General features: G+C 40.8%; 1 long non-coding RNA gene across 1 annotated transcript; it reads right to left on the bottom strand.

Moving 5' to 3' along the window:
• Positions 1-28,875: 28,875 nt before the first annotated feature.
• LOC123461463 lies at positions 28,876-70,981 on the bottom strand. Its single transcript, XR_006637707.1, has 3 exons — positions 70,927-70,981; positions 29,352-29,434; positions 28,876-28,958 (listed from the first exon to the last, which is right to left on the bottom strand). It is a non-coding gene; the product is annotated as an uncharacterized LOC123461463 (long non-coding RNA).
• Between the last annotated feature and the right edge of the window lie 1,108 nt (positions 70,982-72,089).

The raw sequence follows: 72,089 nt of genomic DNA, 5'->3' as shown, positions 1-72,089 counted from the left end.
AAAAGAAAAAAAGATTGCTAATGTGTTGACAATAGCAGCTTCAGTAATCTAAAACCAGCCTCAATACCTGTAATTTTAACTTGCTTGAGGTTTCCAACTTGAAATTTTAAATCTTTCAGTCCAATATCTTTAGCCAAGCACATCAGTCCATTACAAATTTAGCCTTGATCAAACTCTCTGGACACACACACACACACACACACACACACACACAGCCCTATGCCAGTAGCCCAGTTCCAACAAAGTCATCTGCAGTCTTACCTTCTCCAAATTCATAAGCCGAGCCTCCAAATACAATTCTTGCTACACTTAGAATTCTCAAACTCTCATCAGAATAGTCCATAAAACTTGGCTTACCACTCCAGAAGGTGTCTTCAGTTGCAAGCGCAAAGTCCATGCCCATTTCTCCTAAACAAAAGTTCCAAAAGACTAAAATCCACATGGTCAGATTCATCTCATTCTACTCCTTAGTACCAATTTCTATAGCAGACAGCTTCAGATTTGCTGAGATGAACTTCCAGACCAGGCACAGTTATGGAGGAAGGGATTTATTGAAGATTACAGATCCAGGGAAGTTTCATAATGGCAGAAGAAGCTTGCCCTGCTTTCACAGGACCAAACACAGAGAGAGAAAACCACAAGCCAAAGCCACAGCACACTTCAGAAACTCTAGCTAGACATACTTTGCATATCTTTAAATTGAAATTTCAAAGCCACCACCACACCTTAAGGTCCACCCAGTGACACCTCCTTCCTGCCAGGTAGCTGCAGATCCAAACTAAAAATGAATAACACACTGAATATAGTATGGGCCATCTATTCAAACTGTCACAGGGTCTGTCTTGTTTCATTATCAGACTTGCTGGCCAGCAAGCTTTGGGATTCTCCTGACGACTTTTCATACCATATTGTGCTGGGGATTCCATACATGTTTTCCATCTGCATCCAGCTTGGCTTTACCTTGGTTCTGGGGATCTGAACTCCAGTTTCCAGGCTTTCTGAGCAAGTACTCTAAACCACTGAGCCATATCCCCAATGCTGGTTCTATTTTCTCAAGAAACCACCCCACTGATTTCCATAGTAGCTGTACCAGACTACATCCTCACCAAGTGAATGAATGAAAAAGGGTTTCTCTTTTCAGGGCTTGTTTTGTTGTGATTTTTAAATTTTTTGGCTTTTTTTTTAACTATTATGGTAAAGTGTGTTACCTCCAGAGTAAAGCTTTTAGTGCTGTCCATCTTGGAGTAAGGATGGTTTGTCTATTTCCCACCTCTGTTAAGCTAACAGTTTGTGAGGCCCCTCCAACTAAACACCAGCTGGTTATTCCATCATTTTTGATAATTCTCTGGGTGCTACTGCCTGCTTCAATTAAATTTGAGAAGAGAAAGTTTTTTAGTTCAATATTTGAGGTTTATTTGACTATAAGTCTTACAAGTGAGATGTGATAAAGGTAGTCCTGGCTATTCCATCAGTACAGAGTCTATATTAAAGTAAGGGCTCAATAGAGGAAAGAATTTCCCAACCTTTCAGTAACATCACCTGAAATTTAATCTCATCTACCTGGTGCTGGAAAGAATGAGAAATGTGGGTACTTTGTTCTTCTCAAAAAAGTAAGAGAGCTCTTATCAGGAGCTGAGAGATGAGGGAGCCTGTTTATTTTGGCTATATCCACTTATTCAAGACAATCTGTGGTTGAAAGTAGTGTAATGAGGAAAAAGGCCATGACTTTAATTTCACAGACTTTGGATATTCTTATCAAGCTTTAGTAAGCTTTCATTTGTGGAAGGGCAGGTATCCCAGGCTGGCCTTGGACTCACCATGTAGGCTAACATGATCTTGAATTTCTGATCCTTCTGCCTCTACATTCTGAATGCTGGAAGTACAGGGATGTGCAGTGCTGGGAATTGAACCCAATATCTCTTACATGCTACGCAAACACTTTGTTTTAGTTACTTTACTCAATATTGAGACCATATAGCCAACAAAACTTGGAGCTGACAAGTTATAGTTTACTATGGTGGGTAGACATGATGACAGGATTTTGAGGCAGTTTGGCACATTGCATCTACAATCAGGAAACAAAGAGCAATAAATGCTCATTCTCAGCTCTCTTTTTCTTTTTCATTCAACCCAGGACACCCAGCCTATGGAATGATGCCACCAATTAACCTCATTAATAAACTCCCTCACCCACTGACATCCCCTGAGATGTTCCCAATGTGATTCTAAATCCCATCAAGTTAACAAGATAAACCATCACAGTTCTGCCCCTTGTGAACTTGACACTCATACATTACTTTTAAGCTATAGTCTTCAACCCCTCACCCCAATCAATTCATGACCATCTTGCAATGCACAAAGCACTCAATCTAACTTTAAAAGTCACCATAGTCTTTAGCAGACCTAACACTGTTCAAAAATGTGAAACAAGGCAATTTATTTTATTTTATTGGTTTTTTAAGGTAGGATCTCACTCTAGCCCAAGCTGATCTGGAATTCACTCTGTAGTCTCAGGGTGGCCTTGAACTCACAGCAATATGCCTACCTCTGCTTCCCAAATGCTGGGATTAAAGGTGTGAACCACCACACCCAGCCAGCCAATTTCTTAACTGTAAGCCTCTATAACATCAAACAATAAGTTACATACTTCCAATATACTGTGGCACAAAGGAAACCTTACCATTCCCAAAGGAAGAAATATTGACATAGCAAGGAAAGGTCAGACCAAAGCAAGACCGAAACTCAGCAGGGCAAACAACAAATCCTGTAGCTCTGTGTCTTACAAGTGAAGTAAGTGGGGTGTGAGATGCATCACCCATGCTCCAAAGGGCTGAGGTAGCCCAGTCCTCTAGCTCTGCTGCCTGTAAAATTCATAGCTTCCCTGGGCAGCTCTACACCATGCCTTCACTTTCCTCAGCAGGGTCTCCTTGCAGGGACTCCAGCCCTGCTTCATTGTCAAACTTCAGTCTTTGTAGACCCATGGCCAAAGACTCCATAACCTCTCAATCTTCTATCTTTGAGGCTTCCAAAAGACTTCCATATGGACAAGGCTGCCAACTTCTAAGTATTTATATCCCAATTAAGCATTTTGGGGATTGTAAAATAACCATAGGATGAGGTTGGGTACCCACTAGACCCACCATAAGTTGGACTTTAACAGAAACTTCATTCATCACCAAAATCCATAAACCCCTACTTTAACTGGAGGGTCACAAAGCTGTTTGGGGTATCCAGAAATCAATGTCAATCTAGAACAAGTATCTAGTAAGCCCTGGAATGTCTGACTATTTCTTATTTTCTGATGTATAACTTACCCTACTCCTTCACATACATGCCCAGAAGGTTGTTTCTATTGTGATTCTAAATCCCTCAGGCTGAGAAGATTAACCATCACACTCTACTATTTGAGCTGCATTTCCAACACTTTAGTGTATTTTCTTAAATAAAATGTTTTTCATCTTCAGAGTGCCTATAGAATTATTTAGAGTCCTTAAGTGTTTTATATAGCTTTCACCAGTTTTGCTATTCACTGGGTAATGAGTCTGTGAGTACCTCATGTTAACAGATTAAAAGTAGAACATAAATATCATCCTTAATTTCTACTGAAATAATATGGTATTCAAAACATCTAAGGTTGTTTGTTTGCTTGTTTAAAGTTAATTGAAAGGATTAAGTTTTATTTTAAATGTCAATGCAATTCAAATGGTGATTGTACTTTATAATTTCTGTTTTTGCAAAATTCATTGTGATAGTATTTTTATGTTTACACAAGCTATGTGTATGGGTGAGTTAATTTCAGTAAAATTTGCTTTTCCTGGGAGAAGTTGCTTTGTGAAGGCAAAATGGATTGCCTTAAAACAACACTTACTTATTGTGTACTGGAGTAAAAAACATTTTAGTTCTCAGAGCCTTTGTCTTCCTTGAGAACATATCAAAACTGACTCTGTCCATATGTAATCTACATGTGTTTCTTCCTTTATTTCTTGTGCTTATTTTATACTGCATAAAATTAAGCCCTGCCCCCTCCAAAAATCTGTGTCCTGTTTTTCGTGCTGAAGTAAGTCTATTGCTTCTATGAAAAGTGAAGTTTGGGGGAAAAAATAGGTAAAATTTATAGCTGAGCTGAACAGATGACTTAGCAGTTAAGACACTTGCCTGGAGGCCAAAGAACACAAGTTCAATTCCCCAGGACCCATGTAAGCCAGATGCACAAGGTAGCACATGTGTCTGGAGCTCATTTGCAGTGACTAGAGGCCCTAGCACACTCATTCTCTCTTTCCTCTCACTCGCTCTCTCTCTCTCCCCTCTCTCAAATAAATAAATAAATAAATATTTTTTTTAATCATTGATTGCCTTTCATACAAATCCTAAAGATTAAATTATAAAACACTCAGCAAATGGATAAACATATACCAACCAAAAAGATGGAAGATCTTTGGATAGAAGATCTGGGTTTAAGAATAGATGAAGCCAGGCGTGGTGGTGCATGCCTTTAATCCCAGCACTCGGGAGGCAGAGGTAGGAGGATTGCCATGAGTTCAAGGCCACCCTGAGATGACAAAGTTAATTCCAGGTCAGCCTGGACCAGAGTGAGAGCCTACCTCAAAAAACCAAAAAAAAAAAAAAAAAGAATAGATGAAGACTCCAGCCTGGCATTAACTCACCTGTCAAATTGCAGAGTTCACTCCCCTTTCCACAGAAGAGAAAGGGAAGGTATATATGGCTTACTGAAATGATGCTTTGAGGTCATATATAGGTAGAGGAACAGTTTTCTTCAAAAAATTTCTACAGGTAAACCTCTTAAACTAAACTACTCCTGGACTTAAAAATGAGTATGATTTAAGAAGCAGTTCTAGAAACATTTGCACTCAATGTTTAAAAAAAAAAGAAGCATAAATAACGTTTTTAAATTTAAATCAAATTCAAAAGGGTTGTCAGATGGCAGTTTATTGTGACTTCCAAATCCTTATGAAAGAAAAATTCCCTAAGTAAAATTGCATAAGAGGAAACATGAATCTAAGCATCAAGAAATTCATTTTCCCATAAACTAAGAGAACTACTTACAAATGAGCATTGTCCAATTCAGATCCTGGATTTTTAGAGACCTCATTCTAAGTATTGGCTCTCTATGATAGACACACTCATACCGTCTACTGTAGCCTACTTCCAAATAGACCAAAGGACCCATAGAGGCTTCCTAGTGGGAACATTTACCATGCCACATTTAGCCTCAGGCTTACCAATACTTTGCTATGACCCTCATCATTGCTGTTAATATCTGATGCTTAACCATATTTCATTAATTTTAACAAATGAATACTGACATGTAAACTCTTTACTTGTGCAAATTCTTGGGGTGTGGGATTATGGAGATCAAACCCAGGGCCTTCAGCAGACTAGGCTAGTGCTCTATCACCGAGCTACACCCCCAGTTCAACTTCTCACATTTTAGCACAGGGTTCCTAAAGTATAGGATATTATCGCAAGAAAATGAATTTCTAAGTGTAGGATTTTAGGACACCAAAGCACTTTTCTCTTGATCCCAAGCAAGCTAGACATAATTTCTGCCTCCTGAAGCAGAATTCCTCACTCGCTGCCCCATAACAGCTACTGATGCCCTCAGCACATCTCTAGCAGATATGTCACTGGCAGAACATAGCATCACTAGTTCCCAAGCTGAGTGGCTCCATTTTCCAGGCATAGACCATCTCCCGGGTAAAGCACTGAGCTGCACTGATCAGCAACATGAACAGCAAGAGTCACTTAGCATGCAAACCAGGTCCATCTGCTTTCTCATCTGTAGCAAAGGAAACCATGCAGAACTCTTCCCCTCTTGCTCTCTCCAAATACCTAGAAGGCATTTATCAAACCATCAATCTATAAGCTAAATATTTACAAATTAATACACTGTAACTAGCATATTATTGTTAATTTTATCTTGCACTTGCCAGGGAAAAATAAACTATATGATGCCCTGAAAATCTGAGGTCAATATGAGGAAGTTTAATGACTAGTTTTCATGGCTGTTATCCCGTGGTATCACTACCAGTGCCATTTTTCTCTACTGGCAGAACCCTGTATAATCAGGAGATGATGCCCACTCTAGAGATTCTTCTAGTGAAAGGGAGTAGGTTTATTGGAAGCCATGGAGGCAGTGAAGAGCAGACTTCTCAGCAAAGCAGAAGGGAGCATGCAGGGCAGGTAAACTGGTGGGCTTGACTAAATAACACATACAGGTACCCTGTTTTTGAGCAGTCATATAACTAACAGTCCCCACAAAAGTAAATCCCTGATCAATTCCTAAATAACTACCTGGAAAAGGATAACAAGAAGAAGATGTTTCAATGGTAGAGGCAGATATTAGAAAAAGGTGCTTAAGCTTCAGTACATGGATTTCAAAAGTGAACAATAATTTGTTAGGCAACTGACAGACAAGTTATAGAAGGGCAAAGCTTCAAAAATTCAGAAGAATAAGTTCCAAGAGTTTGGGATAAATTCATATACCATAAGGCAGTATTGCATTTTTAGCACCTTTCTCAAGAGGAAAACGGAAAGTAACATTTTGTAGCTCTATATCAAGGGAGTTTACGAAGAATTGAATTACAATACATGAATTTACATGAGGAATCGTTTCTATCAAACATGAATGCTTAAGATGAAAGAATAAGACATTATGCACCCAAAGAGAGCTAAGACTTCTTTAAAATAATCCTGTTAGAATGGAATTTTAGGAACTGATAATTTATGAATGTCACCAGCCCCTGGCCTGTCACCTGTATCTTCTGCTCCATGCCAATCTCTCAAAAGCAGTAAGTACTGATTCTCAAGTGTGTCTGAATTTACATCTCATCTATTCTCTCATTCCAAGTCCAGAAACGTGGGCAGAAAATGCTGTCTCCCTGAAATACACTGCAGGGGCCTGTGTGAGTCCTATAGAAGGAATAATGCTTCAAAGGCTTCACTATTCACTTTCTGCGTCATAAGCTAGCCTATGGTGTGGAATAGCATTCTGTTTTCAATTCTAATGTGATGTCCACAAGATTCTAAATAACACATACAGGTACCCTGTTTTTGAGCAGTCATATAACTAACAGTCCCCACAAAAGTAAATCCCTGATCAATTCCTAAATAGCTACCTGGAAAAGGATAACAAGAAGAAGGTGTTTCAATGGTAGAGGCAGATATTAGGAAAAGGTGCTTAAGCTTAGTTTATCATCATAGTCACCTGAAAGACATTTTCAAACTACCAAGTCCTGTAACCCATTCCTATGCTTATTCACCAGCTCTGGAGCAAGTATAAATAATCTGGACTTTTATCTACTCACCCACATGATTTTGATGATTTCATGGTTCAGAAACAACTGCAGCTTAGTTTTGGAATAGTCCTATCAGGATTTCCTCCTTGAGCATCCCTTGGGCATCACCTGGGCAGTAGGCCCCCAGGAGTACTAATTCCTCCATTCTTCTTCCAGGGAGGGCTAAGGATGAGATTGGGAGCAAAGTGCAGGGTGAAGCCTGTTCTCAAGACCACTTGGCAAAGTGAAGACTCCAAGAGTACAAGACCCACTACCTTCATTGCCTTAGTAATGATGTCCAATGGAAGTTAGCTGTTCACCAGTTTCACTACTAAAATGAGTCATGCTTCTTCCTGATGAAAGGACTGAGTAAAGTGGTTACAGAAGAGGCAGAAACATCTCTCCATGCCACCTTCATTCCACAGGTAGGAAAGTAGAGGACTCCTTCTAGCAAGACATGAAAACAATGAAATGTGAGTTTCTCTCTAGTCAAAGACAATTAGAGTTTACATCCAGCCTAAGTCCCAAGGTTACATCCACCCAGCATGGAAATTCCCATAGCATAACCAGAGGAAAAAGGTTATGTGTAAACATCTTTGTAATTATGTCCACTGCGGGGTAGGAATTTATATGCTAAGTACATAACAAAAATAACAGAGGCTGAGGAGATAGCTCAACTAGTAAGATGCTTGGCTTGAAAGCATGAGGGCCTTAGTTTGATCCATAGAACCCACATTAAAAGGTTGGGCATGTTGGCATATGCTCGTAATCCCTGGGCTGGGGAGAAGGAATAGGAGGATCCTTGGGGCTTACTAGCCTATGTAACAAGGTTCAGGCTGGACAGAGACCCTTCCTCGTAAAAAGGTGGACAGCGCCTGAGAAATGATACTTGAGGTTGTCATCTGGCTTCCACATGTGTGTGCATACATGTGCACATACATACAAAGAGAGAATTTAAAAATGAGGAGAAAATTGGACAGAGTTCTCAAAGGAAGAAACTCAGAGGGCCAATAAACACATGAAAAGAGGTTCGACACCTTTAGCAGTCAGGGAAATGCAAATCAAAACGACATTGAGATTCTATTTCATTCCAGTTGGAATGGCAAGCATCAAAAAATCAAGTGAAAACAAATTATAGTAGGGATGTGGGGGAAAAGGAACCCTTTTCCACTGCTTATGGGAATACAAAATTGTACAACACCTATGGAAATCAATAGGGAGACTCCTAAAAAAGCTGAAAATAGACCTACCATTTGATCCAGCTATACCACTTCTGGGCATGTACCCCAAAGACGACTGTATACAATAGACACTTGCTTAGCCATTTTTGTCATTGCTATTTTCATAATAGCCAGGAACTAGAATCAGCCCAGATGCCCATCAACAAATGAATGAATAATGTAGATGTGATACACACACACAATGGAATTCTACTCAGCTGTAAGGAAAAATGAAACAAAGAAATTTGCAAGAAAAATGGATGAACTTTGAGAAAAACCATACTAAGCAAACTCATAGAAGCACAGGAGGACAAATGCCACATCTTCTTCCTCATACTCAGTGCCTAACCTGGAACAGCTTGGGTTGGATATAAGCAAAGCATTGAGAGTATTGACATGGAGCTAGGATGAAGCCAGGGGAAAACGGAAATGAGGAAGGAGGACAGGAGGGGTTAATTGACAGGCAATTTGAAGGACAGAATGCAGGGGCTAGAAGGGCTATGGGGAAAGTGAGGGTGGAGGAAAACTTACACAAAACTAATAAAACAATGATGAATACTATACTTTCCTCCTAGATATCAAACTAACAGATATACCCATAATAAGAGGGAGGTGGATGGCCCAGACAAAAGGACCCCAAAGAGGGCAGACAAAGCTAAATCTATGGACTCTGGCTTATAATTTCCAGTGCCAGAACTAGTTTATACCTCCACAGTGAGCTATTGGCCAGGGAGCTCCATGAGAACCCCAAGACAATGCAAGCTATTGCCAAAGCACTTGGTTACCCACCAGAGCTAATGGTAAGACCGTTTTGCTATGCTTTACAGATGGCAGTTCTAACTGGGGAGCGCCCAGATTCATCAATATGACAGGAAAAGATAACCAACTTCCTAGCATGAGAAAAGCCACCTCTAGCACATCTTTCAGGGCCCAGGATACACTACAGAGGAAGTGGTGATTTAAACATGAGTCATTCTCTCACTGCTACCCTGACAACCTGTTACCGGGAGAAGATGGTAGACACTAAGGACACTCATGACTCACTAAAGCAGAAATCCAGAGGTTGCAGTGAGCACAACACTAAAATAGACTTATGATACACTCACCAAGACTCAGGGAGCATTACAGAAGAGGAGGAAGAAAGATTGTAAGAGCCACAGGATGAGAAGGAGTATCCAGAGACATTGTGTCCACCCCCACACCCACAGAGACTGACCAACGCATTCATAACCAACAACCCCACTGAGAAAGGCCCTCAGTGGGATAGGGGTGGGTAGAGGAGGTATAAGAGGATAGCATGAGGGGAATGGGACGAACACATGATTTGTTCATACAATAAAGTTCATAATTAATAAAAAATAAATATAAATATAAACATAAACAATGGTTAAGCTATTTAACATTTGAATGACCTTTTTAAATGTATGAAGTATCAATAAAAGGTATGAAAAGACCTCTTTTAACAAAAGAGAGCATGAATTTGGAAAGCCTATCAGGCATGTTTCATCAAAAATTAAAGAAAATGCTGACTGCCTTTGCTCCAGGTGCATGTTAAGTTCTTTTCCCACCCCTCAGGTGAATGTCCAGCTGCAACTCCAAACAACTTCCAGCTCTGCTGCATATTGCGAGGCCTACTCCTTCCTTTCTTGTGCTTGCCTGCATTCTAGTGGCAGTGTTTTATGAACCAGTTCCATGCATTTGGGGTGAAGATAAAGCAAAAATAATGCAGCATTGAATACCCAGCCTGGAAGCACATCTCTGTAAGCCCCTCATAGCCTATAAATACATGTGGTAATGTGAGTCTGGGGAGAATGCAGACATTGAGAAATGTCACCCAGAGAAAAACTGAGTCTGGCCCTGATGAAATCTCTATGCTGGAAAGTTGTTTTGAAGTCACGCAAGCCTCTCTCATGCTTTTGTTCTCCCAGTCCTAATAATTTCTCAGAGACTGGTTTTCATTTTACTTTTATAAAGTAGGTGATAACCCTACTTGCTTAGGTGTTTGAAGAATTAGAGTACATGGCTCTACTGTCCAAACAAAATCAAGGACCAGTCATGTTTAAAAAAAAAAAATCTAAGCTTCCTGATTTCCGGATACATGCAAATATTTATAACAAGAGGCATGTCAACAACTCCAAGTTTCTCCCCCTTCCTCTCTAAGTATTTCCTCCATCCTCACTCTGGGACAGCACCTGTCTAAATCGCCTACCAAGCAATCAATAAACATGGCATCCCAGGGCACAAGAGAGCTGTGCCCTCCATGAATTGATGAATGCAGACTGGGGAGTCCAGCATATTTACTCCATGAAGCTTTCAATTAAAAACCAACAAGAAAACCCAAGATTAAATCAAATACTAGAAAGGAGTAAGAAGTCTTTGGGGAATTAAGTTAATATTTACCATGCAAAATGCACCATGTGATAATAAATGCAAATCTAAATGCTAGAAGGTGTTGCAGAGGCAGATGAATTGAAAAGAAAAGAACAGCACTTCTGGTTTAAAATAAGTTTCTAAAAGGTCAGATCTGGGAGTGAACAATTTGTTCCTGTTCTCTATCCAGTAATGAAATCTGTTCACAAGAATTATGTTGATTCTTTCGCTTTCTCAAGAGATGACTGCATGAAATTTTCAGTTGATTCAGGACATATTTTTGGTAATTTATGTCTTTGGATTTTTAGTTTACTTAAATTCAGGTTGAATTTGGTTTCCTACCTAATGCTTAAAATAAAGAAAAACATAGATTTTACTTCTGTGGCATCAGGAAATATAAGTACATTAATTTTATTTTTATATTCTACAAATTAATATAGTTTCATCTGGACTAAATCCATGTTTTCATTTAAAGTCAACCTCCATGAAAGATTTAAGCTTGGAAAATTGTGACCATATATTATGCATGTTTTATTTCTTGGTCTAACATTTGCTTCCCATGAGCACTGCATCCCAATTTATAGTACCCTATAGGTCATTTTTATTTCTGCACATAAAAGTCGCATGACTTTTGTTACCATAATGTTTTATTTACACACCACAATTATGATACACAACACTAGGATTGATATCTCTTATCCAAGAACTGTTTGTAACACATGTAGGTAGGAGCTGACAGTTTAACTTATTTATTTACAAAAACCCTCACTCTAGCACTTTCTCAGTTGTAGTCCCATAAGTCCAGTGTCAAGTATCAGTAATTTTAAGACAGTGCCATACTTTTTCTTGCAATGGCTATCTTACTCTAGTCCTTAAATCTTAAATCCCTATTTGGAGATAGCAACACTGCCACAAACAGCAGCCCCCTTACATGTTGGCAAAGATAAGGTATACAGTCATATCTCTCTCTCCCTCTCTCTCTCTCTCTCTCTCTCTCTCTCTCTCTCTCTCTCTCTCTCTCTCTCTTCCTTTCTTTGATTTGCTTTACACTTGATTTTTTTAGGCTTTTTCTGACAGAAGGATTTTAAACACCAAAACACAATGTGATTCAAAATTATAAGGTCTAGAAAATACTCTTCAAAGCAGAATTTCTTTGCATGCCAACAGTGATGTATGTCAGGGTGCTTTTCTTTCAGGATTTTGGATAGCTGCCTCCTTCCAGGGTGTCTATCTTGTCCACATGCTCCTAGTTTATCAAGCAAAGGATTTACACAGCTCTGAAAGGCATGGTTAGCAAATGCTTCTGTGCTTGGCTGCGTGCACACAGCAGTGAGATGGCTGCAGTAAAACAGGGAGAAGGGAGCAATCCTTCAGCAACAGCCCTTTATGGGGAAATAACTGCTCAAGGCCAGCTTCATGCTAAATCCCAGCTGCTGTGCAAGTTCAAAAGCACAGAACTATGCCAACACATGTGATATTAACATACACAACCAGGTACAACAGCATGCCATTCCAACAGTGCCACATTCCTGGGAAGGGAATCTTAGGTGCTATCTCCAGGAATGCTATTGATTTCCTGAGGGTCTAGAGACCACATCTTCCTGCATTGCTAAGTCCTTTGCCAAGGCAGGGCTGTGCAATGCCCATTCAGCAGAAAGTTGGACATTTTCACATGATGAGATTATATTGATGCTTAGAAATACTCAAAATACAGAAATTATGAAGCTAGAAAAATGTCTTCATTATAATGTGGTCACCATTATAAGTGTCATGTCCACTTATAATCCCAGTGTGAGGGGTACAGACAATAATCCCCAGGGAAAGATGGTGACCTGGACTAGCTGAATGAGGGAGTTCTGAGCACAGGTGAGAAACGCTGCCTCAGGAAAATAAAGAGAAAAAGTAAGGAAAACACTTGACATCAACTTCTGGCCTATACAAACACAGACACACACACACACAAGTTTGCATGCACGTGCAAAAAAATAATATGCAACTAGTATTCCATCATCAATTTGTACCCTCATTCTTCAATCCAAAGTTCTGTTGAAGTTTGCCCCAAAGAGATGCTGGTTTAAACCATTCATGGACATTTTTCACAAGGGGATTTTTTTCCCTCTTCTTAAATGTTGTTGTTACTATTATTAACAACATATTTCATATGATCGATCATGTGTTGGTACACTCTTTTCCCTTGTCCCTGCCCCCATTCCATTGTGGACACTTATCCATGGGATTTCAGATATTCCCTATGGAGTTGTGGTTTGTCCACTGTGGGAGCAGCAGTCAGTTATTTTTCTGGTGGAGTGAATGCCTCTCGGCATGATGTCCCAACCTGTGGCTCTTATAGTCTTCCTTCAAAAAGAACACCCAGGGATTATTTTGACCATCCTCTAAAATTTACCGATTATTAGTCACATCCACATGAGGCTCTAAGAGTCTGCTAATGAGAACCTAACTAGGGAGATTACAAGGGCAGCTCTGTCAGTATCAATAATGGGCTTGCCTGGTTTGAATGGATGGCCCCATAGACTCAGGTGTGTCTGATTAAGATTGAGCTTGCAACTTAAATTCCAGTGGGCAGATCCCTGCTGTGGAAGAGGTATGTTGCTGGGGTGGGTCTCATACTTCAGCCCTAAGGTGTGTTCACAGCAGTTTGAGCTCTGGCTCAAGCTGAGTGAATCAGATTCTTATGCCATTGATGGTGTTTCCCCTGGATTCTGGAAGCCTGAACACACTCACAAGTACAGAAGAGAAAGAATTTCATGAATTATTGTGTACATGGCTACTAGTGAAAACCAGAGGATTACTTTTAGTCATCAACTTGGTCCTTAGCAAATGTCAGACAATTTAATGCACATATAGAAAACACATAAGGTTTCATTGCAACTCCTGAAAACAGGATAAAACTGAGGCTGGAATAGACACCCAAGGTATTCATATTTGTTCCCATACTTGCTCATGTAGTAAGTGACAGAGCCAGAATTAAATGTGGCTCTTGTTCAACATGAGTTCAAACATGCATGTTCTTGTACTAGGTCATGCTACTTCATTCATTAATATTCCTAGAAAACTAAGATAAATACCCACCCCCAAGGCCAGCATTTGGGGAAAAATCTGAATAAACGTAGATTAACTCAGCTTGTCCCTCAAGGAAGTTCCAAGGTATGCAACTCTGGTTAACTCAAGTCTTTGAGGACAGATGGCTGAAACTGCTGGATGACTATCAATAGATGCTCTCCCCTGAAAGAACCCTTGGAACGCTTAGCTCAGTGCATGCCTGCTCCAGTGGAAGACTGAGTTTCTCAGCCTCCTTTGCAATGCACTGTCAGATGACCACTGATGAAAGTGGATAAGCCCTAAATATGCACTTTCAGGGACCATCATTTTTTAGTGGTTTTGTATGTGTATTATGTGAGGAGTGGTGTGTGTGTGTGTGTGTGTGTGTGTGTGTGTGTGTGTGTGTGTGCATGTTATATCATATGTACGTGCACTCATGGGTGTTCAGAGGCCAGGGGAGAACATTGATTTCCTTCCTCTATCACTCATCTACACATTTCCTTGAGGCATAGTCTCTCTGAATATAGAGCCCCACTAATTCTCTGGTCTCTGCTCCCTACAGGACTGGGGTTACAGGCATACATGGCCATGCCTAGCTTTTGCATGGGTCCTGAGGAATTGAACTCAGGCAATCTCAGGCCTTTCAGACCCTTATGCTTGTAGCAAGCACTCCATCTTGCTGAGTCATCTCCCCAGGCCATAGTTTTAACATATACACATTAATTGGGCACAGTTTTCTACCCTCCCTGCCCCTACATTTTCTATTTTAGTTTAGTTTAGTTTAGTTGCCTCAAAGACCATCTTTAAAAGCCAGTTGGAAACTGGGCATGGTAGCATAATCCTATAACTTTAAGAGTCTAAGAATCATAAGTTTAAGACCAGCCTGGACTACACAGCAAGATCCTATCTTAAAAAATTAAAATAAGGGCTGGAGAGATGGCTTAGCGGTTAAGCGCTTGCCTGTGAAGCCTAAGGACCCTGGTTCGAGGCTCGGTTCCCCAGGTCCCACATTAGCCAGATGCACAAGGGGGCGCACGCGTCTGGAGTTCGTTTGCAGTGGCTGGAGGCCCTGGCGCGCCCATTCTCTCTCTCTCCCTCCATCTGTCTTTCTCTCTATGTCTGTTGCTCTCAAATAAATAAATAATGAACAACAAAAAAAATTAAAATAAGAAGTCATAGGTGTGCACTTCTTACCGCAGTACCTCCTTTTGCAGACTGTAAATATAAACCTGATAGCTGGAGCTGGGGAGGCTATTGTGGGATATTGGTTAACATTAGGAATAGAAGCTGGTCCTCATAGGGCATGCTTATAATCTCAATACCTGTGAGATAGAGGAAGGAATATCAGAAGCACAAGTTGAACCTTGGCTACATTGTGACTTTGTGGCCGTGTTAGGGTACAGGAGACTCTGCATCACATAAAATTTAAGAATATACAAGCACAAAAACATATCAATAAACTAGAAGAAGCATAAATTTCTCATAATTTGTACAACATAGGCACCAACACCAGCCATGAACAGCCAGTCTGGCTCCACATTCAGAAGTCACAGAGAATTAAACTTCTAACTTTGTTTAAATTTCTTTTACCAAGAGATGAAACTTCCTAATATGGATATTGGGTGGTTGGTTCTAAATGTTTTCCAGCCTTGAGGGCTTTATGAATGATGATCTAGCCCAAGAAGAGCAATTTTGTTCAATAAACACCAGCTTTGAATATGACTATCTCAAGGAGCATTGACGAAGAGGAAATAATTACAAAATAATGAAATGAAATTACTTCAATATGGCCTCTTTTCTCCATTCTTAATGCAGCCAGCATAATCAAAACACTGTTGTGCCATTCTCTATAACCAATGCATTAGCATAAATAGAACATCCAAGTATATATGATAATTATTCAATTATAATGATCAAAGAGAAGAGGCTGCTGAAAGCCATTCCTGGTGCTGAATCCCTACATAAGAAATGATTATTGCAGTTTTAAAGAGAGACTAATCTTGATGCCAAAAATAGAAATGTACAAGTTTCAGAACTGTGCATCTACCTTCTTTAATAAGAGAGGACATAGCATCATTTTAATTGAACAGCCTATACTTCCTAAAAGTTTTGACACAGTTATTGCTAAGTTTGAGTGGTTCTAAGAACAGTTCTGGAGGTGGGGAGGACGCTGTCTCTCAAAGCAAAAGGTAGAGTACCTTCCTGGATTAGATGTCAAGTTTCCAAAGTAGTTATAGTGGCCACATCTCTCAACAGCAATAACTGAAACCAAACTATAGGCCTTGGTCCTCCACCCTATGGGGATATCCCTTACCTATGATTACAAGTAAGGAAGAACAACTTTGAAGCATCACAAAAGCCTATCACTCTCACATCATAGTCCAGACAGCACAAAATCACCTAAGCAGCAGCCCTTGATGGCTGATTTCACTCTCCTTCTTCTCAGACATGTGGGGAAGCAAAGTTGTGAGTGAGCTGCCCCAGGCCCAAAAGCCAAAAATCTGCCTACCTCTTGTCTGGGCAGATTTTCCACTGCTAAAGTCCAGTTTAGGGAAGGTAGCTGTTGGGTACATTTGGCCACAGATATAAATAGATGCCTATGGCATTATGAACTAAAACATAATATTGCTAAGCTAGTGGGAGAGACTCTGTACCAATAGGGGTTTGGTACAGTCCTGAGAAGTAAAATGGTTTTTCTAGATTTTTTTTCTCCTGAAAGTTGGATAAACCTAAAATCAGAGATGATCTTATGAATAGAAATTGTTTCAGTATTTTCATTTTGAAGAGCCATGTTTCAAAAGTATTTGAGGTAGAAATAAGAGATACTTTAGATTTTCTAGAAAACATGTAAAATCAAGACACCTGGAACACTTACCACCAATAAAGTGAAACCCCTGACTCACCAATGCTAATGGCTACATGTGCCATGAGCACTAAACACCCCTTCATTTACATTTCACAGTTGGAATTGTCAGTGTCATGGTGCCAAATGACTGCTGTTTAAGTCAGCCCAGGTCAGTCTAAACTGAGGTAACAAAGCCCTGTATTCAGCGTATTAACATAGCATAAATTCATTTCTTGGCACAGTCTGGTGTACACTGGATTGTTCTTCTGTCACTATAATTTAGAAATAATGCAGTGTCCATCTTGTGGCTCCACAGACTTTTGGCTTCTTGGTCATATAGATGATGGTTAAGAAAGGACAGGGAAAGCATAGGGAATCCTGTGTCACCTCAGTGGCCAGAGCTACTCACATGGCTATTCTAATCACAAGGACACTGGGGAAATATGAAGGATCACAATTATATCAGAAAGCAGTGACTGACAAGTGTAGCCAGCAAGGAACTAAATGTGCCATAAGCTACTCTGAAGAATAAAATTTTAAGGACCCTAAGAGAAAAAGAATATTAAGCATCAAAGCACTACAAGGAGAGACATACGGAGGAGATAAAGGGAAGGAGGAAGGATAGAAGAAGGGAGGTAAGGAGATATGAACACTTGTGCACATACACCCACACACATTTCCCCACACATACAAACACACATGTGCACATGTACACACACCACAGACATACACACCGAAAGTATTATTAGAAAATGTATGAAATGGGCAGGTTGAGTGCTTTATGTAATAATTAAGAAAATATTTATGAAAGAATCTAAAAATATGAAATTCAGAGTTTACAAATGCAAAATCCTGTCCCTGGATCCAAAATTTAACTGCACAGATACAAGAGAGATGTGGCTCAGTATCTGAAAAAAAGTAAAAGGTGAGAACAAAAGAAAACTTAAGAGTTCATTATGGACAAGAGGTATGATTCAGCTCTGTATTTGATCAGACCCCCATGAGTGTTCCCAGCCAGTTGGCTGGAGTCCTTTTGCTTCGCCCACACAGAATGTGTGGGTGATCAAGGAAAGCCCTTCAAGTGCTGGTCTTTGGCAGCTTTTGTATAGCGAGGTAATTGACAGCAATGATGTAGTGGCAGCAGCCAGGAGGGAACAACAGCAGGTGATGCCTCCAGTGTTAAAGCTCATGAAAGCCTTCAGTATCTACAGGTCTCACAGCTCTTATGCAGATCTAGAAAGTCAGGATTCCTTAGCTCTTGGCAGCAGCTGGCATTGCAACTTTCAGGCATGCCTAAGTGTTTGGAGTCCTCGGCCCCTGACAGTGACCAGTGTTACAGCTCCCAGGCTTGAGGAGTCAGAGACCTTTGGGTCTCTAGTCTTAACAGCTCTGTATCACTCTTCCGGGATTGCAGTTTCTCTTGTCTCTTTGCAGCCTTCTCTCCTTGCTCATCCTCAGCTTGTCATCCACTCTGCATCTGCCATACTTTTGTCCCTATTTGTGACACTCTCTCAAGATACTCAGCCAACTCTTCTTTAGCCCTCAAGCACCAGCCATCTTGCTGCTTTTGCAGCTCCAGCTGCCAATGGCTCAGCTGTCACTGTTGGTGGCACTCTATTGCCTTTGCTGTCACTGCTTCTCTGCTGGCTCTGCTGCTTTTTAATTCATGTTACCATCTTAGCCTACACTAACGTCAGCAAGAAAAGATATCTTGATAGAAGTCTTATACTGGGCCTAATGCTGTACCTCATGACAGGCAGCATAGGAGAACGTGCCCCAGCCTACTCAGAAAGTGACCCTGTGTGCTTATAGAGCCACAGGAGGAGTGCTTGCACCAACCAGCAAACCTCACATGGAAGTGAAAGCTCATGTTTGCACCAACTCTCATATCCCACCAAACTAAACATTGAGGCTTCCATTTTCATCTCCAGCTGTTCCTCTCCTCCCCCACAGCTGCAGTGTTTTCTATCTTTTTGTGAGCCAATGCAACTGAAGTTCACTGATTGTCAAGCATCTGCCACTTCTCTCTCTCATTCCCTTTTTTTGGTAGTTTCTGTGTTTCCACCTACTTTCCTCTTTCACCACCACTCCTTCCTCACCCAGGTCTAACCTCACTCACTCCACAACTTTCTTTCTCTCATCAGAAAGAAAGTAGTCACTGGCTTCAAGCATCATGATGAGCTGTGGCCCCTGCAGGAAACACCCAGCACAGGAGTCCTCCTTCTCTCACAGCTGTTCAGAGAATCAAGATTCCCCTATCCCAGGAGAACAAGTCGGAGCTGGAGTTTTCCCTCTAGTGTCTGATTGATGGTATCAGAGATCACAGGAAAGCACTTATAAAATAACTGCACATTGTAGAAAAATAATTGAAATGTTTTATCTCTCTGCTTGCTAACATTGCTCTAAGGAGTAGCCAGATTAATTAGAAAGAGGCACTATGTTTATATCTCAAGATCAGCACTCTGATGGTCAGAGATACTCCATTTGCAATGGCAAAAGTTAAGTTTACAGGTAAACCAAAGGACAGAACTAAACAGATGAACCTGAAATTTGAAAATTCTATCTTTTATCCTCTACAACCCCCCAAAAAAGATCTAATGAGGATATGAAAGTTGGGTTATAAAGTTTTTTTCATGATGTATACTATATTGCATCAAATGCAGAGTGTGGGAAGTGAAGGGAAATGGCATTTGTTATGTATCTGCTCTGTCTGAGTCAGGTACAGAACTAAGACCTTTTAAATGACGTATCACTTAATTCTTCTCAAAATTATCTACATTTTCAGGAAATGAATAGGTATGTGGAACTCCAAGCCAAATCAGTTTGATAACATACTCACATTTCTTTAAGTTCCACCTGTGTTTATCAGTGGTAATAATTACCCATATCAGACATTCATGAATATCTTCATCCTAGATATTAAAATTTTAGAATATGTTTTTATTGCACATATCACAGCTAATATACTGATACATATGCTAGTAAGAAGGCTCTAGAAGTTTGGCAGTAGAAGATCTTAAGGACTTTTCATTAAGAATTTTTCATTAAGGCTGTTAAAGAGTTAATAGCTATTAAGGTTGTTAAATACCTTTCACTATGCCTATTAAAGAATAATAAGATGATAAATCACATAGTTTTAAGAAAGTCCCAAACTTTCCACCTTCAGGTGAATGAAATTACATTAGGTTGGATGGCCCATAAAAACAAAAATAATAAGAGAGATAAGAAGATGATTGACTGATTTACCGATGATAGAGAAGACAGAAAGATAAATGAATAGATAGGTAATGCATAATACAGATGATAGAGAGGGTAAATCAGTAGATAGATGATAGGTATATAGTTAGATGATAGGTAGATGGATATATAGAGACATGATAGCAATATACATAGATGTACATGGGTAGATAACAGAGAATAGCTAGATGATAGAAATAGTAGATGAAGGCTAGAGAAATGGCTTAGTAGTTAAGTGCTTGCCTGCAAAGCCAGAGGATCCAGGTTCTATTCCCCAGGACCCATGTAAGCCAGATGCACAAGGTGGTACATGTGTTTGGAGTTCGTTTGTGGTGGCTGAAGGCCCTGGTGGGCCTATTCTCTCTCCCTCTCTCTCTCTCTCTCTCTCTCTCTCTCCCCCCCCCCTTTCTCACAAATAAATAAATAAAAATAAGATTCTTTTAAAAAGAAATAAATAGTAGATGACTAGATAGATTATCAATACAGAGAGAGGGGATGGAAAGATAATAGATAAGTAGGGAGAGAGAGAAAGACCAATTGTAGATAATGAGGATCATGAAAACTATGGAGGTGTAAAAGTGAAACAAGGTGAGGGGTGAGGGAGGGACACTGGTGTAGGTCCCAGTCTAAAGCCTAAGAAGCAGGAGCATTGACATCTACAAGCATAAGAGATGGCCCAAGTTGACAGAAAGAACTCCTTTTCCTTTGCCTTTTGTTTTCAGGCCATCAGTGTATCGGACGATGCTTACCCATATTGGTGAAGCCTTTTGACTCAAATGCTAACCTCTTCCAGAAGCATTTTTCTAGCCATATTCAGAAATGTTTTCTTCCCTGCTCTCAGCATCACTCATACCAGTCAAGTTGACACATAAAATTAAGCATCACAACAAGAAAAATAAATTGCTCCCACTCTCCTCTTTGACAGAAAGTAAGCATGTGCTTACTTTCTAAACCCTAGGCTGCAGATATAACAAGGCCTTTTGCTTTTTCAGTAGATGTTAAGGATTTTTTTAAGCTATATGTACATCATCTCAACCATCAGAGTCATATACACAACCTCAGAGTTCAATACTCTGAAAAGAAGTCTATGAGAGTATAAGATAACTGATTCAGTGATCTAATATAACTGTAAATTACTTAAACATTCCCCTAGAATGATTTTTTCCAAGCCCCTCCATTTCTTACAAATTTGATTGTTTCATTTTTCTTTATTGCTGAGTGGAATTCCATTGTGTATATGTACCACATCTTTATTTGTTATCTTTATTTATTTGTTGATGGGAATTTGGGCTGATTCCAGTTCCTGGGTATTGTGAATAAAGCAGCAATAAAAATGGTTGAGCAAGTGTCTCTGTGGCACATGGTATTCTTTAGCATGTATATCCAAAAGATATATATAGCGACATCTAGAATTAGTTCTAGTTTCAGCATTTTGGAAAGTCTCCGACTGATTTCCATAGTGGCTGTGCAAGTGTGCACTCCCACCAGCAGTGGATGGGGGTTCCTCTTTCCCCACACTCCACAAGCATGTTAAGTGAAGTCACACAAGCTTAGAAAAACAAATGCAGCATGACTTCTTTCCTAACGTCCAGCATCAGTTAATTGAAAGCTATAATAAATATCACCAATATGGACATGGTACTAGAATGAAGATAAGAAAGGGGGAATATGGAGGGATGTGAGGAAGGGCTACTCCACAAGTCAATGGTCAGCAAGAGGGAAGGAAGGAGGGAAGGAAGGAAGGAAGGAAGGAAGGAAGGAAGGAAGGAAGGAAGGAAGGAAGGAGGGGAGACAGGCATGGAAAGGCCTAAGGTGGTAGAAGAAGGGAGCATAGGAGAATACACAAAACTAATGGCAACATGAATCAATTCCATAAGAGGTGGAAACCCTAAAACCATAGGATCTGCTCATGGTTCCAAAGACCAGGGTTGGGTTCCCCATCACAGTGAACTGTTAATCAAGGACACACAGGTCCCCAAAATAATACCATCCATTGCCAAAACACTTGGTTACCTGCAAGAGCTAAAAGATAAGACCCTATTACTGAAGACACCATAGCATGTGGCCACAGGATATCAAGTGACCATGCTGGAACTGAGAGGGAATCCAGTTCCCTCCCAGCTACCCTTCATAGTGCAGGAGAGTGCTATGAAACTGGCTAGAGAATAACAGTTGTGAACAGATTAAATAAGCAGGAAATCCTGCCAGTTACAACATCAGCCAGCAGAACAAGAAGCATATACTTGTGCAATAGTGGCACACAGCCAATGTAGGTAACCAACGGCTCATGGCTTGGACATGAGAACAATTCAGTGGATGTGAGCTCTTGTCTGGCTCTGGCTACCAAGCCAAATTCCCTAAAACAGGAAACCAAAGGTCCCAAAAGAAAATCCACTGCTCTTTAAATAAGAATGGATATACACACCAGTATAGCTCTCTAATGACCAGCCATATCCCTTTTATTCAAACTGTTCTCACTTTTGGTTGGAAAATCCATCCTATCTTACAGATGGAGGAGAATACTGGGGAGAACAAGGATACATCAAGACATGAAAGAAAGAAAGAAAGAGAGAGAGCACCAACTGTCTATGATGAGATGTGTCACCTCCACCTCAGCTGCCCTGGTCCAGAGGTCATTACAGAGGAAGCAGTGACACAAATATTGCCATCATGGCTACCCTGAAAACCAGTTCCAGAAAAATGTCACTTCAGTCATTGAAAACTCACCAAAACAGCAATATAGAGTCTACAGAGAATGCAACACTTAATCAAAGTCCTGCCTTACCTGCCAAGGTTCAAGGAACATTTCAGAAGAGGGGGTAGAAAGACTATAAGGGCCTCAGTGCAGGTAGGAATAACCTGAGGCACCATCTTTCCCTCATCCCTGCAGAGACTGACTGAGACCTCTTGGTCCCCACAATGAATACCAATAACTCCACTGAAGAAGACCCTTAGCAGAATTGGGGCAGGAGAGAGAGGGTCTAAGAATACAACTATTTTATTGAAAAGCAATAAATAATAATAACAAAGAGAGAGAAAAATTCCCCTTAGGATGAGCTGTTGATCCTATTCTGAAATATTTAAATCCAAATAAAAATAACCACAGAAAAAGTAAATGTTGGGAAAGTCCTAAAATTAAAAAGATTATCTTTTGTAAGCCGGGTGTGGTGGTGCATGCCTTTAATCCAAGCACTCAGGGATACAAAGGTAGGAGGATTGCCACCAGTTTGAGGCCACCCTGAGAGTACATAGTGAATTCCAGGTCAGCCTGAGCTACAGCAATACCCTACCTTGGGGGGGGGGGAACAGATTATCTTTTGGACTGGAAAGATGGCTTGGTGTCTAAGGCACTTGTCTGCAGGTTCAATTCCCCAAGATCAAAGTAAGCCAGATGCACAAGGTGGCAAATGCATCTGGAGTTCATTTGCTATGGCTGGAGGCTGTGGAGCACTGATTCTGTCTATATATGAGCATCTTTCTCTCTCTCTATGAAATAAATAAATAACAAAGGGAAAATTGTTACAAAATTTATAACTAGGAAGTATGTTCTTAAGAGATTCTTTCCTTTGGGGGAAAAAAAGGGTTTTTTTACCCATTTCTATTGAGAAATCTTCCTTTAGGCTTTTCCACTTTTCTAATTCCACAAATACACTAAAACTTCATATTCCCTCCACGTGTACAGAATTCTTACATCATCTGTGAAAACAAACTAACCACTGGTCTCCCTAAACTGACTATAACTCTGTTTCACTCCTGAAAACCAACCACTGGTACCCCTGTCTCATCAAGTGACTCTTGCCCATGTTTCCTGAGTACTCGTGGTTGTATATATTCTAATTTGTACTTAGGGTTTTTACCCTCATGTTCCCTCACAGTTATTCTGATTATTTTTTGAAAAAGATCTTAGAAAATATACCTAAATACACAGAGAGGAGAACTATGGGCATTTCCAGCCCAAAAGGAGGCCAATAGAGAAATGATTCTTCAATAAGACTTTTGCAACCCACCACATTATTCCATATGTACAGCCACTTTCCTCACCTCTGACCTCACAGCTACTTCAGAGAAGTACATGGATTTTACATAAGCCATCATCTGTGATAGGAATATAGTCACTTAATTGATTTTCCATCAGTCCCTGGGAACCTTCTCTCTCAGTTAAATAGAAATTTAAAATATCTGAAGTTCCCATTATCCATGAAATCATTTCCTTCTCCCACCACCACAGGCCCACGGTCCCAAAAGGATCCTGCACTTCAGCTCCTCAAACCCATAGTGCTCTCAAACGGGTGTTAAATATATGCCTCAAAGTACAATGCTTGTTCAAGCATTGAATTTACCTTGATGGTAGACACAGAATATGTTTGTGGGCTTGATCCTGAACTGAAAACTAACAGAATAAAAACAACAAGACGACTCTGGTCAACCTGAAGGAAGGATTGGGAAATCAGATGACTATGTAGGAAATATGGACGCTGACAGCTAGGCTAACAAGTTGACAAATGTGCCTCAGGCCAGCCCTTCCCACACACATAGGAAGATGTCTTCTTCTATTACTATCAAACATTCAAATCACTTTTTAAGATGCAACTCTAAAGACCACCTTGTTCTCTTTCTTTAGTAGTTCATTACTTTGCTCATTCACTCAGTTCTGCATTATGAGAATAAGTAATGGAATATTTTGTGTTAAGACTATATATTATGTGGGCTGGAGAGATGGCTTATTGACTAAGGTACATGCTTGCAAACCCTGATGACCTGGGTTCTATTCTCCAGATGCACAAAGTGGCTCATGAATCTGGATTTCATTTGCAGCTGAAAGAGGCCCTAACATGACCATTTTCATTCATTCATTTTCTCTCTTCTCTGTCTCTCTCTCCTCTCTCTCTCTTTCTCCTTGCAAATAAATAAATATCTTCTTTTAAAAGACTATTATAGTGTTAAACCAGAAGTCCACTCTTGTCTCTTTGATTATAGCTGACACAAAGGCCATTGTTCGGGATTCCATATTGTTTCTCCCTTCATACGCGCGCACACACACACACACACACACACGCACGTACCTCTAACCTAAGAAACTCCATCAACAGCTCCCAACACCAAATGGAGATGATCAGGACTCTACTGAGAGAGGCCCAGAAAATATTAATTTATATAAAAAGGAGAAATGGGTCTGTCACTGTACATAGAACACAGGAGCAAGAAGTACTAAAATCAGTGCTGCAGGCAATGTGGACATTCAAAGCACAGTAACCAAAATGCCAAATAATTAGCATCTGTCTTGTGAACACTCATGATTGCATCTGTTCCACTCTTGATAAAAATAAAAAGATGTAGAAAATGGAGAAGAGAAGTACTGAGGGGAGAAAAAATGGAAAATTTGTTATACAGTAGAAAGAACATTGGGTAATAGACAAAGATCAGAAACAGAGCCAAACTGTAGAGGTCATAAACAGTAAAGGATGACAAATATCTAGTGGAAAATGAATAAACCAAAATTAGAGATTAAAAACAGACATATCCAATAGACAATGCATTGTGTAAACAATAAACTTCAAAAGTACAGAGAAAGGAGAAATAAAAAACATCAGGTAAAATAATGTAGGAAGATCATTACAAAGAAAGAGACCTTTGGCAGACATCATTCAGAATTCAGTTATAAACTTTAGGTCAAATCAGGACAAAGAAAAAATAGTCTTGCCAATCCATGCAAGCATAGCCTTTCATCATTCCCTCCACAGGAAAAATAAATCTATCTGGCTTTACATGTCCTACCAAGAAAAGAATCAAACTGGTTCTGTTTGCCCATCTCCGAGATCAGCTGCCCTTCCAGTCTCTCTGCATGAGCCTCTCTATAAATTCAAAATGAAATGCCTTTGATCACTGCTCCTCTGACCTTGGTTAAATAATTTTCAACTCTCAGATGCAGCAACTAGGACCTCTGCTTCCTCCAATCCCAGCAGAGAATGAACCTTTTGTTGTTTGTTTTAGTAAAACTCACAGAAGTAGCAAGTTAGTGAAAGGTCATGTTTTGTAATTTGTTGATAAAAGGTCCAGAGGCAGAAAGAACCCTTCCCCTTCCATCATGACAAAGCCTTGGCAATGTCCATCAAGCTAGTGAAGGTTCCTTTGAGAAGGCTCAGCGTGAGCTCCTAGCCCTTGTGCTTTAGGAGAGAAGAATCTGAAAGCAGTCTGTTCTCTTAGTGAATCAGAACACTGCAGACCACATTTTATTATCATTCTCAGTCCTTCAGCCAAACACCAGGACAAGAAGAGGGCATATGGATCAGAGAATCTCTAGAATCGAAGTCTGGCTTAAAGATATAACAAACCAAGTCCCCAACCTCAACCTGGCGCATAAACAGAGAGAAAGACAAGTAGTTTGAACATGTTGCCACAGACTATCTGGGAATTACACAAATGTCACATTATTTGCACTGATTGGCCCAGATGCCCATATTCGTAACTAAAAATAACTACTGTGCTATTGTTTCCCTCTTTATTTGCCCAAAGATGAGTTCTCTGGAATTCCACTGAGGAAACAGAAATAGGACATTCTTTTAAACCTACTGAATGTGAGGCAAGTTCCTTTAAAAAGTCTTGTTTCTTGGGGACTGAAGATGTAGCTTCAATTAATAGAGGGTTTGCCTAGCACAAACAAAGCACTGAGTTCCATCCCAAACACTACATAAAAGTGGACACCTGTAATCCTAGCACTTGGAAAGTGGAAGACTAAGGATCTTCATGTATGCATGGTAAATTCAAGAACAGCCTAGGCTACATGAGAACCTGTTTAAAAAAATAAAATAAAATGGGTCTGTTGCTTCACAAACTTGTACAATGGTGTTGAGGGCTCAAGGGAAAAGAGTTCAACAGGAAAAGAAAATGGGAACAGGTGCTAAACTGACCTGTGGCCTGCTCAGAAATTGCAAGTTTGTTCACAGAAATTTCTGGAGGACAGAGATGCACTCTTTCACCTATGAAACCTAAAACTTAAAAGAGGTAAGGCACATGAGTAATCTAAATATCAACATTTCTCCAAGGGAACAGAACCAGAAAATCATGGAATTGTTTAAAATGGAGAGTTCTAGGTCTACATCCAGATATTCTGAAAAGATTCATAGTAGGACCCAGTTTAGCTCTTGAACCAGCAATCCTGGAACAAGGTACCATCCAATCATAGCATCTCTAAACCACAAAGGTAGTACCTGAGAAAACCATGACGACAGAGGCAAGATTTACTTGGGATTGTGGCTTCTAGGGTTTAAATCAGCTGCCAATTATCTTCATGTTTCTGAACCTTTAATAAACATTATGGTGGCCAAGAATCAAAGTGGAGAGTGTTATAGCTTCATGTTGCTGGGATGAATATCTAATCAGACACAGTTTATTGGAAGAAGGGATTTATTTCAAGCTTACAGATTCAGGGGAAGTTCCATCAATGGTAGAAGAGACTGATCCCATTCATAAATTCAAGTAGAGAGAAAACCACCAACAACCAATAAAACACCAAAAAGCAACAAACACAAATCCAGCGGAGCTGACACTGTTCTGCACACCTTTGGGCTAGAATCAAACAGACCTTTGGGCTGGACCCCAGCATCCACCCCCAGTGATAACTCCTCCAGCCAGGCAGCTGGAGACTCAATTACAAGCTGTAATAAAACACCTGAGCCTTTCATCCCAGCACTTGCAAAACAGAGGTAGGAGGATCACCATGAGTTCAAGGTCACCATGAGACCACATGGTGAATTCCAGGTCAGCCTGGGCTAGAGTGAGACCTAACTCAAAACAATAAAAATAAAAAGAACACCTGAGTCTATGAAGGATGTATATTCAAACTACTATAGGGAGGAAGATCTATACTAGCTGCCTTCCTTCTTTTCCTAGTTTTATTACATCTGGTACCCTAGCCTGTAGTGGGTTCTCTTCTTTTAGTTAATCCTCTCTGATAATTCCTCCACAGACACACCCAGAGGTGTGATTTACTAATCTATCTTTTAGTTAATACTCTCTGGTAACCCCTCCATAGATACAACCAGAGGCATGATTTACTAATCTATCTTTTAGTTAATCCTCCCTGAAAACCCTTTCATAGACATACCCAGAGGGATTTGCTAATCTCCTAGCACTTCTCAACACAATCACATTGGAAATCAAGACTAGCCATCATGGGGAACTCTGTTAAGATCTAAATAGTCAGTCATAAAGTCTTAAAGCAGGGCTACCAGGGTTTAGTAGTATTCCTAAGGTGCTTGTTAAATATGGAAAGGGAGGATAAGAGAGAAAGAAGAGAAGGAAAAGAGGAAAAATGAGTCAGCCAACCTTGATTCTGTGTTCATTTTCATCCTCTGTTTCACCCAGGCATGACTCTAAGTTCTGTTCCACTTGAAATCAACCCCCTTCATTTTCACCTGGGGCACTGGGAATGCTTATTTGTCTCCAGATCCCTTTTGAGACAGGAATTTTAACCTCACAGACAGAGATCCTCTGTTAACTGTCTTTCTGATTCTCCAGTCTATTAGATTCTTGAGAAATAAAGCATTTTTCTTCTATTTTACATAATGACACATTTCACAGTCACAGCAGCAGCCAGCAAGCGCATGAAGAGTACAAGGCGTGGATCTGCAAACAGCACTGGAGTTTAGTCCCACTGGGTCACCAGTCCTTTAGTTCCCCACCTGAATGAGGTAGTCCTGTGCATTAGGAGCTGCAGGGAGAACAGGGAGGGCCATCTCTGAGGTATTTTCCAATTTCCTAGTTGCTCTGTGCAGGGGGCCTCCAGCTTTTCTTGTGTGCCATGAATCTGAAGGCACTTAATGCCATGCTTACTGCCACAGGCATACCTGTTTCCCAAATGTCCACTCCAATGGTTGAATCACGCCACTCTTCCCGAAAGAATGCTTTGTCCCAAGCACCAAAACTGGGCTGCTGAAAATGAAATTGGGAGGGGGTGTCAATTTCAGCTTTGCTTAGATTTCAAAAACTGCAAGAATAAAATCAAAATAACCTTTTTTTAATTTTTTTTGTTTATTTTTATTTATTTATTTGAGAGTGACAGAGAGAGAGAGGCAAATAGACAGAGAGAGAGAGAATGGGTGCGCCAGGGCTTCCAGCCTCTGTAAACGAACTCCAGACGCATGCGCCCCCTTGTGTATCTGGCTAACATGGGTCCTGGGGAACCGAGCCTCGAACCAGGATCCTCAGGCTTCACAGGCAAGCGCTTAACCGCTAAGCCATTTCTCCAGCCCCAAAATAACCTTTAATCCTACCACTTATTAAAGAGATCTATGTGCTTCCATCAATAAATTTGTAAATATTTACACAAGCATTAATTTTCTTCAAAATGAAGATGTCATATAGTGTCATCTCCTCCCCTCCTCTTCTTCCTCTTCTTTCTTCCCCATCTGCAATATAGAGTAAATGATGAATAGTTTTCAATGTTTACTGATGTCTTATGCAACATGATTTATAGTATTTTAAAATATTATTTTCTAATATTTTATTTTGATTTATTTGTTTTAGAGAGAGAAAGAGTGGGCACACCATGGCACACAGCCACTGCAAATGAACTCCAGATGAATGTATCACCTTCTGCATCTGGCTTACATGGGTCCTGGGGAATCAAACCTGGGTCCTTTGGCTTTGCAGGCAAGTGCATTAACTACTAAGCCATCTCTCCAGCCTGCTATACAATATTTTAATATACAAGTTTATTTAGCCAATCTCTTCTTTGGAAAATGACTAACTTCTAATTATTCACTATAATTATAAAAATACCCTTGAATAAATACTTTGAGTTATAAGTCTTGGCACACAATTTTGTTTCTTTAAGATGAATTCCTATTAAAGGAATTTCTGAGTGATATTAAGCAGTTTCATAGCTAGTAATGGCTGTCATTAAGTCAATCTCCATAGTGTATGAATACCCAATTTCCACCAATACTAGAAGAGTATTCCCCTTTCCCCCACCCTCATGAATACTAAATATTATATTAGAAAACTTTATTCAAATTTGATGATTAACAAATATATAGCTTAATACATTTGTTACCTTCTGCCAACTTTCTGATCAGGTGTTTTGTATATGTTCTTGCTGTACTTTTTATATTGTAGTCTGTTTTCACTTTTTTGCATGTGTATATGTCTTTGTATGTGTATGGGCTCACAAGTGTACATATGTGTATGAATGCCAGAGGTCAATGTTAGTTGTCTTCCTCAGTGGCTCGCCCTCTTATGTTTTACAGGAAGGGTCTCTCACTGAATGTAGACCTCACCCATTTAGCTACACTACCTTTGTAACAAGAGTGACCAACAGAAAGAGAATGAGGCAGAAAAAGAAAGAGGCAGAGAGAGAGAGACAGAATGGGCACACCAAGGGCCTCCAGCCACTGCAAATAAACTCCAGATGTGTGCACCCCCTTGTGCAGCTAGCTAACGTGGGTCCTGGGGAATCAAGCCTCCAACCAGGTCCTTAGGCTTCACAGGCAAGCACTTAACCACTAAGCCATCTCTCCAGCCCCCTTCTTTATTTTTAATATTGAAAAGGCATTTCCCTTACACAGGATTTTTTTTCTAATTTAATTTTTCAATCTAGTGTTCAAGTATGTTAATATATTGTATGTTGTAAGATGAGACATTTTCTCCATATACTTAATTCATTTTCCCAGAAGACCATAAGCTAATTCTTTGATCATTAATTAGAAACCACTTCTTAATCACATTCTAAATTCTTACACATACAAATGTCTATTTCATGGTTTTGTGAGGTATTCTCCATTGAAATGATTTATCTACATTTTTACTTAAATGTCATAAAATCTTAGTGAGGCTTAAAATGCATCTGCTATGTAATGAATTAGCATTTATTGCAAGTATCAAAAAATCCTGTTGGAATTTAATTGAAATCACATTAAGCATATAAGAATTTAGGAACCAACAACTTTCTTTGCAAATTGAGGGTTCCCATTTGTGAATGATTCAAATTTATTCATTTAGTGAAAGCATCTTAACCTCTTAAAAATAGTTCCAATAAACCAGCCATGGTGGCATATGCCTCTAATCCCAGGACTCAGGAGACAGAGGTAGGAGGATCGCCATGAGTTCAAGGCCATCCTGAGACTACATAGTGAATTCTAGGTCAGCCTGAACTACAGTGAGACTCTACCTAGGAAAAAAAAAAAATGTTCCAACAGCACTTATAGTTTTCTTTATCTATGCTTCACATAAAACTTCTCATTAGTGTAAGTCACAGCTATTTTGCATTTGTACTGCTCATATCTTCACATCAGGAACATCTACCCTTATACCTTAGAAGCAATGAGATATATACATAATATATATATATAAATAGTTAAATTTCCCATATTAATTCTAAATTCACTTGCTTCTTTCACTTATTTCTATACTTGTTTTCATAGTTTCTCCATCCCCTGTCAATGCTTTTCCATCTTTTCTCCCCACAGTACAAAAAGACAAGAACAGACTGCACCTGCCTTGGTGGCTTTAAAGGTGTCTTTGGTCTATAATATAGTGCTCAGGGAAGATGGTTTAACAGAAGGACCTTCTGGAACATGGATGCACCCATCAGGCAGAGAATGAGCAACTTTACTCTTTTCCTTCCTCTATCAACTGAAAACTTCCAGATTTTTCTCTGAAAATTTACTCTACCTCGAGCCCTCTCTTTCCAATAATGCCTGCTATATATTTCCCTTTGGCACCTATGTATTCCTCCTAGGAGGCTTATTTCATACCATGATATGAATCACTCTTTGTCTGGCACTCTGGAAGAATATCTATGTTTCTTTATATTAAAGTTCTATACATACTTGCTTCCCATCAGAATCTGATACAGGCAATGAAGGCCCCCAAAACTGTGTCACATAGTCAGTGCTCAGCATTTATTAAACTTAACTGAAATGAGAAACTTTCATATATATATATATATATATATATATATATATATATATATGTATATATATGTATGGAAGCATGCTAATAAGAGAATCCATAGGAACAAGAAATCAAAATCTCATAGCTTTAGCCAATAGGCATGTGCAAAATTAATAATAAAAAAGTTCTTCTATTTCCTTATTCCATTACTTTTAAAGCTGCTGTTTGCTTAAGTCACAACCACCTGCTGCTGTGCAGCTGGATCAGGGAATAAGTTTGTGCACCAAATTACAACAGAGAGCTTCCCAGTGGCTTTCCTACTAATGAGCTGCCAAGTCCAGAGTGATGGGCTTTCTGTTCTAGCTGATAACCAAAACAAAATCTGGCTGCACTGAGCAGGCCCTTTCACTCCGCCTGCTGCTTCTGCAGCTGAAGAGGAGAGTGACATATGAATCACAAAAGCCTGGGACCAGAATGGTGATGGAAGGAACTGCAGACACAGAGACTAAGTGAGGAATTGTTTTGGGCACTAAAAGGCTTTTCAGTCCCACTGATGAATGTTGGTACCAACCGAGTCACCATCATAAAATACTGATAAAAATACAGATAAATTGATCATCATCACAATGGGTCAATCAAATAAGTTTTTCATGTGTTTTGGGTGAGTTTGCATACTCAGATAGGGGTGAGGGTTGGGGAAGCTTTAGAAGGGTCAGCAGCCATGCCAAATCCCACCTCCATACATGGAGCATAGAGAAGACAATGTTGCAATTACAATTATTAAATTATGAAACAGATCTGGGAGATGGCTCAGTGGCAAGTTGCTGCCACACAAGCATGAAGACCTGAGTTCAGATCCCAGCACCCATAGAAATACTAGGCATGGTGGTACCCACCTGTAATCTCAGCTCTGGGAGGTGGGAACAGGGAATCCTTCAGGCTCACTAGATAGCTAGTCAAACCAGATTGGCAAGTTAAAGATTCAGTGAAAGATCGTATCTCAAAGACTAAGGTGGAGATCAACTGAGAAAGACACTCAACATTGACCTCTGACCTTTCACACACACATGCACACACAAGCTCACACACACAAATGAACATGCATATACACACATCACACACATACACACAAAAATATTATAAAACATCGCATAGTTTAATGAGCATTTACCATATGTCAAGTACTGTGTTGACCTTTTAAATGCATCATCTCCTGAAAATACCACTCAAGGTCAACAGAATGGAACTTGAGAACCTCTGTTTAAGAGGCTTAGTGGCCAGGCATGGTGGTGCACTCCTTTAATTCCAGACAAAGGTAGTAGAATTGCTGTGAGTTCGAGGCTACTCTGAGACTATATAGTGAACACCAAGTCAGCCTGTGCTAGAGTGAAACCCTACCTCAAAATAAATAAATAAATAAATAAAGAGGCTTAGTGAAGCATAGTCTACAGAGCTCTCTAGAGTGACAGAACCAATAATAAATATATATTACAAAGGTGATTTCTTTAGATTGGCTGATCCTAATCCAACAATCATGCTGGAAAGGCTAAGAACTCAGTACTGCCCAGCTCACAATGCTAGGTGCCTCAGCAGTCCCAACATAGCACTGATGATCTGGAGGGTCCCTAGGACTCATCACTGAAGAGCTGAAGAGAATGAGTTCTGATGGCAGCAGCAACAGCAGAAGGAATAGATTTGCTCACCAAGAAGTGAAGGCAGGCAAGCAAACAGCACTGTTTTCCCTCAGAGTCTTTATAGCTAAATTGTTACCAAAGGTGCCACCCACTCTGAAAGTGGGGGGAGAGTGCTTTACCACTCAGTTAATCCTTCCTGGAAATGCCCTCACAGACCCATGCAAAAATTTGACTTGTCTCTTTGTTGGTTTCAGATGCAATCAAGTTGATAATCAAAATTAAACATCATACATGGACACGATATAAATAAATGAAGCAGCACATATAAGTGCATCAGAACTTCAGACTGGAAAGACAGAAAACCACCGTGCAGTAGCATTACTGCAACTTTACCACCAGTTTCTTGGGCATCTATCAGCCTGAGAAAGTCAGCATGAAAGCCTTCAGGTAAGCCAGGCCCCATCCCACTCTGTATTTTCTCTCTCTCTCTCCCTCCCTCTCTCCCTCCCCCCCTCCCAACTCTCAGTCTCGCTGAGAGACACCACTGGCTCATCCATGTCTGGACCTACTGCTGTCCAGCTCCTGAACCAATTTTGGACAGAACCAAGAAAAAATAAAGGTGGAAAGGAATAAAAGCCTTTTCCTCAATATAAATTCCTCTTACCCAGTAAGAAATGTGTGCATTGCTAAAAAATTGCTTCATTTATTGTAGTTCATAGGGCTACAACAATCCTATGAAATAAGCTTGATTTCCACTTAAGTTAGTTAAGGAAACTAAGGGTCCTCATAGAGGTTAAATATTGTTACACTTTGTCAAAGATAGTAGCCACATTTTATCTCTCCATGACTTTCTTGTTCTAAAGTCATATGAAGTTGAATACAAGTCATTTTTTTGATTTATATCAAAATTAGTGGAATCAAATCCTCAAGCTAAACAATCAGTGTCTTGCTTCATCTTTAGTTATATGAAAAATTTTATCTAAATAAAATAAAGACAATTTAATATAGAGACTAAGGATTATCACAAAAACCAGGCCAAAAAAAGGCAAAAATTTTCTGCTTTTTTTTCTTTTCTTGCTTTCATTGCAGACCAACTTTCTCAGCAGCCTCATTTCCTCTGATTATAGGAAAATGTGGCTTTGCTGCAACCTGTGACCATTCATGCTATTGCTGTGTCCAGGCCGCTCTTGTCATTCATTCTTTCATTCTCTTTCTCGCCCTCCCCCCTCCCTTCCTTTTTCCATTGCCCCCACTTCTTACCCAAAAATATCATGAATAAGAGAATGAAATGAGTTCCAATTTAAGATACATCTCAACCTTAGTCATGCCAGGACCCAGACCTAAAGCCTTCCTCGTGTGAACAAGTAGAGGATGGCAGTTCTCTAAATAAAGTTCTCATTGGCTCAGGAGCTAGGCAGGCTCAAAGTGCCTGATATTCCAGAGCCCTTTGGGGAGATGAAACACTTGACTAAGTTTGTCACTTTATAAAGATTCGTGTAAATCCAATAAATAGCAGAACAATACAGTGATTAAAAGACCCTTTGCTTCCTAAACTAACAAGGCTGAACATCAGGAACTTCCCAGTTCATAGGTTTCCTTATTGTTTGAACTCATGTCAGAAGTAATGGTTCCTGCAGGAGACTTTAAAGCAAGGGTAGAGACTGGATTAAACATGGATGTTTTCTCTCTCTAGAAGACAACAGGTGAAGCTGCATCGAAACCATCTTTAACTGACTGACTACATACAGCCTGAGAGATGTCCCATTTGGGCTAAAACTCTAACATTAGATCTCACTTACCTCCCCCATCTCACTTTTAGGCTGGCCTTTCTAAGCCAGTCTACTTCTTTGCTATTGTAAAAACAAATGAAATGCTTTAATGCCAACAACTAGTGTTGAGAGAGAGTAACTGCTCTGAATAGAGGGTAAGTCAGGGCAAGTGAAGACACTTTCTCTTACACTCTATAAAATGCAGATAGCTGAAGAGCAACTGTGGAGATCATAAAGTGGCTATATTTTTCACCCCTACTCATTACAGCTTTTAGTGAATAGTCTCTCTGTTGTCTTAAGCCATTCATCTTTGGGAAAATATGGCCCCATTTTTCTATTTATTTATCTCTTTAGAAATGGGAAAACATAAACTGTTGCACTATAATAAATTTTCTCACTTTTATTAGTTCAATGGTGGAACAGTAAAATGGAAGTCAAGCATTACTTTTATTCCTTGGATTTTTGTCATTTTGAGTATCCTTAGCCCCATTAATGTCATGATCCCTAAGAATGGTCTCATTCCATTATCTATCTTCTGAAGATAGTATTTGCAAACCCCAGACATTTAAAAATCTAACAGAAAGATGAGGCAGAATATAGCTTACTCATCCCTTTAGTACACAGGGGAAAAGAAGTTTTCTAAAATTATTTAATTTGTAACTCATACATGCAAATTTCAAAATGTAGAAAAGCAAAAACAGGGAGGATGTGAATTAAACCAAATTATTCTTACCATGAAACTTAGATGGAAACTGCAAAGTAGACAAAATATTGGATGCACCAAGAAAACATATACATTATATATTTGTGTGTGTGCATGTGGTGTGTGTGTGTGTGTGTGTGTGTGTGTGTGTGTGTGTTTTTGAGGTTAGGTCTTGCTCTGGTTTATGCTGACCTGGATCACTATGTAGTTTCAGGCTGGCCTCAAACTCACAATCCTCCTACCTCTGCCTCCCAAGGGCTGGGATTCAAAGTGTGCACCACCATGCCTGGCTCAAGAAAATAATTTAGTAAAACTTTTGCAATCAGGTGGATTTAACCTTGATATGAAGAGTTAGCACTAGGGTTATATAATCCATTAGTCTCACCCTGGTTCCTAAGAATTGAAGCACGAAAGACCTTTGAGGCAAATGCAGTCTATAGCCCTGGGCTACATGTCCCTGCCCACTTTCCACCCCAAACAAGCTGAGCTGATGCAATGAGTTGCTTCTCACCTTGAATCCAAGATCACTCTAGGCAGCTTGTCTGTTTATCATCCTCTCTGAGCTTTCCAGAGTAAAGGGGACTCCAAGGAGGAAAGTATCTTAAGAAAGAAAATAGTGTGCATGGAGGAAAGAACCCCAAAATGCTTCCAAAACACAGACCAATAGTCACCACCCTGTCCTCATAGCCAATTTCCCATCATGCAGATCTCTTTAACTCATTGTCTGCAATCTCCTAGCAAAGACTTCATACAAAACCTCACACTGTTTGAGGTGAGAAAGTGGGGGAAAGAGATGTCCATTTCTCTCCTATGTAAACTTAGTTGCTATCTCCTTACTTTCCCCCTACATAGCTCGTGAAGCTTTACTGACTTGATCCATGTTCTGGGATAACCCTTGCTCACAGTTACAAACAATGTACCACCAAAGTCATACCTCCCTTTGAAGGAGCAAGTCTTCCATGGATCGCAGCCTTTTGTTTGCTACTACATTATAAAATTCCTACAGGCAGAACCTTTGTCCCTGCAGCCCAGTGGTGAATAGCATGTGCTCTGAAGCAGATTGCTTTGTTGCTAGTCATGAGTCTATCCCTGTGATTTTATTGTTGTTGCTTTACTTCCCCATGCCTGTTTTCTTGTCTATAAAATAAATGAGGATATTCCAAGGCAGAGAAGCTCCAACAAGACAATTTGTATAAATAACTCTGAGCAGCATAAAGTACATGACCACCTACGGGTAGCTTACTTACTTAGCTGGTAAGTATTGGATAAATGGATGGATCTTGGGGGGCATTTGGCCTTGCTCTCTCAGAAGAAATCCAGGAACTGAGAAATGGCTCAGTGGGTAAAGTGCTGGCTGCAAAAGCATGAGGACTTAAGGTCAAATCCCCTGTGTCCATATAGAATGCTGGGCATGGTGGCATGAGCCTGAAAGCCCAGCATTGAGGTGGCAGAAATGGGAGAATGCTTAGGGCTGAATAGCTACCTAATCTAGTCAAATCGGTATGCTCCAGGAACAGTGAGACTCCCTTCTCTAAATAAATAAATAACATAACATAATATAAACTTACTGTGATAGTCTATGCCTTTAATCCAAGCACTCAGAAGGCTGAGGTAGGAGGATTACCATGAGTTTGAGGCCACCCTGAGACTACATAGTGAATTCCAGGTCAGCCTGGACTAGAATGAAACCCTACCTCAAAAAAAAAAAAAAGGTAGAGAAGCAATAATGGAAAACACCCATTGTCAAACTCTGACCTCACCACACTTTGCACACACATATGAGCATGCACATACACAAGCATGGAAGACATACAGAGAGAGAGAGAGACAGAGAGGATGGCATTGCCAGAGCTGTTAGCTAGTCTGCAAGCCATTTTGTGCTTTGAGCAAGGCATGTCCAGAGGAAATAGCAAAACAAAAATAAATAAATAAAGTCACAGATAAAAGCTTTCCATCTAATGTGATGTAGCTCATGCCACCTTGTTGCTTTGTTGAGGCAGAGCCCATGAAACTTGTTCCTTGAAGAAAGTGGAAGGAATCCAGCTTTGGTATGGAGATAATAGAAACGGGGAAAGTCGGTTGTTTACAAGTACTCTTCCTTTCCTAGCCGGCCTGAAAAATTGTCCCAATCTGGGAGAGAAATGAGGTGCAGAGAAAATTAAGAATGCAAGTAGAAAGTTGATTTGGGTTTTACAGGCACTTGAGTGGTATCTCGAAAAATTTAGAGGCCATTTAAAAGTACCTCCTCTTATTTATGGTTGCACTTCCTGAATGAAATATTGCCTGCATTAATCCCCTCTGGAATTACAGAGCTTTTCTATGTTTGATGCCTCCAAAAACTTAGAACACAAACACCAACCAAAAAATATATGGAAAAACATAAATTAGACTCTTTTCCCCCCAGTGGGATGCATCCATGCATCATAGCTTATAAATTTAGATTATATCTCTACTGCCACCCTGTGATAGAATAGTTTTTAGTGAAGATATCCTATGGAGAGTCAAAAACTCAGAACACAAAAGCTTTCAAGGGAAAAGCTCTGCCGTTTTGTCCCCTAACTTTCAAGCAATGTCATACTTTCTGATGACTCTTGATTAAAGCTAAAGTTTAGGAGAAACATTCTATGTCCATGGAGCAACAGGACAGGGAGGCAGAATTGGAGATCACTGAAAAGAACATGATATTGTACACTGTCATTCTCAGACATGGGTCATAAAGGAACATGGTTTGCCTCACTTGGACGAAGAGCTCTAACTTAGTGATACATTCTCATCCACCCCCAGACTGTTCATCCTCAAGCCCAGACTTCTCTGCCCCATAATGAGCTATATCAATGTTGCTCTTTCCTCCTTTATACCCAGTAGCTTCTCTCCCCACTGGAACTGGATACCTGCAAACATGTTCACTATTCTGTTGCTATTGCAGGGCACTTTGAACAACCTACAAATGTAAAAATAACTGTATTTTCTATACAATTTTACAAACTGTTGAGTCAGTTTGGGGCCCTAACTCTGAATGCATTTTTTTTTTCATCTTCTGCATGAATGTATAAACCTCACATTCCTCAGTTCTGGAATAACTGTGAAATATATAAGGCTTATCTTTGGTTCCCCCCACACACACTACTCCCTGTTTCCCCTTCTCAAGCCTAAGCCCTCCGTTCCAGGCCTTCCTCGCCTACCCTTCCTTCCACCACACCTGCTGTTTCTACTGCTCCTGCTCCAAGCCTTGCTCTCCATTCTGTGTATCAAGCCTCTTCTCAAAACTCAGCCTATGGAAAGAAGAGAAACTTATACCAACTTGTTAGTTCAAACCAATAATGAATTCTCTATTTTGTTTCATGGAATACCTGTGTTCAACCCAAGAAATGTGGAATTGAATAAATATCCAGTTGTATTTTGGGATCATTCTAGCTATTTCTACTGGCTCCCACCTCTACATTTGCATATCAGAATTTTTATCTGCATGCTCTAGATTCATGGACAGGATTGCTTCCTGGGAAAATTTTCCTAATATAAAAGACTCACTATGCTTTTGAGTTTCTAAATAAAGTTTGAAAATGAAGGGGGAAACTTTAAGGTCATAATCTTTTATCTACAGACTATTGAATTTCTTAGTTGCAATCCTCAGATTTAAAATGGAGCATGAAATATTAGCTTCATTTAGCCCAATAAAGCTCCAAGTCACTGAAGTACTAGTAGAATGAAAGTTCCCTCATAAAATTAACTAATACCTATTGTGACATGTCCTGAGTATTCTAGTCTATTTTCTTCAAGCCTTTGGGGTCATGAGTCTAAATACTCCCATTCTTTTCTCTTTCTTTTTTATGACTCTGGAGACTCTGAGGCTCCTTGACTTCTTCATAGTCAATAAGTTCCATGGTGTGAATAACTGTCTACACAAAGGCTCATGTGTCAAAGACTTGGTCCCCAGCCTGTTGGTGTCATTTAGATGGAGTAAGACTTTTAAGAGGTCAAGCCTAATAAGAGGGGCTCCACTTATTTTGAATATGCCATTGAAGGAACACACACACACACACACACACACACACACACATACCTGGAGTGGTATAGGTGACCAACATGGTAGTTCCATTTGTAGTTTTCTGAGGAATTTCCATACTGATTTCCATAATGGCTGTACAAGTTTACTATTTTTAGGAGTTTGAGTAGCTAGGAGAGTTGGGCATTGGGAGTTACCAGGGTAATTAAGGTTGACATATTTAATACTTATTCTTTTTAGCATTTCTTCCCACCTTTAACCATCCACAAAGTCTATACACATTCTTTCTAGCTCAATTCACATTCCAAATATTTTTTTTTTACCATAGTCCATGGCATGATATTATATAATGAGGCCCTTACTTCCTGACAGACAGCAAGTATCTTTATTATGTGTTCATTTATTATTACTCTGGCATCCAAAAATCCCTAAGAATGTTGAAAATCGCATTCTATATATTGACATTTTGCTCAAAAGTATATAAAAAATCTTTATATATTTTGTTGAGCTCCAAAAATATATAAAGGAAGGCATTTCTTTTTTAATATTTTTATTTATTTATTAGAGAGAGAGACAAGCAGACAGAGAGAAAATCAGACTGGGAAAGAGTAAGTATAAGCACACCACAGTCTCCTGCCACTGCAAAAATAAATAAATAAATTAATTAATTAATTTAATTAAAACTCCAGACACTTCTGCCACTTAGTGCATCTGACTTTACCTGAGTGCTAAGGTATCAAACCCAGGACATCAGGCCTTGCAAGCAAGTGCCTTTAACCACTGATTGATCCCTCCATCCCCACATAAGGTATTTCTACAAGTGCCTTCAGCTGAAAAGGAGTTGAGAAATTAAGCAATTCCTTCACTTTGCAATAGGAAAAATGGAATCTGAACATATTTAACTAAAGTCACATGAGGGTATCAGTTACTTTTGTCCTCACTTTGACAAATACCTGGCAAAAGCAACATAGGGAAAGAAGGGTTTGTTTGTATTCACCCTTTGAGAGTACAGTTCATCATGACAGGGAAGGCAAGCTGCCAAGAGCTTGAATCATCTGCTCATGCTGCATACGTAGTCGGGAAGCAGAGATGAGCACTGGTATCCACCTTGCTTTCTTTTTATTCAGTCCAGAACCCCAGCCCATGGGGTGGTGCTGCTCATATTCACAGTGGGTCTTCCCTCCTCAGTTTAAACCTCTCTGTAAACATGCTCATCAACACAATCAGAAGTATGTTTCCATGGTAATTCCATATCCAGTCAAGTTAACAATGAAGATTAACCATTATAAATAGTGTCAGAGGTGACCTTAGAGCTTTTGCTTCTTCACAGAACAGAGCTTATGACTTGTCACAATTGGTCACAATTCAGGGCTCCTCGCTGTGTGCTGATTGCTCTCAGCATATGACTCAGACTCCTGGATCAGACTCTCAGCATTTGTGGGTCTGGGGTTAAGGATCTCAGAAGATTCATTTCCTTTTCTTCCAGCTGTGACTTCAATGATTGCAAGAATGTGGAAATATGTACTTCCTACCAAAAAGGGAGAGTCTATCTTACTACCAAGGATAACTTGAATCTTATAAGGCCTCTCTGCTAGAGTGTCATAGAACCTAAAGTGCACTGCCTATAAATGAAAGAGCTAACAGGCTTGTACACTGTACAGAGACTCTTTGTCCAGCTTCTGTCAAGCTGGGCTGGCATTTCAGCAGCCTTCAGTGCACAATGAGGATCACTTGCTGAGAACTCTTCACACTGCTCCTGGTGAGAGAAACATTCACATGTTCAAGAGGTACACAGAGTCCTTGGGGCATGACATGTATGAGGGTGACATGTATGAGAGGTTTATGGAGTCCTCAAGGGCAACAGAGAGGGTGACATATATGAAAGTTATGCAGAGTCCTCAGGGAGAGAAGGTGTCAGTTAATGTTGAGCTCTATTCTGCAGGCCAAGAAGCCAGAGCTAGAGCATGAGGGAGGGATGAAGGGTCAGAAGACAGAAAAATGAAAGTAGAAGAAAGACGTACAGTCCTAGGACTGAGGCCCCTGTTTGTTTAACATTCTGGCCAAAAAGAACCTCAGGACTGCCTTCGCAACTGTTGAGTGTCTAGGATATCAGAGTATAGCTCCAGCTTCTCATTTACCTTCAGCTTCTGGGAGAAAATACCTGAAAATTATCTTAAGAGTGCTGCCTGACTCTCAAGGACTCAGCTTAAAAGTCTGGCCTTAAGGGACTGAAGGGATGGCTTAGCTGTTAATGTATTTGCCTGCAAAGCCAAAGGACTCAGGTTTGATTCCGCAGGACCCACATAAGCCAGACACAGAAGGTAGTACACGCATCTGGAGTTTGTTTGCAATGGCTGGAGGTCCTGGTATGCCCATTCTCTCTCTCTCTCTCTCTCTCTCTCTCTCCTTCCCTCCCTCCCTTTTTCTCTGTTAAATAAAAATAAAATATATTTTTCAAAATCTGGCCTTAGGAAATTTGGATAATGACTTCTGCACAAAAAGGAGAGTGATGGCCACCCTGCCCACCTAGAGGACTCTATTGAAGTAAGGTCTTAGAAATGCATACAGCATGTTAGAAAGAGAAGAGAGCTGAATAGAACCAACAAAATTTCATAGTCTCACCTTGACAATTTCCTTAGAAAATTTCTTCAGAGAAAAGATAATAAAAATAAATGAGCTGAGACCCATCATCACTTAAAAATCAGATCATGTCCTATTGGGAACATGAAGTTCCCTGGGGAGGGGAGGTCCTCTCCATCTTTAGAAGCAATGATATTCTGAGGGGATGAACAGAGTTCTCTGCTGAGGAAGATGCCCAAAATGGTGGGGGAAATTGTGAAATGGCTGTGCACAAGCAGCCAGTCCTCTATGAGAGCCTCCCACCCTCCACAGGGTCTTACCTCAGGCACCACCACCAGCTCATTCTCCTCCTTGATCTCCTTAGTAAGCTCTGGGTTTATGTCCTACACAGTCCATAACACTTTTCACCTTACTGGGCACTTTAGTTTCTTTGCTCTACCCAACTCCGGCCCACAAGCCAAGCTGGAGCACTAAGCCACTGTGAACCCAGGAAGGCCATTCAGACAGGGACAAAGGCACTAGGACAGGAAATAACTGGAGCCACCAAGAAATATAAAGTATACCTGAGAAAAGAGTGAGCCACCAGAAATTCAAGCCAGATATAAGAATCCTAAGATCAGATTGGATTAATCAGAGTGAAAACCTATTGTCATCATGAGCCAAGGCCTGGAACATGCAAGACTAGGAAAAAGCTAGCCAAGCAGGACCAGCACACAAAAGCAACCAGTGCTCATTATGCAGAGGGAACCTGTCTACTCCACTCCATTTCCAGTTCTCTGAACGCATAGTCCCAGTAGTTAGGATAGGATTCTGATATGTGTCTGTTCCATTAGACCAATTTAGCAGTTAAAAGAAATTAATTGCTTGGGCTTATGTATTCCAAGTAGTTAGAAGCCTAACTGATTTTATTTCCAATTGCTTTGATGCTAGATATGCATGTTCAAGGGCAATAACATAATATCAAGCAAGCATCTATCAATCATGAAGGTCACCATCAACCAATCAAAATGAGTGCTGGCTGGTACCTTGCTGTGCTGCATCCAGCCAGTTAAATACCACCCTGGAAATGGACTCTAAGGAAAGTCTTTTTGAACACTGATTATTCATTATGCGTTGTTATAGATATTTGTAATATACATATTTCAAGAAATAATTCTTTAGTAATTTTCCTTGACAATAATAATAATCATAATTATTATACTAACTATGGGCTAGTAGGACAATTATAGCTGAAATACCCATGGGTTAGTAGGTTTAAAGTTTCTTTTTTAATGGGCCACCACAAAAAGAGAATTTGGAATATAACACTTGTGATGAGTATTTGAGAGAGTAGGTGCCATAAGTAAGTGAAAAATGCTGCTAATTTTAAATGTGGAAACTGTAAACCACTGCATGTTTGGAAGAAAGTAGTGAAGTTGAAGCAAGCAGGAGTAAGGTCTTCTGTCTTAACAAGACACCTTGGTAGGCATTTTGGCAACGAAAGTGAGCATCACATTGTACCGAAAAGAGTAGACACAGAAAGAAGACAAATGGGCTGGAGAGATGGCTTGATGGCTTAGAGGTTAAGGCGCTTACTTGCAAAGCCAAAGGACCCAGGTTCCAAGGTTCAATTCCCCAGGACCCACGTAAGTCAAATACACAAGGTGGCACATGTGTCTGGAGTTTGTTTGTAGCAGCTAGAGGCCCTGGTGCACCCATTCTCTCTCTCTCTCTCTCTCTCTCTCTCTCTCTCTCTCTCTCTCTCTCTCTCTGTGTCTTATCTCTCTACTTATAAATAAATGTTTTTCAATGTAAGATGTTATGAACAACCCATATGGAAACCTACTTCTTTTTAAAAAATAATAATATGCAATGTCTTCCACAGGTTCAAGTAATAAATATTTGGTCCCCATCTAGTGTTGCTATTAGGGGTAATAGTGGGAGCTTTGAGGAGGTGTTAAAGGAACAGATCTGAGCCTGGATGACACTGGCTGAGATCTCCAGGCTTTTGTGTCCTGGAACAAAATTATTGAGCCAATGATATAAATAGAAACAGTTTATTAAGAATCTCTCCCTCCAACCTATTCCTTATTCTCCTACCTAAGTATGAACCTAACTAGAGGAAGTGAGTCACTGAGGGTGTTTCTGAAGGATGTGTCTTTCTTGGCCCTTTCCAGTCTGCCATGAGGTAAAGAATCTCTTTCCCTACACCCGCCCATGGCCATTATGTTCTGCCCGAGCATAGGACCAAGTAACCAGACAGAACCATCTGAAGCCATGAACAGAAGGACTCTTTCCTCCATTAGGTTGTTTATATTAGGCTGTCTGGCACAGTCTTAGGAAATTACCTAATGCATGCACACACAAAAGAAAAAAAATGGAGAAACTCTTAAACATGTGTCACGAGAATGTTTTCCTTGGAGAGATGCGAACATGTGTCTTCTCCTCAGACAGGGCACAGCTGACAAACCAAAGGAAGATTACCCAAAACCAAATTTGGTAAAGCAATGAGTTCATTAGGGTTGCTTACAGAGCAGGGTGAGGTGTTGCTTACAGGAGCATTGGATGATGCAAAGACATCACCAAAAACCCCACCCCAGCATACATAATGACTTGCAGAAGGTGCAACTCTGGAGCTCACTGCACAACCTTCAGGCAGTTCAATTCATCCCCAGCACATACAAACTAGCAGGAAGTTCAATCGAGAGTCTCATCCCCAAGCTGTTGTTTTCCTCTTATATAGCCTTAGGAAGGGATCTTGCAACCTTTTCCTAGACTTATTGACTACCTGAGTCTCCTGAGCTTCCTCCACACGCCCCCAGGAAGCAATGTTTTAATTCCTAATTAACATTGGTCAAAATCTGTCCTTAATCATGCCTACAACCTTGAGGAGTGGTCCTGTGATCTTTTAAGTTTCAGGACTCACAGACTTGACTTTCTGAATTCCCAAAGCATCCCACTTCTCTTCAGAGGGGAATAATTCAATGCGGAGCAATATGCTACACAGCAAATGTTTATAAATGAGAATGATGTTCCAATTGGTTTCTAAGTTTTCCTTCTGCAGCTGTTGTATCAGTCGAGTGTCACTTTATAATATATTCATTCATTTATTCCTTCATTTACCATGTATTGGGCACCCAGTGTTTGCCCAGCACTCTCCTAGGAAGCATCTCCTAGTCATGCTTAGTTTTCAGAATGCTGAAAGTTCAGATAAAAACTAGTGCTCAGTGAGATTAACTACTCAATGTTGCAGCCACTAAGTGATTAAAGATTTAGAGCCAGATCTCCTGATTCAGAGGACGCCCACTTGCATGCAAAAGACTTTGTGCTGTAGCCTGTAAGGCAGCAATTCCTAACTTCCTTCAATTGATTCCAAATTCAAAACGCTTTCCATGGCCCCAGAACTTCCCAAGTACAAAGATTATATATTATATGTTGGAGCTCATTTAAGAAATGTTTGTTGAATGCCACCTGTGTGACATGAATAAATTTCAATTTCAAGTTCTTAGTCTCAAGTTGCTCGTGAAGGAAATCATAAGCAAATTCTAAAACTATGATGACACTGCAGCATGGTGAACTAGCTTGAGTACCAGAAAGGCCAAAGATAGCCCTGACCAATGCCACATGATAACTTCAACTCAGGAGTCAAGAGGGAAAATTAGTCATGAAAAACAGTCACAGAAGAGCTGGGGGCTAGAGCCCAGGAGTGAGTGTGCTTACCTAGCATATACAAGGCTTGGTTTTGAGCCCCAGCACTATAAAAAAAATCAAATAAAATTAACAATCACAGAAAAGATGACAATTAAAATTAGTCTTGATGGAAAACTAAAACTTTCTAAATTGAACCAAAAGAGGGAGAGAGAGAGAAAAAAAAAAAGCTTTTTCAGAGGCACTGAACCATGAAACTCTGGGATGCAGGAATCGCAGCCCAGTGTTAGGGCTGAGACAAGGTGTGGATGTAGGATGAGGAATAAGCATCCAGGGCTCACATGAAGATCAAACAGACATGTATGGAGATGTTCAGGCTGCCCTGGAGCATGCGCAAAAGACATAAATCAATGACTTCTCATTGCCTCACAGGGGCTCACAAACATCCTAAGGAAATATGGGAACCTCTTCCACTACTGGTGCATGAACATGTACAAACATGTCTGAAGTAACATCAGCAGGTAACAGATGCAGTAATAGATGAACAATGACGTTTCTATCAGGAAAGGTAGTGGGTGGCCAAAGTAATCATCAGAGCCTGGACATGTGAATGAAATGGGACTCATCCAGACATGGTGGGTAGCCTATTCCTAGTCCTACCTTACCTCAGGCCACCAGTTCCGCCCCAGCAATGTCTGTAGCTCAACTCTCACTATGAAAGTATGCAAAACTACTGTAGAAGCTTGTTCCAGTGAAACACGATTAGACATTGGCTTTTCACCATTGTATCTTTAATACTGCTTAGATGTTTTGCATATGATAATTATGCATGAAGTGGAGTTAAAAATTTGAAATAATTATTTCTTAAAATTTTATCTATTTATTTGCACATGTGCATATGTGCTGGCATGCCAAGGCCTTTTGCTGCTAAAAATGAATGCCAAACACTGGTCCACTCTTTGTGTCCAGCTTACATGGGTAATTTGGTAGTGGAAAACTTTGGAACTGAATCCAAGCCAACAGTTTTGCAAGCAAGTGCCTTTAATTTCTGAGCCATCTTCCCAGACCCTGAAATATTGTGTCACTGAAATATTGAGGGTCCAAGGAACATCTCTGTTGAATACCTCTGAGAAAAAAGTGGGGGTGGAGAAATGGCTCATTAGGTAAAGTACTTGCTGCATAAGCATGAGGACCTGAATGACCTGAGTTCAGATCCTCAGAACCCATAGAAAATACTGGACATGGTAATATAGCCCTGTAATCTAGACACAGAGGATCCCTGAGGTTCACTGGCTGGCTAGTCTAGTCAAATAAGTGAGTTCCAGGTTCAACATGAAACCTGTCCCATAGAACAAAGTAGAGGGAGACTGAAGAAGATACACATACACATATACTTGCACCTGTACAATGTGCACCCTCACACACCACATTCACACACACACAAAGGAAAAACATCTTTTTTAAGCCACAAATGTCCCCTTAGGTATCAAAGGGTCTCCAGCACTAGGTAGAGTAAAAGCTCATCAGTGGTGAGATGATATTTTGGCTCCATTGGTAGTGACACTCTCAAAAACAAAATTCCACTGAGAACAGCAATGAGAGATGGAAAGAGAGAGACTAGAGTTTCCGGAAGGAAGCACAAGAGTTTTCCACTGTAAAACTTGTATTCAGTCCACACTCCTAAGGATTCAAGTGTACCCAGAAAAGATCATGTCTTCTCAGTCTGAACTACAAAAGTGGTACTTGGTGCATACTGGTGATATGAAGAGGAAGACTAAGTGCTACCTGGTGGTAGGAGTAAGAAGAATACAGGAGCCTTCAGGTCTGTGGACTCCTATGCAACATCTATTCATGCAAAAGCCACATTGCTACACACCCTCTCTATGCCAGACAGTGCTGGCACTGGGACAAACACCACCAACCACTCAACTGTAACAACCACACTGGTACTCCAGCCAGTGCCCTGGTATAGCAGACAGACTGACATCACTAGGATGAACTTCTAAACCAAGCACAAGTTATGGGAGAGAAGGAATTAATTTGAAGCTTATAGATCCAGGGAAAGTTCCATAATGGCAGAAGAAGCTGGCCCACTTTCACAGGTCCATGCAGAGAGAAAGAAAAGCAACCACCATCAAAAGCAAGCAAGAAAATTCCAGAAACTCCAGGCAAAGCTCAAGCACTTTACATATCTTTACAGTGGAATTCTCCAAACCCATCTCAGGACTGGACCCTAGGATCCTCCCTCTGTGACACTTCCTCTAGCCAGGTGGCTAAAGGTCTAAGTTATAGGCTTTAATAAGCTCCTGAGTGTATTTGGGGACAGCTATTCAAATTATCACACCTGGGAGCATGTGATGCCATTTTTATCCACCAACCCTCTTCAGTGAGGACAGCCTCAATGAAGGGGGTAACCTCCAGGTCACTGAGAGAGAAAGAAAGAGAGAGAGAGAGAAGCTTGCTTCACACACACACATACTAAAGCTGGAATACTAGGAATTTGGTTCCTCTGTTGTGGCTTTTGAGTAGTAACCGTAGCTATTGGTCACCATAGTGACCAAATCCCCATTCCCATGTCTGCCATGGATAAGTCTGAGACATAACTTCCACTCTAGAACTCCTTACCACCCAGGATTCTGGTTGAGACATGCTATTGCTAGACCTGTTCTCTTTCATTTGCTGCTTACCCCAGTCTTGCCCAGACTCCCAGGAAAGTCTTCCTAATAGCACACTTACAAATAAAGCCTAATGCTAGAGCCAAGCTCTGAGACCTTCAAAGTATCCTTCTGGGAAAGCAAAAGTGCCACATAAACAGGCCCCCACAGTGGGGGAAATTGCAGAAATGCATGGTGTTGGGGGAAGCATCTGGGAAAGACCCAGGATTAGGACTTCTGGGAACAAACAGGGTTTCTGAGCAACAAAGAAGTCTATGTTGGCACTAGAAAGATGAGTAAGGACTAAGCCTAGCAAAGAGAAGAACATTTCTGACAGAGGAAGCAATGGGTTGGAGCAAAGATTCTGAGAAGAGAAACAGAAGAGCTGGTTAGGAAAGTTATGAATAAATCAATATGCCTCTAGGGCAGAAGTGAGAAGGGACTGGCAGGCCCTGAGGCAGCAGAGTGGGCAGTGGCTCCTTCAAACAGCTTAGTAAACCAGAATGGGAGTGGGGGGTTGGAACATCCTGAGGGCCCTGCAGTGCCTCTGAGGGTCCTTTTGGCAGCATAGAAGAGAATGGGCTAGAAAGGGGAGAGATAAGAGGCATGAGGACCAGTTAGGAAGCTGTTAAAGTAATCCAGCCAAGAGTTGACTGGCCTGAGATAAAGTAACAGAAGTGAGATTGGAGAGAGGAAGGGATTACAATTGAGAGGGCACTTGTCACAATATAAGGGCCAGGCCAGCAAACACACAAGGCACAAGGCGACCTGAGCAGATAGGCAAGTAAGAGGAAATGCAGAAGCAGAGCAGCAAGCAGAGATTTCAAGCTTGCCCTGATGGACACAGGAAGAAAATTCAGTTACAGAAGAGTTTATAGGATAAGGGAGGCATTAGAACATTCATCTGCACACAAGAAAAGAGCTCTAGAGCTACAAGGAAAGAAAGACATAGCCTTTCATTCCCATCTAATTCTTTTTACCCGTTTTGCTTTTATTTTTTGTTTTTACTCACATGAAAACCTGATGTAACAGATGATGGCCTTAACCCAGGTGCAATAACTGCTAGCAGTAAAAGGATACTAGGACCCCCCCAAAAAAAATGCATACACACAAATACTTCAAAAGTTTAGGTTTATTCCTGTCCAAACATGTCTTTGAAGATAATTTCATTTTTTCTGTCCAGGGCTTGCAAAAAAGGCCACAACAATACAGTCCGTCCTGTTACAGCTGCAGAGGGCAGAAGGTTGGAGAGAAAGCTCAATTAAAACACTGCTCTCCCCAGCCTGATAATGGATTTGACATTTGCAGAGTGGCTGTCCAACAGTACCTGCCACTGCAAAACCCACAAATTGGGAACGGCTCTTTGTGTAGGCTGACAAAGCACCAAACAAAAGGTCTCTGGAAGCGCATGTTTGAAGGGCCATGAAGCCAGTTGCCTCCTCAGGCCAATCACCCTCTGCTTTACCACCACCAGCAGGGGGCACTTTGAACAGCTCTGCTTTACCACCACCAGCAGGGGCACTTCGAACAGCTCCTTCAGTGAGTCCAGGAGAAAATACCATGCTGCCTCCAGGCCTGCTGAAATCATTCTTCACGTGGACTTTGCAAAATCCAAAAAGGTTTCTGGTTACCTCAAAATGTTATGAACTCTTTGACTAGTTCTCAAAAGGTAAGAGTGTCGACAGTGCAAAGAAGATTGCTCTCCAAAATAACCTAACTGGGCACTTCTCAGAATACTTCAGATCCATACTCTTAATGGGTCTGTGCAATAATACTGAATTTCTTCCATTCTCCTGGTGAGAAAATAAATGTTCAACATATGTCTTTTGACTCTTTTGATCCCATTGGTCTTTCCACCCATTCAACACTGGCTCTACAAAATGGATGGGAAAAACTAGTATAGGTTTTGGCCAAGGAGTTGGGAAGATGGCTCAACGTGTAAGAGCATTTGCTCATTTGCTGTACAAGCATGTTCAGATGTCAGGCTCCCATGTAAAAAAAGGCAACCAGGGAGCTGGAGAGATTGCGTAGTGGTTAAGGCACTTGCCTGCAAAGCCTAAGAACCCAGGTTTGACTCTCCATGTCCCACATAAACCAAACTCAAAAGGTTATGCAAGCACACAAGATTGTACATGTGCACTAGGTGGCACACTTGTGTGGAGTTTGGTTACAGTGACTGGAGGCCCTGGTGCACCAAATGGCTGTCAGTCTCTCTCTCTCTTTCTCTCACTCTCACTTCCATTCTCACTCTCACGCATACAAATATAATCAACCAGGGTCATGCATGCATATAACCCCAATGCTAAGGGAGACAGAGATTGGACAAGCACTAGGGCTCCCTGGTCAGTCAGTTTTGCCAAAAATATATGCTTTTTGGTATCTATCTAAGTTCACTAGGGATATCAGTCTATATTTTCTGTTTGTTGGGTATCTGTCTGGTTTAGGTATTAGAGTAATGCTGGCTTTATAGAGAGAGTTTAGAAGCATTCACTCTTTTTAAATTGTGTGAAATAATTTGAGAAGTGGTTTTAGTTCTTGACTGAAGTCACAGGTCATTGGAATACCATGCTGGGACAAATGGGAAACTAGCTCCCTCCTGGCTAGCCCTCATAGTGTTAGAAATCCCTATAGGAGCTGCTGGAAGAAAATGGTCACCAACAACATGAATAAGGAAGTAACCTTGCAGACTACAAAATTAATCAGCTGGAGAAGTAGTACACACTTGTGCAATAGTGGCACACAGCCTCTGTGGGTAACAAATGTTCTCTGATTGGACATGAGGCCTGCTCAGCAGGACAGAATTTATACCTGGTACTGGAAACCAAGTCATAATCCCATAGTCCAAAACCTCAGATCTCAGAGAGAAACCCCCACTGATCTCTAGGGAAGAGTGGGCTTGTACACTAAAAAAATCCCTCAAATAACTTTGCATACCCCCTTAACCCAAGCTGCTGTCACTCTTGGTTGGAGAATCTGCTCTATTTTACAGATGGAAGAAAAAACAAAGGAGAGCCAAGATCCACCAATTAGATAAAAAGATAACCAACAGCTCACCATGAGACTTGCCATCTCTTCTACATCTGCCAGGGCCCAGGATAAATTGCAGTTCCATGAATACTGCTCTTACTGCTGGGCTGACAACCAGCTCCAGGGTGATGCTCACAGAAATCAAAACCTACCAAAGCAGAAATCCAGGCTACAAGAACCCAACACTAAATCATACTGTCAACAGGCCTGCCATGGCTCAGATAACATTGCAGAAGAGGGATGAAAGATTGTAAGAGCCACAGAAAGGATAGGAATAGCCCCCTCATATTCCATAGGGACTTACTGAGACCTTCATGACCCCACAGTAAATCCCATAACCCTCCAGAGGAGAGTCCCAGGGCATGAGGGCAGAAATGAGAATATAATTTCCCAAATATGTGCATATATATATATATATATATATATATATATATATATATACATATATATATATATGTATTATTTTTCAATTCACCCAGTTAATTCTTCCAACAATTACATTGCTTATTGTAGGACCTGAAGTACATAGTTTAGGAAGTTCTGAACCATAACAGCAGCTAGAGAGACTGTACCAAGCAAAGCAGGCCTGGGCTGCTCCGGGAACACCCTTGAAGCAATACAAGCTCAAATGACACCTTCATGGTTCTGTATTGGCAAATGATCACACCTGACTTATGTGTGAAAAGAGGGAAAATGGCCATTACCTTTAGTTATGAAAATACATTTTACTTCTGTGGGCTTTAATAACAGAAATCCTGTACAATAACAGACTAGATAGGGTGGGGTGTATCTAGCAGAGGCACTTCTATGGCTGCTGATATTGACTTCTAATTGCTCAGCATGTCTCTGGTGACAAAGAAGACTTCACTGGGCCTTATGGGTCACTGACAGGATGTGTGGTCCAAGTGGAAAGTACTATACATAAATTCAGAAGTTTTTCCTTAAGGTATCAACTGGCAAACCTGATTTTTTTGTTATAATTTTCAAATACTTAAGCCCGTCAAAATACATTCTAAAATGTATGTTTACCCCTGTTGAGTAATACTGCTCTCACTCCTGGGTAGAAAACCTGCTTTTTGCAGCAGGTGGAATCAAAATGACAAGAAGATCAGGTCAAGAGTCTGTCACTGGATGACTCATCTCTATTCTAGCACACCTGCAGGGCCCAGGAAACAGTGCTGCTCTCGTGGCTAGCCAGAGACCTTCATCATGGAAATAGGGATATACAGAGGAGAGAAAAATCTCATCAAAGCAGAAAATAGGAGGCTTCCAAGAGCTGAGCATTAAAGAGATTTCTACCATACATCCCTAGGCTGAAGGAACATTGTGGAAAGGGGTGGAAAGAACATAAGAGATACAGGATGTGAAGGCATAATGTGAGAGGCATTGCCTGCCTAGTAGGTATTCACCATCCCACAGTGATTGCTAATAAACTCACTGAAGAGGGCCTTCAGTGGAATGGGTTGGGGGAGAGGAGACAAAAGAGAGCAAACTAGGTGCTAGAGAGATAGCTTAGCACTGAAGGCACATGCTTGCCAAGCCTAAGGACCCAGGTTCAATTCTCCAGGTCCCACATAAGCCAGATGCACATGGTGGTGCATACATCTGGAGTTCGTTTGCAGTATCTAGAGGCCCTGGAGCACCCATTCTCTCTCTCCTCCCACCATGTCTCAAATAAATAAGTAAATAAAAATAAATCTTAAAAAAGGAGGGCAACCTAAACAGAATATGACCAATTTGCAGTATGTTCATATATGAAAGTCCCCATAAAAATTATTTTGAATAAATTTAAAACATGGCATGCTTCAGGTTCCGTGAAAAACCCTGTCTCAAAAACATAAGGCAGAAAAGTGACAGAGGATACCACCTCCTCTGCTTCTACACATATACACATGGGGTGTGTGCATCTGTGCATACACATATGCATCTACACCCATACAGCACATTCATGTGCATGTGCATGTGCACACACACACACCACTACCACCACCATCACCACCATGCATATTACACCAAAAACAAAATGTATAAGGCCGGACGTGGTGGCACACACCTTTAATGCCAGCATTCGGGAGGCAGAGGTAGGAGGATCACCATGAGTTCATTCCATGTAAGCCTGGGCTAGAGTGAGACCCTACGTCAAGAAACAAAACAACAACAACAAAAAAAAATGTATAAGGATCAATATGAAGGAAAACTGTGAATGTAACTTTGGTGGACCATACTGCTTTTGTATTTTCTTTCTGAGACAGGCTCTCATGTAGCCTAGGCTGCCACTGAACTTGATCTGAAGCTGTGAATGATCCATCTGCCTCTACCACCAAAGAGCTAGGATTACCTGTGCACCATGAGCCCTGCCCTCTGTGGTGGTTTGAATCAGATACCCACCACAAACTCATGTGTCCTGAATGGTTGGTCCCCAGCTGGTAGCAATTTGGGAAATGGAGTCTTATAGCAGGAGGTGTGTCACTGGGGCAGACCTTGAGACATAAGCTACCAGTTTGCCAGTGCTAGTTGGCTCACATTTCTGCTGCCGTTTTTCACTTGCTGTGGCAGAGATGATGTCCAGCCTCTGCTCATTTCATGCTACACCTTCCATCATGAAGCTTCCCCTCAAGAATGTAAACCAAAATAAAAACTTTCCTATCAGCTTCCTTTGGTCAAGTACTCTGTTCCCACAGTGATAAGGTAATTGCAACACCTGCAAATATTCAGGGCCCTTGTTCAACTCTGTGCTGATACTTTATGTTGCCCACAAGACTGGCACCCTACCCTCTGGCTCCAGTGACTCCCCTCTCTTCAAAACCTACCTATTCTTACCAGTGTCTCTTTCATTCTGTCTCTCTCTAAGCAATGGATATATTCCAATCTGTTCATTTGACTGAGAGTCACTTTCCATATGTGTGCTAGGGTTGATGACCACGAGGTACTCTGATGCTCTTTCTTAGATGACACTGCTGTTTCGATAAGGGTTCTGATGACTCAAAACTAACCCCACACTGATAATAGCATTTCATGCACTGCTGCACCCAATATGTATATGCACTTCTCCTTGAAGGGATTGAGACAATTTCTGACCTCCCACAATCAGGGCACCACCAGCAGCTCTACCCATCAGTCTGACCAAAACCATGACTTAAAATAAAATACACCTCCCAAAATAAAAACAGCCCAAGAAGTAGGACATCAGCCCAGATAGTACCTAAGCATTTGTATTTCCAAAGGCTCAACATAGTCTTCACTGTTCTATACAGAGATATAAAAGCCACCTAAGTGAACAATGGCACCTTTCCAAATGCTCTCTGTGGTAGGGCATGACTGGCCAGGTGCTGGCTAACCTTGCCAGTTAGAGCTGGCTTTGCTGAAGCAGTTGCCTGAAATTGCCGGGAACAGATGGACTTTGAGGTGACTATAAGCCTGTCCTAAGGAGTGCCAAGTCAGGTACAGTGAGTACATTTTGTTATTTTCCAAACACTAAGGGAGAGCATAGATAACTGAAGTAACAGGGAAAGCTGCTGGTATGGAGAGGTGTTCCAAGAATAAACAAGGGAGAATTATAGAGAGCAATTACTTACCATGAAAGACCCAACATTTGTTCTCCTGCATGAAGACTGGGTAGGATATGGGCCCAAATTTGAGGCTTAGGGTATATGAACATCATCTAAAGAAATCATCTCAAGAATAGGTTCAAATTCTAATGCTCATGCTCATATAGAAATACTACTCTCACTTTTGGGTAGAGAGGCTTCTCTTTTCAGATAGTGGTGAACTCTGGGATGACTCAAAAGGCAATATAGTGTTGAAAAGAAGTGACAGGGGAGTGCTCAACACTGAGGTATCTCTATCACACCTTCCAAGGCTCAGGGTCCATTGCGGAAGAGGTGGTGGAAAGAATGTAAAAGCCAAAGGAAGGGTAAGACTCCGTCCAATACACTCTTCCAGACACTAAATGGCCTGGATATCCACAACCTCGCAATGCCTGGTGGTACCTACACAAGACCCTTATAATAGAAGGAAAAGATGATGACATCAGAGGGGAGGGAATATGATGAAGAGTACAGTTGTGAAGGAAAAAGTGAGGGAGAGGGAATTACCATGGTTCATTGTCTATAATTTTGGAAGTTGTCATTAAAATAAATAAAAGAATAAGCTAAAATTCTTCCAAGACTACCGTTGTTCAAAATGTCTTTTGATGAGCATCTTCTCCCCTTCCTCCAGGACATTTTGACCAGCCCTTTGTCCTCCCATGATATCACATGGCAAAAATAAATTCTAAAATCTGGTTAATGTTTGTAGGAGGACACAGCTACATGGGGATGTAGAGACAATGTATGTACTCCAGTCTACAGAAAGCCACCACCCTTCAAAGGCCAAGGTAGCCCAAACTGCTTCTGGACACAACAGCAGCACTGGAGCCAAAGCAAACTGGGAAAAACCACAGGCATCCATCTTCCTATGCATCCCCTAGGCTTCATGTCCCTGAAAATCAGCCCCGATGGGACCCATGCAGGCTTTGAGACACCTAGGATCATCTCCTCCAACTAAGACTGACCACAGCCCCAGAAGATGGAGTTCAAATGCTGAAAACTGTTTCAGACACTATTCTTTCCTGTATTCTGAGAAATATAAGAGCCATCATTGTAAGAAAAAAAGGGAGATACCAAGAATAAATACTCAAAAGGAAATGTCTCAGAATTCAAAGGTGTGTTACAGTCTCAGCTCAGACCCTTACATTATGCCTGATCTGCAAAATGTACTTAACAAAATCTGCATCACCTACTCACAGGCTGTCCTCAGCTCAGAAATGGTGCTCACAAAACTCTAACACAATATATACCCCGAGCTTCTCTATCACCTAACAGGTAAAAACTATGTGGCTCAAAGAAGTTAAATGGATGTTTCAATTGTCTGTTGTTTTAGTTTGGGCCTCCCAAGAAGTAGCTCTTGTAATGAACATTAAAATGCAAATAGGTTGTTTAAGACATGGAAGAAAAATTATCAGAAGAGTGGAAAGTGAACTGAAAGAAGTAAAGTAGCTAAGAATAATTCAGCAGTTCAACTATCACTTTGTGTACTTGGAAGTTAATTCCCTGAGAAAATCTAGTAATGAAGTGGAAGACAGTTATGTGGTTATCCCACCCCTGGAATAAGGGAACTGGGGTATTGACATGTCAGCTCCTGAGAGCCATTGGTTGAGCACTGCTTGGGCAGGTGCCCTTCCATGGTTGTTTAGAGAGAGCCTGCAGACAAAGCAAATTTGGCTCACAATTGGGAGTTACAGCGTACTGACAGTAAATCCCACTAGACACTTGTGGGGTATCACCATAGCTTTGACAGCTATAATCTGAAGAGCTAAGAACTGAACTCCAGAAGCCTGACATCCCATTCTCATATGTCTCTTAACACCTCCTTCAAGTTTTCTATCTATGCCAACTACTTCCTACAAAGGTTATGTTTCCCATACATGGTAACATTACTGAGTCAGAGCTGGGGAGTGATACCTCTTAAGCACATGGCCTTTACAGGCTTACCAAATACAAGGTCACTGGCACAAGAAGTCACAATTTGGCAGGCCTATTTCAAGGTCTACAAGGTCTGTTCTCTGGATATAAACCCAGGGATCCTTTGGCAGGAAGGAGAATAATGACTGCTGGAAGTAACAAAGCAACAAGTGTTTGTTTAAGTCCAACTGAGAGGACCATCAGAGAAAGAGAGGGTATAGGGTATTCAGTACCTAGCTCAAACAAACCTATAACCAATGAGCGTCCCTTCTGATTCACAGAAGCACACATCCATCCACGATCATGGACCAAAAGGCCAGAACCGGACAGGTCCAAGCAACGTGCCCATCCTCAAATACATAGAAGTGACCAAGTGCCCTGGGAACTGGATTGCATCCTTAGCTGGGAAGAAATAGGTACGGGGCTTTCTTCAACCAGACCCAACAAAAAATTGTCAGTGGGGCTAGGGAAATGGCTTAGTAGTTAAAGTGTTTGCCTACAAAGCCTAAGGACTTCAGTTCCATTCCCCAGGACCCTTGTAAACCAGATGCATAAGGTGGCACATGCGCCTGGAGTTCATTTGCAGTGGCAAGAGGCCCTGGCATGCCCACTCGCTCGCTCTCTCTCTCTCTCCCCCCCCCCTCATAAATAAATAAAATATTTTTTTTAATATTTTTAAAATGGTCAATAGATCACTATAGATCTTTCTGTCTAAAGCAATTCAGTTTTCATCACAGGGAAAGAAATCCTTCATGAAACATAAATGTGGTAAAGCTAAAAGGAGAGAAAATAGCCCTTCCCAAAACACTAAGGAAAATCCTTACCTCTTAGCTACAGACAGCCTGGTCTCATCAGTGCTGGATGGTATTAATTTTATGGTGCACAGTTGTTTACATTTTAACATCTATTAAATTGGGCTGTGTGATGTATGGATGGTGGCATCCAGTCTCTCACAGCCAAAAAATTATAGTGGAATTGTCAGGGTCTTCAAGCTCCAGGTTGGTCAGAGTTGTTATTTTCACTCATGTATCAAGTTCAGTTTGCTATCTACAATATCTTGAAAGTAGAGGGCAAGAGCTATGAATGCAACTTAGTGAGAGAGTGTTTTCCTAGAATGCATGAGGCCTCAGGCTCAATATCTATCACCACACATACACACACACACACACACACACACACACAAAAAAAAGAATAAAAAGAGTAGCAAGATGTTCATAATTATTGAACTTAGATAGTGGCTTGATGGGACTTAATTATCCTATTCTTTCCACACTTTTTATACTTAAATACTTTCATACCATAAAGGAAAAACTCTTCAAAAGTATACACTGCTTCAACACTGAAATGATCTTTCAGAAACAGGAAAAAAATAGAACTGCAGGGCATTGATCTGAAATTAGGAAAACAAACATTTGACATGGAGAGAATAATTACAATTTTAACATTGCCTAGTGAGTGGAGCAATGTAACAATTAATTCCTGAGACTAAAGGCAGAAAAGAGTGCCTAGACCTTTGGACTTTCTTAAAGAAACTTTGAAGCAATGTGACCTGGTGATGGGTCATACAAGACTATTATGAAGTTCTTATGCCGAAACTAGTCATGGTGGTTCACATCTGTAATCTCAGTACTAATCCTCAAGAAGATGATGCAGGAAGAGCACCACAAGTTCAAGGCCAGCACGGGTGATGTAGTGAGTTCCAGGTCATCCTGGGCTACAGTATGAAACCTGATCTTATATGACAAACAAAAGATCTTAATTTATGATTTAAATGATACAAAAAAAATTAGAGTATTTTCCCATGTGGTAGTTTGAATATATGGCCCCAGAGACACAGACTTGAATTTTGAGTCTGCAGTGGGAGAAGCCCTACTGGAGAAGAGGTGTTAACTGGGGGTAGATATTGAGGTGTGTTTGGGGGTGAACTGGAATCCCAGCTCAATGGTATGGAGAGAGCAGTTTGAGCTCTGGTGGTTTGTGCTTGCTGGTGTTGGGGTTTGCTTGCTGCAATTGTTTCTCCTGGCTTGGATCTATAAATGTGAGACAATGTCTTCCACCACCAATGGAGTTTCCCATGTATTGTGTAAACCTGAAATAAACCCCTTCTTCACATAATCTGCATCTGGTTGGCTGTTTGTCCCAGCAACACAAAGCTGACTGCACCATCCTGCTATCTTATCATATTCAAATATAAACTATTCCCATGTTGGCTATCTGGTACAAACTTAGAAATACACATATTTAAGAGATGAAAATTACACATTCACTAAAGTCCCTGTAACACAAAAGCTCATATTTAACTATAAGAAATGTTTTAATAGAAAACAGTACAGTGCTGAGGCTGAGACCACGGGCTCTGGAACCCAGGGTTTATCACCTGCCATGCAAACTGTTCTGGGCCTCCCTCTGTGCACAATGAGAATAATGCAGGAACATCCAGAATAAGATGGTGTGGAAATTCAAGGAAATGGCACATAAAACTAACACCTGGCACAAAGGTATTTTCCAATAAACTATTAACTACAGATGAGACAGTAAGGAACATTGTTTATTCCTGGTGAGGAGATCAATGGGTAAGAGAAGGGGAAGTTCGAGCAGGGACAGGGAATAGCAGAAGCCTTTCCTGAAATCTGATGTGTACTTACAAGAGCAGATGTTAAAGGTGCAACTGATAAAAGAGGGCAGGAAAGGTCTTGAAAGAGTAACTCTCCCAGAAGTTGAAGAATCAAGTTAAACACTGTGGATCACCACAGGTCATGCAATGTGGAGCTAGGCTCTCTTATTTTTAGATGTCAAAGACAGCAAACTAATCTCCTCTTGGGGACCAAGTCTGATGAACTGAAGTGTTGTTCTGAGAAGGATCAGGTAGGGTCACTAGGCTCTTCAGAAAGCAGAACTGGGAAGGATTAGTGGCTTCTGCTCTGAGCACCAGAGGATGAAGCCACAGCACACAAATAGTATTTCAGCCACCTTGGCTGTGTGCCAGGCAGTATCCCCATGATATCAGAAATGCAGTCAAAATGAAAAAGGCTTCAACATACAAAATCCCTGTGTTCCACCCAGCTTATCCAGGCCCACAGAATGCGGCTTGAGGTCATAAAAGTAGATTGGATTTGAACAACTAATTCAGTCAAGCTGTGCCTTCAACGAGGTTTGCAACATAGGAATTCTCTAGCCCAAATAAACACCCAACAGACATCCAGGAAATTTTCAGGCAATGAAAAGTATAGATATTCCATCTATAGGCAGGAAATCAGAAGCAAACAAATAAATTAAAAGGTGTAAACTCAGTATTGAAACTCAGCATGAAAACTGTCACTTTAAATGTGTAGAGGGAGTAGTCTCAGAGCTCAGATAGACCTAAGCAATCATTACTTTCACATCTCTTACTGTGCAACAGAAGAAACTGAGGACCAAAATTATCCCGAGTGTCAGAGGCAGGGACCCACTTTGGAAGGGCTGGGATCTTTCAAGCCCAGGCTTCTCTCCTACTGATGGCAATGAAGGGAGGGGTGAGGGCTACACAAAACCCAGGAGAAAACTAGAACAATTGGGAATTCTCTGCCCAGAGAACATGAACTCAAATGAATGAATGAATGAATGAAATGAAATGAACAAGCAACTACCCTCCACCACATTAGAACCATGCAGGTATGTTTACTTTGAAACCAAGCCAGAGGAATTTTAAAATTGCATTTATGAGAGCCCTATTCATTTATCAACATGCTGCAGAATAGGTTCTAGACTATGTGACCTCACAATGAAGGAATCATAGCACTCATTTCCACTTGAAGGATTCCCCAAGATGACCCCAGGGCCCCGGGGCATACAGAGTGACATTATGCACTTTCTCTAGAAGATGCTTTTTTAAATATAAAGATGCTACCTTTTGCATATGGATGTGTGTAGTGTGTGTAAATGTATGTGTATTTGTGTTTATGTGGACATGTGTGTATGGGTGTGTGTTCATGTGCATGCAAGCCAAAGGTTGACATCAGGTGTCTTCCTCAGTCATTGTTCCCCTTACTTTTTGAGTCAGCATCTCTCACTGAAACCAGAGCTTACCAATTCAGCTAGATAAACCAGCCAGCAAGACTAAAGGATTTTCTAGCCTCCACCTCTCCAGAGCTGGGATTACAAGTATATGTCACCACATCCAGATTTTACATAGGTACTGGGGGTCCAAACTCACCTCTTAATGTTTACACAGCAAGCACTTTACCCATTGAATATTGTGAAGGAATGCCTTTTTCTCATGTTCATTAGTAATCATCCCATTTGTAAGGTTTACATATGTTGTTATGAGTAGCTTTAATTTATTCCCTTTTCATGCTGGATAAGATTCCAGGGAATGCATGAATTATAATTTATTCTTTCAGTCTTCTATTAATAGAAACAGGTTTCATACAGTTCAGGATAATTAAGAAAAAGGTTGTAATGAACATTGTATGTATTGACCATAAAGGTATACATCCAAACAAAGATTCCTGGGTGTTTATTGGGGTAATCTGTGGTGTTCACACCATTCTATGTTCCTATCAGCACAAATGAGAATGTCTACTACTCCTCACTTCCACCAACCCTTGGCATTTCAAAGTGTTCAATTCCAGCCATTCTGATGAGCTTGTCATGATATTCTTTGGTGATTTGATTTCCTTGCTCACTAATGACGCTGACTTCCCATCTACTTATTGGCCATTTGTATTTCTTTCCAATGAAGAGTTCATAGAAATCCTCTAGCAATCTTTCTTTTGAACAATTTGGCTTCTGGTAGGCTTGAGTGTGTTGTTTACATGGCTTGGTCTTTTGAACCATCTATCTTTTGATGGACGTGAGCAAGCTGTTCCCATGGCTAAAGCATACATTTTTTGTGATGTTGAGTGCTGTTCTCTGTGGCTTCACTTCCCTTTCATGTGTCTGGTGGAAAACAAGGTCTTAGCTTTGACATAATTGAATTTATCAGTTTTTCCTCTAGAGTTAATACTTTGGGGGTCTTATTTAAGAATATGGGGCTGTAGAGATGGCTCAGTGGTTAAAGGTGCTCCTTGCAAAGTCTACTTGCCCAGGCTTGATTCCCCAGGGCCCATGAAGCCAGATGCAGAAAGTAGCACATGTGTCTAGAGTTCATTTGCAGTGGCAGGAGTCCCTAGTGTGACCATTTTCTCATTCTCTCTCTCTCTCTCTCTCTCTCCTCTCTCCTCTCTCTCTCTCTCTTCCTCAAATAAATAAATATTTTAAAAAGAAAAACCTTGCCACAAGAATATGAAGACATTATTTTGTGTTCACGTCCAAAAGATTCTAGTAGTTTCTTTCACATTTAGGTCTTTCATCCTGACATTAACTTGAAAATACCTCTAACTTACTTGTACAATCATAATGGAGAGGGGAGCATGATGATTTTGAGCCCTAATTTAGTGGTCAGCTGCCTGTGTTTATTTCAGTCATGACTAAGCAAGCCACACATCATCTGTGCTACTAAGGGAACCTACTTTTACTTCTCTGTGCCTTGATTTCCATAACTGTAAAAGTACCTATGTTATAGAGGCTTTATGAATGTTTTTAAAAAAACTAAAGATAGGGCTGGAGAGATGGCTCAGCAGTTAAGCGCTTGCCTGTGAAGCCTAAGGACCCCGGTTCGAGGCTCAGTTCCCCAGGTCCCACGTTAGCCAGATGCACAGGGGGCGCACGCGTCTGGAGTTCGTTTGCAGAGGCTGGAAGCCCTGGCGCGCCCACTCTCTCTCTCTCCCTCTATCTGTCTTTCTCTCTGTGTCTGTCACTCTCAAATAAATAAATAAAAAATTTAAAAAAAAACTAAAGATAGATCTTTCATATGACCCGAGTATACTACTGTTAGGAATTTAGCCAAAAGATTCCAACTCAACATATCACAGAATTCCTTACACATCAATATGTTTTGTAGCACTAGTCACAACAGCTAAATGATGGAAGCAACCCAAGTATCCAACCATACAGAAATAGATAAAGAAAATGTGGATTTTTTTTTCCATAATGGAATTGTTTAACCATAAAGAAGAACAAAAGTTATTTCATTTGCTGGAAAATGAGCACAACTGGAGATAATCATATTGAGTGAATCAAGCCAGTCTCGGAAAGACGTATTTTTCTCATGTGTGGTTTTATACAGCTATATAAAATTCTGTATGTATATATGACATGAAAGTACACATGAAGCTGTCTAAAGAGATAACAGAACTAACAGGAAGGGGAGGGGCACAGGAAGGGAGGATGGAAGAATATAAGGGGAATATGATTGGGAACACTGTACCTGAGTGAAAATTTAAAAACAATAAAACAAAATAAAAATATTAATTCTTCTCTCAGCTGCTCCATTCCCCACAGTCATCCTTGCCACCCTCTAACAACAATGGAGAAGCAAGATCCCATGGCAGTCCAGGCTGTTGCAATCAATAATTTGCCTGGGGAGCTTCCTTCACTGTGTGATGTTCTTGCTTGTGTCGATATTTATATGCTTCACTTGCCATCCGCAGGCATCTCAGCCTCCTACCAGGAGGATGCTCCCACTCCTGTCCACATTAAGATCAGAGGAATGTGGGATCAATTCTCCCTGGACGTTTCCTGTGCTCCCTGGGAAGCTAAACAGCCATGAAAGTGATAACAAGGAGAAAAACGTCCTCATCTTTTGTCAATCTAAGATGCCCATTTTGTGGGATATTGCACTCTCTGTTTGTATCTTTCCTGTAATTCAGTGCTCCTTCCAAGACAATAAAAGTAGCTTTAAGTCAGAGAAGGAAAGAAGCTAGGACCTGTTAGAAGAATTCTATTATCAGTACTTTATATATGATGTTTCATGTGATAGTCTCAAAAAGTGAGAGAGAGTGTCTGGGGAAATAGCTCAATTGGTAACATGTTAGCCTTGCCATCATGAAGACATATGAGTTTCACTCCCAGCACACACATGAAATGCTGTACATGATGGCACACACCTATAATCCTAATACTAGGGAGGAATTACCAGTATAGCATAACTTCTAAGCTCCAGGCCAATGAGAGAACTTATTGCAAATAAATGTGGGTGGTACACCTACAGATGACACCCAAGATTGTCCTCTGGCCTCCACATACATGTACACAGTTGTATACACATACACACACCTGCACACATGTACACTATATAAATACCCAACTACATGCACATACGTGCACACATATAAGAACACATAAATAAACATATATACAAACAATACCTGCATACACTTGTGCACATATACACAAACACACATACACACCACACACACACACCCAGGCAAAAAGAACAAAGTGTGATAAAGTGCAAAAATGCTAGAAGTGCTGGTACTCAGAACAGTGATTTTCTGATTTCCCATGAGAAGACTGTGTCATCCAGCCTCACGCAGGGACACCACTAGTAACCTTACTAAGAACAACTGAGTTCCACCATGTTAATCATGCCACAATTTTTGTGCTTGTTTCATCTGTTCACTTCATCTACCCTCTGGTCACTTCTTCTCCTGCCAGCCTCAGAGCTGTTTGTCTAGTGACTGCCAATACAAAGAAAGGCTGGTTGCCCACCACAGATCTGGGACCTGAAAGCTCATGCCCATACTCATGCCATGATTTTCTCTTAGGAATGCAGCATATAAAATTCCTTCTCTGGCACAAACATTCATCAAATACTAATTATAAGTCAGTTTCTATGTACTTGTGCATGTATACCCACAAGCAAGAACAGACAAATAATGATGATGATTGATCATTTTAGACAGTTGGATAACAAAATATGTATAATTGAAATAGATTATTGGGGAGTGGTTCAGTGGCTAGCATACTTATGCAAGCATGAAGATTTGAATTTGATCTCCAATTCCCACATAAAATCCCAGCACTGAGAGGATCCGTGGAGCTCACTGGCTAGCCAGACCAGCTGAATGACTAGTCAATAAGCTCTAGATTCAGCAAGAGGCCTTGTCTCAAAAAATAAGGTGGGTAGGAACAGAGGAAAACACCAACATCAACCCCTGGCTTCCAACTCACATGCACATACACATGCATTTTCACACACACACACACACACACACACACACACACACACACACATATCCACACACATACAAACATATATACATACATATATTTGAACAAATAAAATCCAAAAATAATATAATAAAGTAGAACATAATATAAGTTTTATCTAACCCAATTATTTTTCATCAACTTAACTACTTTGGGAGAAGTCCATTTTTCAATGATGCAAAAATCTGGGACACTTTCTACAATTTTTAGGAATTCACTTAAATAAACAATTTCTAGCCCAAGTCTTTTAACAGCCCACTGGACTCTAAACTCTCTGGTCCAGTGGTCCTGGCTAAGTGGTTCCTGCAGTTCTCAGACTACACAGCCAAGGCCTGGCATCCAACAAGAGATCTTCATCAAACACTGGTACAGGTGAATGAATTGGATCAGTTGACAATCTTTGGTCCACAGGTAGGCCCCACCCTGGGCCAGTAATCACCAGAAATAAGAATTAACACCCCCAGGCTACAGAGAACCAGGCCAACAGGTTCAAGTTTGAAAGTTAACTTAGACTTAATTAGGCAGAAATGTCGACTCAGACATTTCAGAAAGTATTTATGTAGCATGAGTTAAAACTAGATTCTTTCTTCACAATCTTTAATATAGGGCTTCAGAGGCAGCAACTGTTCAATAAATGCTAACTGATTACACATTTGAAATCTAGATAATTCTAGCAACCCAATTCCTCCTTTGCTGTGTATTGATCAACCAAGACCAACAGCCAATACATACATATGCACATCCATATTGTCACACCCTCAGCCTATGACTTCACATCTGCATGGACAGAGTATCTGATATAGGACCAGATCTAATTCTGAAAAGTTCCTGCAGGAATTCTTTCTCTCCAAAGCATCTGAGTTTGCCAATATTACTGAAAGGTGTGTCAATGGCTACTGCCTCATCCTTTACTCAAGAGGATATAAAGAGGTACTTCATGTATCAGGAATATAAGAGTGCCAGCCCTAGTGCATGGGGCCCCCCCCAGATTGCTGGACTCCTACTTCAGCCTGATCCTTCTTTCCCTTTACAGTGTTTTAAGAAAATGCTGAAACAACCCTGAAGACAGCCCAGAAATGACTCAGTAGTCAGATAGGAAGGTGAGATATGGACCTATACTCCCTAAGTGATTTATATAGAGAGGAAAGGAAATTTCTCAGAATAATTTCTGGCTATCTACTTGTCAGTCATCACAAGCTTGATACTATCACTTATCCAACTGCCAAGAAAAAGTGGATAGTACAATAAACTAATCCTTACCCTTTAGGAACTACTATGAACTGAATTGTATGCTCCCCTCCTGACTCCTAACACCTCAAAGTATACATGTATTTAGAGACAAGGCCTTTGAAAGTATTAGCAGTTAACTGTGGTACTGCACACCAACAACCCCAACACTTGGAAGGCTGAGTCCCAGGCCATGGAAGATCAAGAGTTCAAGGCCAGCCTGAACTACATAGTGAAAGTCTGTCTCAACCTCCTTATTACAAAGGGAATTGTGGTAAAATGCACTATGTGGGTATGGAGCATGATTCAACTTGATTAGTGTCCTTATAAGAAAAATAAATTAAGACCCAGTGACAGAGAAAGGACCATGTGAAGACACTGGAAGATTTTGACATATAAGCCAAAGTATTACAAACAAAGTCAACCCTGTCATCTTGAGTTAGGACTTCTAGACTCCAGAACTGTGAGAAAATTAGTTCCTATTTCTTAAACCATTCACTCAGTGGTCCTTTGTTATGACAACCCCAGCAAACTAATATGGGCAACAAAGAGTCTAGGATTAACTATGATGATACACACCAATGTTCAGCATCAAAATGGGTACCAGGGGTAAAGGTTCACAGTGACTGAAGAACAGAGAGTATTAGGAAGACAGTGCAGCTCTTCACAGTGTGCTTATGATTCCCAGTGTCTCTGCACCTGCTCTCTGCTGCATAACAAACCACCTCAAATTTAGCAGCTTAAAGTAGCAATCATCCATCTGACCACAGCTCTGGGGACAGTTACCTGGACAAAGAGCTTCTGAGCAGGTAATGTTGCTGCTGCTTTCTGCAGAGCTCACTCACAGCTGCAGTGAACTGGCCATGTGTCCAGATGAAGACTGGGAATCAGCCCCATTCATTTGTCTGGCAGCTGGTGATAGCTATTGGCTGTGGGGCCTTGATGCTCAGGCTCCAGCAGGCTAGGCAGAACTGCTTTCCATGGTGGTGTCCAGACAGCATTCCAAAAGGGTAGCAGAAACCTCAAGGCTCTTTGAAGACTACATTTAGAAGTCTTCTGATTTCATTTCTAATGCATTCACTTGCTGTTATGGAACCATAGGACCAGATTCAATGAGAAGAAAATTAAACCCATTTCTTGATGGAAAGAGCAGTATGTCCCAGTGGCAAGATGTACATACACAGGGCAGGATATAATGTGCAATCATTTTTACCCACATTCAACATGTTCTGTTTCAACTATCAAGACCATTTCCACAGTTACAAAGCAAGGGTTGCTCCATCTCAGGGAATCAGAAGACAAGATCATACTCATGGTTGATTCACCCATCCATTCCACAACTGGGGCTTGCTAGCTGGCAAGTATAACCTGATTGACAAGCTCCAGGCAAATGAGCGACCTTGTCTCAAAAATAAAATAAACAACAGGTAGACAGCATTTGTAAGATTGTTCTCTGGCCAACACCTATACATAAACACATTTAAACAAGCACACAATACAGGCCCAATCAATGGAGCCATGGACTGTAGAGTGGAATCTCTAAAACATCAGGCAGAAATAAATCATCTCTCCTCATATCAATTCTGCCATGTGTTGGGTTTCAGCAATATAAAAACTAACCCAGAAGCCACAATGTCTTGGACATCCAGGTTAAGAATAGGAAGAGAAGGGCTGGGGAAATGATTTGATGAGTTAAGTGCTTGTCATACCAGCATGAGGGCCTGAGTTAATATCCCAGTACTCATGTAAAATCTGGAAGTTGAAGCATGATTTCAGGCAAATCCTAGTATGGGGGAGGTGGAGTCAGGAGGAACCCTAGGGCTTGCTGGCTAGCTATTCTAGCTGAATCATCAGTTTCAGATTCAGTGTGAATCCATGTCTCCAAAAATAAGGCAAACAGCAATTGAAGAAGACATCTGACATCGACCTCTGCCTCCACATGCATATACACACATATGAACATACATACACATACATACATGCACAGCACACACACATGCACAAAATAGTAGTAAGAAAATTCCTGAACCTATTATTTTTCTATGTATCTGAATAATCATTCACAAGCAATTAGAGCTTAATTACTATTCAAAGCTAGAGATAGGTGCTAATGTAGAGCTCTACCATTTATAATCTGCTCTTGAATGAATAAAACATTGGTAATAAGCATATTAATGCTGGCATGTAAATGAGAGTGTCAGAGGAAGTTCAAACTCCATGGAAACAAGCTATCCTCCTCAACATTGTCTTGTCCTTAATATCGTATTGTAGTCATGGCAAAAGGGCTCCTATCTCCTATGGATATAATCACAAGTTTCAAACGAACAAAGCAAAAATTAATGAGTTTTCTTTTTCTTTAAGTGGCTTACAAAAGCTTCAAACAGCTCTTCCCTCATCAGATCATCTCTGCCAGGAATTTCAGGCTCATAACTTTCATTCCACTGGGTTCACCTCACAGAATAAGACTTGTTTATAGAATGGCTTTTATTACTTCTCTTACTGAAAAATGTATGCACACTTCAAAGTTTAAGAAAAAAATTAATAAAGGCACAAAGAAACCAGTTAACATCACTGATAAATTCCTAGCTGGAAAAACAAAGATTAAAAACTCAAAGCCTTCCTTCTAGTCTTGCAGACTCTAAAAAATTTGTAAATGAAAAATGACTTTTACTAAGAACCCAAACTACCACACATCAGGGTAAAGCTCCATAATTAGTGGCAGAAGCAAAGATAGAAGACATTCTCTGGCTACCAAATTGGCAAGATCAGAAATGAATGGTGCCATAAAGATCCTATGTCTTTCATTAAGGCTTAAAGCTGAGAGACTTTATTTATAAGGAGATTCTAAATTCCAGGCCCGTCTCACCTGACTGTCCTTGATGAAAGTAGTCTGTTTGTCATGTTAATGAAGAGAAAAGTTCCAAGTTCCACAAAGACTTTTTTCCACAGATGAAGGGGAAAGGAAGATGTTGCTGTTCAGGGGAAAAACTGAGGTGAATCCTGAAACCCTCTTCTTCACTGTTAGGACCAGCCAGCCTGAGGTCAGGATAACCGCAGAGCTGCTGCATGGAGCTGACTTGCAGCCCGGCTACTTGGCAGTGTCAGAATCCACAGAGGGCTGGCACACATACAGCCCAGAGTTTCTGCTTTTTAATAGAGAGAGGGAGTTGTGCACATGTGTGCACACGCATGTGTGTGTAAGCCAGAGGACAACCTCTCATGTTGTTTCTCAGGAACACTATCCATGTTTCTTTTTTTATACAGGTTCTCTCTTTAGCCTGGAACTCAGGACTATCCTGGCTGGCTCCCCTGTGCTAGGATTACAAGTGCACACTACCATTCCCTGCGTTTCTACATGGTTACTGGGGGTCGAACTCAGGTCCTCCTGCTTGCAAAGCACACACTTTACGAAGTTAGCTATTTCCTTACCAGCCCACAAACTGCATTATAACAAGTCACTGGGTGATTGAGGGTAGCAGGACCACACTTGAAGAAACAATGATCTATCCTGCCCCTTGCAATTTTTAACAAAGATGTTCAGAACTCAGACTGGGAGTCAGACAGACCTGACACTTATTCCTAATTCTATACATTTATCACTGTATGAACTTGAGCCAGTGACTTAATTCATCTGAGCTTCTATTTCCTCACAGTGAAATAGAAATAATTGCAAGGGTGTTCTAATAAATGAATCACATAATGTATGAAAGTTAAGCACATTGTCTAGCTCATAATAAACACTCAATACATGATTATTAGTCTTTCTATTCAAGTCCCATCTCAATATCCTGCTGGAATCTTTCTGCACCTGTTCATATTGATCTCCCAGGCTTCTAAAATGTTGGCTCACTCTCTTTCTTTCCAACCTAGCCCGGTAACAAAAAGCCACCCCCAAACCTCCCTCCTCGGCTAGCAGGTGGCCACTGGCCAAACTAATCCTCTGCTGCCACCTTGTGGTCCTCACTCATCTAACACCGTGGAGGCTAACCTGGCCAAAAGTAGCGGGGAACAGAGCGTAAGAAAACAGTCGGAGCTGGCCCCACACAGGCTGCTCAGTGGGTATGAGCATGGGGGACGGGATGAGTGATCAACTAGGGCAATACAAATCCTGACAGCTACAAAAAGACAGAAAGAAACTTCGAACACGACCAGGAAGTCAGGAACGTTATCCAACGAGTATTCACAGACAAGGGACTTGATCTTCCCACTCACCTGAAACAAAGGCAGTGCCTTTCTGAGCAGGGCCCCCGGCTGTGTAGACTTTTCTGAGGACTCCTGGGATCTCAGAGAATATCCTTTCTGATTTCACTTGCTGCTAAGGTTGCCTTAGGAACCCAACAGCCCCGTTTTGTAACCATAGTGCCCGTTTCTAATAACCTCTCATCGTAACAAGTCTTTTGTACAGCAATTCAGTTCTTTAGCAGAGAAAGAGTCATGACACAGACATGCAGAAAATAAATACCCGAGAGCATTTGTCTTTTATTCTTACAGACCCTTTTCTTAGTGAGCATGGAAAATTTACTGGCTTGGGAGGGGGGAATCACAACTCGATAAGGGCTGAAGATACAAATTATTTTTTAATATTTTAATTATTTATTTGAGAGAGAGAAAGAGGTAGATACAGAGAGAATGGGAATGCCAGGGCCTCTAGCCACTGCAAATGAACTCCAGATGCATGTGCCCCTTTGTGCATCTGGCTTATGTGGGTCCTGGCAAATCAAACCTGGGTCTTTTAGGCTTCACAGGTAAGTGCCTTAACTGCTACACCATCTCCCCAGCCCCAAAATTATTTAATTTTTTCAGCCATTTTATCTCTCTCTAATGGACAATAGGTATGTTGCTGACACTTTGGGCAACACCCATAACTTTGGGAGACTTTTTCTTATTAAATTCTATCTAGTTCTGTGCATTTCATGCATTCCATCTTTCCACTTCGTTCAGGAATGGGTGCAGCCTGGCCTCGTGGAGTACACAAGGAGAGGAGGGTCTGATCCTACTCTGGAGAGCCTCCCTCCACTCACTGTGCGCCTTACAGTGAGGGGTGAGGTTAAGGATGAATGCTTCTCTACTCAGCTACCATTCTCAGTGCCCTTTGCTGTTGCCTATAGATTCTTTCCTGACCAAGACAGACTAGCCCCCACATGGCAGACAGCCAACTGTCGCTGCTACTGTGAAGCCCCATAAGGGGCTTCTGGGATGAAAGAAGAGACTGAGCACAGTTCCCTATGGTAACTTCATGGCCTCCTCCCCTGAAGGACTACCTTTCAGAGTGGACCCAGTGACTGAGCAATGAGTCTGCTTGGTGATATAATGGCTACCTTCTGTAGGCTCTGCTTTACCCGCAGGAAACCTTCACATTTCTGCCCAACAAACCA

Source organism: Jaculus jaculus, chromosome 6 (genome assembly GCF_020740685.1).
Source record: "Jaculus jaculus isolate mJacJac1 chromosome 6, mJacJac1.mat.Y.cur, whole genome shotgun sequence".
In the NCBI taxonomy this organism is placed as follows: Eukaryota; Metazoa; Chordata; class Mammalia; order Rodentia; family Dipodidae; genus Jaculus; species Jaculus jaculus.
Note: the sequence above shows the minus strand (reverse complement) of the source record. Positions and strands in the feature narration are given on the sequence as shown.